Genomic DNA, 72,089 nt, shown 5'->3' on the forward strand with positions numbered 1-72,089 from the left:
GCCTGATTTCATAGAGCTAATATTATACAAAAGTTCAATCGGACTGAACCTCATTTGTCTTTATTGTCTTTATATTCAGTTCGTTCAATGGATTGTAATGTACAACACTGATAGAATTTCATGGGGGTGACCTGATCTTGATGGGGCTACTCATGGACCAAAGTTTCAGAGATACAACTCTGTTCAAATATGCAAATGGTATTTTTTGACTCTTTAATTTGTGGCTGCGTTAATAAAATGCCAATGGGGTAGTCCATGAACAACAACTTTTCCTACTACCACATGTTTTGTTATGGTTCGGTCGTCTATTGTTTATGTTTTTCCTATGCGTGACTTAATTTGAATCTTTCATGTACCTATGTATGCCTTTTACCACCTTGGCAAATGGTAGAAAGCAAACTACACATGAGGTGGTTCAAGTTCTGTTCTTTTGGTGAGCTTCTTGCGGCTCAGGCAGTTTCCCCAGTCCTATATTTGTGCTGTTTTAGTAGGTTTCATTGGTCTGTTATTACTTCTGTGCTTAGTGCATTGATTCCCGAGAAAAAAAACTGTTACATGGTTTGGATGGTCTCTTGGAATTATTGGTGGTCTGTTGGAACTATTGCATGTTGTTATGTCAGTATAGTAATTTACAGGCTACAGTCAAGGGCTGATGGATAGATCCGTTTATTTTCCTTCCTTTTCCCTTTTCCTAGGCATTCTATTTTCCCTTGTTTAATTTTCTTTTAAGCAATTTTTCCTCCCGGCATCCCATGCTAAAACTGCTACTGTACCTTCCCTCCTCCCCTTCGCCTTCTAGATTTCCTGGATGGTAAAGTAGCACATTTTTAAAAGCTATTTATAGTTAGACTAAAATAATATAGAACTACAAGCAAAGATGGCTTAATTCCTTCCCTCCTCCCCTTCCCATCTTTAATTTCCTGGATCAAGGTAAAGTAGTACATTTTGAGAAGCTATTTATAGTTAAGCTAAAATAATATATAACTACAGACAAAGATGCCTTAATCTTGGTTTATATATGCCATAGCCCTTTTTAGTAATATAATATGTCCATGACAGGGTTCCATCCCGGCTACATCATTTTGCTTAATGTATTAGAGCATAATCCCCAAAGATCTGCTCTACATTTTAGCCAGCTAGCTTACCTTCTTAGTTAGTTGTTTTCTACTTAGAGTGCCAACTTGCATTACAGGATTGCAACTTGATTTTGGTTGCTCCCTCTTTCTGAATTTCCTTCCTGGGTTGCCAATTTACGTGGTTACTGATCATTTCCAAGTAATATTTATAAGCATAGAGGTGGATGATGACGCAATGAAACAATTTACTTAACCCGCTTCATGGGTTCTGCCACAATTCTCGTGCTACTTCTTTCGTCAACGATCAGGCAAAATTAAACTATCTAAATATTTTAGTCACCTTGCATGAAGAAAAGTATATTGACGTGTTTTGTTGCCACCTTTCCTGTGAAATCTCTGTTACATTGTCACATTTCAAGCATGCCCTAGATTCCTTAAAGATTTCACAGTTCTCAGTAACGATAAACTATCCACGTGCTATACAGATTAAGGGGGCATATTTCAAAAACTCTAGAGACTGCCACATGGTTGTCCTTCTAGTTTAGATGATGATCATTTGAGATTCCTTAACCACTGAAATAGGATATAGTGGATAGTGAAAAACTATAGATTCTAAAACACAACAATTGATACTTTGAGATGTTTAGAATGGTGGGAAGAAGCCACAGGAATCTGAGCAAGCATAGCAAGAGAGTGAGAGCAAAGATTCTTTCCCTTGGGTTGGAGTGGAGTTTTCATTTTCTATGTTTTGTGCTGCTACGATTTGTTTTCCTTTGGAATGGACCTCAAATTTGCTTAAATGTATGAGAATTGTTACTCTCCAAGATTTCAGAATTTCATAATAGGCTCCATTCCAGTGTGAAATTCAGATATGTGTATGATATGGAAATGTCGTGTCTATGATTACCAGGCATAGAAAATGCCATGATTTCAAAAGTATGTAGAGTAGATGTGTCCTGCACCATATAAAAAAGGCTCCAATCTTTCGGTTCTTGTGCATGAAATGTCTATATTAAACTTCTAATATTGTTTTCATACAAAGATTAAACATATCTTTTACCTGCGCCTTAACCAGGTGATTTGCCGCCGCGTGGACTAGTTTGATGTATACTGATTTGGCCTTGTACCCATTGGATTTTCCTTTGCTTCTTTCACATGTTATTATTCTCTCTGTTGCCAACATGTGCTTTTCCTATTATCGAGACATTTATAGATCTTAACAAATCTGTATACATTGTATTTTGAAAATGAAAAAGAAGTCTTGCAAATAGTTGCGTACATTTGTAGCATTAGGCGCTTCGAAATGTTGAACATGTCTTGCAAAAGGAAAAAAAAAAAAGCTAGCTGTCCAAGCGCGCGACCATGTTATCACTGAATCACTCAACATAATCATGATAATGTTTTACTTGCTTAATTTTGAATTTAAAAATATACTGAAAAATGCCTAGATTTCTATTGATTTTGAAATTAAAATATGCCAAAAAATGCATAAATTTCTTTTTTGACTGAAGTCAGCAGAGCAAGCCCAACTTATCTTTTATATTTTTTTTATTTCAAACGCTTCTAATTCACTACTCAGGTGCTATAACACTAGGCTGCCTAAATTTCTAACATACACAATGATCCAATTAGCCGGCGGCAGCAATTCAACCCATTACCCATGTAACCCACCCAAGTCCGTCATAATCCACCCATGCACAGGACTAGGCCTGATGAATGAATGCAGCGAAGGCTCGGCCGGCTGGTGGTATCGGCCAAATCACTCAAAGCCGACAAGGGTTCTCTGCTCCTGTCCTTTGCAAGGGCCCCCGTCCCGTAGCCCTAGCAGCGTCTCCACTGGAGTGTGAATGCCAACTACTTTTCTCAATTTGCTACAACTACAAGACAGCTTTCACAGTGCCCCATCGCAGACATCTGTAGGGCAAGGCCAATGCGACCAGCTCAAATGGCAGGAAGCGAGGGATCCATTGCAGAGGCTTGTTCGCTGAAATTTGGCTTAGACCGAACAGCACTGCCGAAGGAGTGGTAAAGAACAGGACGATATGTGCATAGAAGACATTACGGTGGGTCCTGCTTGGTATAAAAAAAAATCGCAGCCACAACTATGCATGAAAAGGCAAAAGGTAGCAATAGTTTATTTGCTTGAGGTGCATCCTAAGCTAGGCCCCGTTCGCTGGTCTGAAACTTGACTGAAAATACTCTGGTTTGTTGTGAGAGAAAAATATTATTCGGCTGGTTTGGTGAACAGTAACTTGAGAGAGGAAGCAGCCGGCTGGCTGGTCTAAACCAGACCAGCGAACCAGACCCTAAGGTGAATTTTTGGTACATGAATCTTAAGGTGCATACCCACAATGGTAAGGTGCATATCCGTAGCAGACCATTGTGACAACATTCACAATTCATCGTACTCCCTCTGTCTACAAAATAATACAATTCTCACATTTTGAAATGTCAAACAGTATAAATTTTAATTAAAATTATATAAAAATTACTAACACTCATAAAACAAAATAAGTACCATAAGATTTGTTATAGAATATACTAGTGATTTGCGCACGCCCATGCGCGCGAGTCATTGGCCGTGCTTGTATCTAGGCAATGGAGAATTCGCAATGGAAAAGCACTGATAGTGAACGCAATAGGCATTTGCCTGCACCGTTCAGCTAACAGGTAGTCCAGCAATGTATTCTAAAACAGCTGCGATCACATACGATATGTCGAAACAGCACATATATATTTTACGCGAGACATAAAGAGTGTTTAAATAGTACTTAGTCTTACACGAGGCAGGCCTACACTGACACGTTAGATGTCTAAGCAGTACATATATTTTACATAGAACAATCTTAGGACAGAAGACAAAGAAGGCATACACTGTGAGATAGCACAACATAGCATACTGCATACAGCAAAAGTCATAGTAGCAAATGATAAGATGTAGCCCCTAAGAAAATTGGCATATGCTTGAGAGGCTGCCCTGATCTCCAGTGCCATAGGAACACAATGCTTAGCACATGTTATAGGAGCATAGGGTTAGCTATAATATTTAAGGGAAGTAGCTACTGCTCTTGAGCTTCACCTGATCTTGGTTACGAAGTGTCACTGTATTGAAGCCTTGGGTTTGTGGCACACCGCCTAATCTAATACCTTCCAGGAGTACTTGTCTTTCATTAGACACTATGTATTCAAGAGAGAATACTAAACTACGCAGTTTCGTCGAGCACACCCCAAGGGAGAACTCGAAAATCCACATTTTTCTATTAAGATCATAAATGAGAGAATAAAGCTTACAGCATTCTTAAGTCATTTCTTACATCACTTTATTACAGTAGCAGAATATTACTTCAATTGATTATAATAGCGGAATATAACAATGTTATCAGAGTTACAGAGGAAACAAAGATTAATTGAATGACATGGTGGATTATTAACATAGTGGATATTTATATACAAGAGCTACTAGCAGATTTTAAATCTTTTCTTATAAAAACCTTTAGTGAGGGTTATAAATAAACTCTACGGTCGTAGTGTGAATCCTCTCTAAGCCCATCAGAAGGTTTCCACACACAAAAGTCAGCTCTATGTATCATCCGGTCACCTGCAACAGGGGGAATAAAACCCTGAGTACTTGATTGTACTCAGCAAAATTTACCCGACAGGAGAAAAATAAAAGACTCAAAGGATATATAAGGCTTATTTGACTTGTGGGTTATTGCATCTACGAAAGGCCGAAAGCATTACTAAATGTGTCTTTATATTATATTTTATTAGCAGTCATCATTAGTTCATTAATTATCCATTCTATGTAAGCACCTATGCTACTTTCAAACATGTGGCAAGCCATCAGAACCCTTTTATTACCTTCAAGTTCCGGTTCTTACTATTGCGAGAGAGAGGAGGAGCGGTGGAGGCACATGAGAGAGAGGGAGGAGCGGTGGGCAGAGTGGAGAGAGGGGGAAAGCGCGGCGGACAGGGTTGATATTTTCTTTTCCCGCACGCCCGCGCCACGGGCGTTGAGAAGCACGCGTCGTGCAGAAGCGTCCCCGGCCAATGGTCGCTCGACAACGGAAAGCGCTCCCTAACAGGTGACCCGGCGCTGGCCATTTGGTGCTCGACAGCACACTAGCATAGTGGGGCCTGTCGGTTTCAGGCCAGCGACGGCCAATGCAACAGGGAGGAGGTCGGCCGAATGGGCCCACCTGGCCGTACCATCGCCGCCCCCTTATCAACGAAAGCACCACTGATCATTCGGCATCCAACGACCGACGGTCGATTCATCGACGTGGCTATCCTAAGGCCGCACCGGCTCCTGCTATTCTCTTGTTTTTAAAATTTTATGAGAAAATTTTATTTAGAGACATAAATATTAATATTATTTATTATAAATTTAGTTAAACTTTAGCACGTTTTCTATAATTACGTTCTTCGTGGACGGAGAGGTATCTCACAGCATGTGGCATCAATTCATCAACCAAACCAAACACAGCATGTGTCATCATCAATTCACGTCCTCCGTCGATGGATCCTTCACATGGGAGTGCCCTGGCGCTGTGCGGTGGCGGAGTCAAGTCGTCGAGGTAGGCCTCCAGCCCTCCACTGGAGACACGAGACTTGACCTCCTATCACTGTTGACGAACGTACAGGTCCTCTGCACTGCACCAATGTACTCCTACTAATGGCTCGTCGCAGTGTACCATCGCACTCAAGCCGCGATCGCCGGACAAGACACCGGCGCCGCGCGGCGCCAACGCCTAGGTAAAACCTATTCGTTTTTTTATAGCGCTACGGTTCAAAAGGTTTAATACAAGACTAAAAGAAAATTCATTCTACAAATAAGTTTTCAGGAGAGAGAATGTCTATATACCTAAAATAAATGTTCCATATAGATACTCTATTGAAAACTAATTTTAGATCTCTTACCATTTATTTTGGATTTGGGTGCCTACGGAGACCAGGGAGACAGTCTACCAATGGCGCTACCCAATCTGCAGCGTGCTGCGAGCCACATCCATGAATAATGATGGTCCTCTTGAGCTGCAGTAACATAATCAAAGCGCAGCAGCTTGGGCCTTCATTCGAATGGTGGAGGCCTACTCGACACGGCCCAGATTGCGCAGCTGTTAATGGCAGTAGTGTAGTACTCACTTTCACTGATTTAGGGTCTGCTTAACATAGTTCACAATCGTCTTGTTCGTTCGGACTAGTTTGGTTTATAAGCCATAGCTGAAAGTACTATTGATTGGTTTAGTTTGGGAGAAAAGTATTATTCGTTGGCTGATAACTCATGGCTTATAAGCCAAATACGACCAAACGAACAGGCTAAATAGCTTCATAAGCTGTTCTTTTTTTTCCAAACACTCATTTTCAAACAGGATAAAGCTAAAAATAGTAGCTCTCACCTTATGCATGAAGCTATTTTGTCAAACAGTTTTTCTAAAATAGCTCAGCTTCACATAGAAAATTACTCATGAAGCTGTTTTCACCAGTGAAGCTGAGTTGTGCCGAATGTGGCCTTAATTTGTTACCATTTGTCTTCAGATGCAACCAACATTTTTCGAATGCCATGCCTTTGTAAACAATCTGTGGAGCTTATAGATGGCCAACGGTAAACACCACCTTCAGTTCTTTTTAGAGTGTGCAGCCTGTCGAAAGCCAAAGTGGCGTCACAATTTCACAAATTCAACTTCTCTGTGATTCCTGGGATCGCAGTACCTGCATTTCAAATGCAACGGTAATATATTCTGAATTTAGCATGTTCCAACGAATCCAAATAACATAAACCATTCCATATGTTTTTCTTTCGTTACACCAATTGCCATGTTCGTCATGAACTCACGACGCAAAAAAGTTTTTTAATCGGATGAGAAAGAAGTTTGACTACCCACCGCTTCGCTCTGACCCCCATCTACAGTGCAGGGAGGCGGAAAGGATGACCCCAAGGCAGAAGTCGTTTCCGGCGGCGATTCTACCGGTCCCTTTCCTCTCCGTTGGCCGGATCGGCGTCAGAGATGGAGGTGGACCACGGAATCAGCGTGCAAATGTATATAGGTTAGGTAGGGCTCTATCTAGGCCTAGGTTTTGCTCATCGTCGGTGTTTGACAGCGGAGCTAGGGTTTGCTCACCATCAATCGTCGGTACAGCTAGATTGTCCGTTAGGAGCTACTTAGCCGGCAAATAAAGGACATCTCTGGGAGCGGCGGCGGTTGCTCCTTTAGCAAGGTCGTCGTGAGGTATGTGAGCCTCTCTTTTGTTGCGAAGGAAACAAATAATACATCCGTCCACAAAAGAATGCAATTCTCGGATTTCGAGGAGTCCAACAGTCTGAGCTTTGACTAAATTTATATAAAAATGTACAAATATTCTTGATACAAAATAAGTATTATTATATTAGTTATAAAATATATTTTCATAATAAATTTATTTAGAGACATAAATGCTAATATTATTTACTATAAATTTGGTTAAACTTGAACTCATTTGAACGGCACAGATACCACAATTGCATCCTTTTGTGGACGGAGGAAGTATTTTCTTTCCCTGCGTTGAAGTTTTTCCTAGGTTGCTTGTGTGGCTAGCGACCGCGGGGATACCTTCCGAGTTCCGACCAGTGGTCTGATGGTCACCGGGGCAGATTCTTTCCTCTTTTGTCCGTGAGGATGGCTGATATGCATTCAGCGGAATCAAAGCGCAGGGATGGTCAAGGTCTTGTGCAGCAGTTACCAAGCTCTTGGAGTCCTTTATCAATTATTTTTTTCGAATTCGGATATTGAATACAAATATAATCAAATACAAATATAATATCATCAGTATCCATATCCAACAAATATCATATATCAGATAATCCAAAAAATCCGATTAATCCGACCTGCACATGGCGGATATATTATCCGATTAGCCAAAAGGCCAAGAAATATATGGGTTGCCCTATTGTCGTGCCCTTCATTTTATAGCGGAAAAGTCCAAATTACCTCCTTCAACTTTTGCGAAAGTCTGATTTTCCTCCCTGAACTCTAAAACTGGGTAAACCACCTCCCTGAACTTTTAAAACTGTTCGTTTTACCTCCCTTACCGGTTATAAGCGGTTCTCAAAGGCGGTTTTATCTTTTATCTTTTCTATTTATTTCGGCTGAATCTTTGAAAAATCATAGTAAATCACAGAAAATTATAAAATTAAAAATCTAATTTTGTTGGACTCTACATGAGTGGATCTACACAGTGAATATATAATATTTATGCTTTAGTATACTTTTTTTGCTGTAGCCTATGTTTTTCTGTAATTAATTCGTAGCTGCAGTTTCTATGGTCCAATTGTGGTGAATTTTTTATGGTGGGCTAATTATTGTATGCTTCAACTATAGTACAAATTTCATACTCATTGGATCATGTATAACTTAGTTATATCCGGTTTTAGAGTTTAGGGAGGAAAAATAGACTTCGTAAAAGTTGAGAGAGGTAGTAGACTTTTTTCTTTTATAGCTTCTTCCCTCAATGCTCTACTGGTACTAAAGTTTTGCCTCTTCACTAAATGGGCTTCCCGTCACATTCGGCCCATTGCTGAAACGGGGGGAGCCTGTTGACTTGTATTGCTCGTTACTCGTTAGTTTGCTCCCATGGTTAGCATGCCCCTGCTGTTCCTAAGATCAGTTTCAACGGGAGGTTTCATGTTCCAGTGTTTCCAAGACATGACATCAAGAATGAAATATAATGAAATAGAGTCTCTCAATGCATAATTTCATTTCACTGTTTCATAGGCTAGCTTTATCGTTAAATTTGTGTATTGTGTTGTGATCAAATGTGTCATGTGAACTACGTAGTTATTTGAGAACACGATAAAATTGACAAATAAGCATGGTTTATCATACTTAGCAGAACAGTTCACCATACAGAATGACATCTCGTGGAAAAGGGAAGGCTATCACACTTAAAAATGACAGCATTCACTCAAGCACTAGATAGCAGTTTCATATTACAAACTGATCGGCATTCCTGAAGAAAAAAAAAGTAATTCAGGTTGAGCTCTCACTAGATGCATCTAAAACTGAAATTGTAATGAAAAGAGCAACAAAGAAAATTTATTGAGGAAACAGCACACTAAAAAACGTGTGGCTAAAGCTGCCTACCAGAAGAGCACAGATGCACCTTGGCGGTAGAACATTCAGAATTGAATACACTAGATTTAGAACTACCAACAAGAGTACTGCACTATGGTCTTGTACGGACAAAATTCCAATACTAAACAAGATTTCAGAAGCACCAACAGGAGTACTACACTAGGATCTAGAACCGAAACACTGAATCTAGCGCAGACGAGCTAATCAGCGCCTCAGGCCACAAACTCGGCAGCAGCGAAGGCGACGAACTCGGCAGCGGCGCAAGCGATGACGCTGCTTTGCGGTTGCGCTGGCCACCACCGCGCCCTTTCCCCCCTCGTCGGACCCGCGCCGCCCTGAGCTTGCCGCCGCCGCCGCCGCCGCTGGAGTAGGATGGTGGTGGCCGCACTGGATGTCATGAAACGAAAGAACGGGCTCAGTGCAGATTTCGTCCGGTTTCCTACGCGTGGGAAACGACGCCCACTCATTTCGTGGCCCTCGTACACGCAAGACAGCAGTTTTTACTGAAAATCCACCTCATTTAATGCCTATAAAAGTCCCGTAACATTTATCGAGACTGGCCTAATCCCTCGGTAGTCGGTAGGGACTAGGGATAAAATAGGGCTGTTGTTTTTTTGAAATTGCAACGGGTCTGAAGGTCCTAAACGACCTTTCCTTTTTTACACCTTGTTTAGTTGGACCCCAAAGTCCAAAAGGTTGCTACAGTATCTGTCACATCGAATGTTTGTGGCCTGTGTATGGAGCATTAAATATAGACGAAAATAAAAACTAATTGCACAGTTTGGTGGGAAATTGCGAGACGAACGTTTTGAGCCTAATTAGTCCATGTTTGAATACTATTTGCCAAATAAAAACGAACGTGCTGCAGTAGCCCCAAAATCCAAATTCACCAACTAAACAAGGGCTTAATTCAAAAATTAATATTTGGTCCCTCCAATTGTGTTTGCTATGTACTCCCTCCATCCCAAATTGTAAGTCATTCCAAGAATCTTGGAGAGTCAAAGCAGCTCAAGTTTGACCAAGTTTATATAATAAGATAATAGCATTTATGATACCAACTAAGTACCGATAGATTCTTTGTTAATTATATTTTTATAGTATATCTATTTGATGTCATAAATTTTTGTAATTTTTTTTATAATTTTAGCCAAACTTGAGAAGCTTTGACTCTCCAAGATTCTTGGAATGACTTACAATTTAGAATAGAGGGAGTATTTATTTGTGGGAATTGCTCGAGTGCTCAATATGTGATCCACGAGTGGGTGTAACTGTGTAAGGCCTGGACCTCCTGTTGTATGCGCATCATTCTGTGATATAATCATACTTCTATGTATATATGAAAACACAGGTAAACCCTCTGATTAAGGAACATAATTAAGATAAGTGGGACATATGTTGTTTTTACTCAATATCCGAATAGATATTTGTATCTGACATTCTCCGAATCCGATTTATACCGTATTCCATACTCATTATTTGTATCCGTAACTGAAACAATCCGTATTCATATATGTATTCGTGTCCGAATCCTAATCGGAACAAAAATATAAAAACAAATACAATACTAGTGATATCTATTCGCATCCGATCCGTTTTTATCCCTAGATGTACTGTATGAACGTTTAATACAGGTTTCCTTTCGGGAAAAAAAAAGTTTAGAAGAAAAAGAAGCAGTCAAGGAAGATTCTCCCGCTTCTCTTTCAGCTCCTGAACCCGCCCAACTCGGCCTCGCCATAACAACCCCAGTTTTGGCCAGATTTTCATTCCATGATGCTTGGCCCATTTTCATCGCCTCCCATTTTCCGGTGCGTGCGTGACCCAAAAAAAAAACGGGAAAATCCGACAAAAACTGCTACATAGGCGTGTCCATGTACAAAGATCTATCTCTATTGGATGAACTTAAGAATACAGAATGCAAATTTTGAGGTGGAAATCATAATGTATAAATGTAATAGACATGAGCGACATAGCCAGCCATTTGATTTTGCGAGTAAATGATTCCGATTTTGTTCATACGAGGACTAAATTCCAGTTTGTTTGGAACACTTCATTACTCTCCATACAAGGGTGTGTTTGGATCTTACGGCTAAACTTTAGTCCCTGTCACATCAGATATTTAGATGCAAATTAGAAGAATTAAACATGAGCTAATTATAAAATTAATTGCATAAGTTGTGGCTAATTCACGAGATGAATCTATTAAGTCTAATTAAGCATTGATTAACACATGTTTGTTGTAGCATCACATGAGCTAATTATGGATTAATTAGGTTTAATGAATTCGTATCGTGAATTAGTCTCTATTTATAAAATTAGTTTTGCGATTAGCCTATGTTTAATACTCCTAATATATATCTATATTTGTACCTAATAATAAAGAGGCAAAATTTTCGGCCATTTTTTCATCCATCTATTTTTTTCGTCCGCCTCACCCTAACTACCGGTGGTCGAGAGTTTTTTCCATCTAGACTTATATGACCCTAGGACAAATAGATCTCTCCGAACCTGAATAAACTGAATAAGAATAGGAATTCTAATTAAATAGAAAATAAATTAGACATAACCTTATTTTACTTTCTATATAGCAAAGTGTCTTTTTCAACCCGGCTTTTTACTTCCCATAAGGTGGAGCTTGGATGCGGATTGGGATAGGAAAAGGTAAATAGAGGAGGATACAAAGGAGTGGGTTATGGATTTGGAAATATGAATTCAATGCCAATCAAACTTATGGATGCAGTTTAGTGTGGGTTTGGGTTGTGGTGGGCCCACAAGCTTTTTAAATGAAAAAAAGAGCACCCGTTGTCCACAGGGCTTATCTCCATCCTATCCACACACGCACACGCAGCGGAGCGGCGAGCAGCGAGCACCGGCCCCTGACGGCTGGCCAGTAGCAGCGCGGGGACAGGTACCTGGTGGCCGGCGTCGAACAGAGTGGCTACACGAGCGACGAGCAGCCGCGTCCCTTTGTGCAGCAAGCTCAAGCTGACGGGGAACCTCGACACAGCCTACAGCTTCGCCTCTTCTTCCACAACGCGGACAAGAAGCAGGCTGCGACGACCGCGGGGAAGGGGACCAGGCCAGCCGCTACAGGGGAGGTGAATCCGGAGGCAGTCCTGGCCTCCCTACTCGCCAACTTGTTCTCGTGATTCTCGGCGATGGTGGCGGCGCAGCCAGTGGCGTAGCCAGGATTTATAGTTAGGGTGGTCCATTGTTAATGCTTTTAACCACTATAAATATAGCATGTCGCTACATCAGTATATAAATTACCAAATGCAATTAAGATAAAGAGGACATACGTCACTGCTACTACTTCATGTGAGGTCTGCAACTTCTTTGATGCATATTTCTGAAAAAGGGAGACAATATCACCACTCATTTTAATGTTTCAACAAATATGCAAGAGGATTATATAATGTTTCAGTTTACCAAACCAATAATCCAATACTGCAAACTGAAATAAGCAAACTGAAATAAAATAAATTCAGTGCCACATAAAAAAATCTTCCAAAAATCTAAAGCCACAGAAGTCTAGAATCTAATAAATCAGTTTTGCATACCATGTGTCTTATGTACTTTTGTTGTCCATGCCAATTGCGGATCGCCGATCACCAATCCTGACTCTTATTGTGATTAATTGCTAGGGAAGAAATTGGAGAATCTGAAAGGAAAAGGACAATCGTGAGTACATGACTAAACGAGAGTAGGGCAGCTAGCTAATTGTCTTTGGCTTAGTTATTGAGTCTTCGTATTAGGATTCAGATGTACATGTACCTGCAGAGCTGCTGCTCCGCATTTTTCATTGTAGTTCGTGGAGTCGCCATCGCCAGATGGCCGTGCTCGCCGTCGCCACGTCGCCTGCTCCTACGGCTGCACCACATGCACACAGAAGAATTCGATGGGACACCGCACAGCCGCACGGAAAAGAAGGGGCGCAGTCTGATGCGATGGGCATTGGTCGAAAGGCAGAACGTAGAAGGCTGAACGGCACACAGGCGGATTCTCCAATCCCGACTATACCGATGCGCCTTGGTTGACCGGAGCGCAGGGTGGTCCGCGGCCCACAAGGACCACCCTGTAGCTCCGCCCCTGGGCGCAGCTCGCGCAGATGGCAGCCGAAGAGCAGGGCACGGCGCTACTAGAGATGATGGCTGCCGAAGCTTATGCCCCGACAAAGAGACAGTCCTACCACCATGCATTGGCGTTGGAGCCCGGCAAGAGACCGAGTCCTCTTCCAGGTGCATTAACGAATCAATCAAATAATAAGCAAAACAATCCAAATCACATCACAGTTTTGTAGGACTTGTGACATGTTCTCGCTGAATTTTGGCTGAAATTAGTTAAAAAATATTGTTGTGACTTAATAACTGTAAGAGAAAAATATTGTTTCAGCCAAAAAAAGAAACCGAACAAGCTGGATATGGGTTAAGATGAACGGCCCCCGAAAAGAAGAATTTGTTAAGTCCACCTCAAAAAGGAAAAGGAGAAGCGAGCAGACAGTGACATGTTCAGCTTATGCTAAAGCAAACCATTTGGGCTCTGTTTGATGCAAAGTATTTTTGAAGTATTAGAAAAATACTATGGTTTACAAAATAATTTGGTTTTAAAAAACTACGGGGTGTTTGGATGTAACAAATTTTGTAGCATCTAAGACCATGGTTTTGTCACAACTGTAGTTTTTTTTGGAGTTTTAGAAACTCCACTCATGACCTTTTTTTTAAACCACGATTTTGTGTCTCTTTGACTTATAAATCCACAGCTTTGTGATACTACAGTTTTCAAAAACCACATTATCCAAACATACCCTTGAGTTGCTACTGTCAGTTTGAGATACAAAATTACTGTAGGTGCAGTGCTTTTCAGCAGTTGCACCCCTGGCAAGAAGTCATCGGTGCGCTAGCATTGAACGTCCCGAGCTCATTGTAACTGCCGCAAGCGCCGCCCCAACCATATATATCTTCTTCAGCAAAAATAACGATCAAATTGAAGACTCGTCCGTACTAGATATGCTCTTTTTTTCTACGTGTCCCTGTTTAAACTGGTTCGTCCGTTCTTTTTCCAAGCTTTATAAGCAATCCATTTCAATCATCAATTTTCATCTTCATGTTCTAATTTAGTCATTCCCCATAAATATCAATAATAATATAATAATATTATATGTCTTTAAACCCTTGACCTCTTCTTTAAGAAATATATATTTTCATCACCAAACTATAGGTACAGTTCTAATTAGAAATAAAACGTATCTTATTGTTATAACCTTACTCAGCCGATATGGTTCAACCAATTAAACTGTGGACTGAAATATAAAGTTAGTTGTTTAGTTTAGTCTAACAAATATCTTTTCAAGCACAATTCTAGATGAAATTTTATACAAAGAGTAAAATATAAAGAGATATGTATTATTTGGGTCCTTGTTTTTCTTAAATATTTGGTATTTTTTTCTTCCGTTGCAACGCACGGACATATTTGTAATCAAATATCCAAGATGGTGGTTACTAACACGTGTACAGGATGTGTAGCAAACAAATTTTGGATTTGGGACGAGGCCGAGGTGGCAGATCCAAGGCGAGATTGGCGCGTTCCCGTATCAGAGTCCGGGACCTGGTTGCCGGCGTCCGTTGGCGGCCGCGCTGACCTGCTTGCCGTTCCTCACTGCGCCGATTGTAACATCCTCGGTGTTACATTGTACAGCTTTTCGCTAACACACTGTATAAGCATCATATTTATGTATACATGTTGGTATTATAGGGTATAAAGCAATTTTCGAAACTTGAAGCGTTCATTTGAAACAGGAAACGAGATTACATTTCATGCCGTAGGGTGTTACTTAGGGTTCTTAATGAATTTTTATTGAACGGAAATGCTATATGACGTGTATGTGAACTTTAATAAAGTTGGTAGTATAAACTGCATAGGTGACGGTGAAATACTTGCGGTCGAAAATGGGGTTCGCTAGCTAGTGTGTCAAGTAGCTTGGAAAAGGAATGCGACGTGAAACCATTCGAAGTTTAAGTCATTTCGCGTAAGTTTGAAATAGATCGACGAAGCCATGTTCAGCAATTTTTGTAGAGCGAACGGGTTAAGAAGTGGTGAGATGTTTTGGCATGATTGGCTAGCCCTAGGTACCCTTTTGAGTGTAGAACAACTGGTTTGGCGTTTGGAGCACTGGGTTCGAGTTTTTTAGCAACTTTAAAAATCGTGCACGACACATTGTCCATCTCCGGGCGCAATCACCACCTCTACTCGCCCTAGCACCACTGCTGGCCTGCCCAACGCACGCTGCCGCTTTGGCCACGACCCCACCACCATGCCTGTGCAAGCACGCCCACGCGCATGGCCCACGTTGTTGGCCTGGGTCCCTGCTGCTGTGCCTTGGTACGCGCTCACGCACGCCGCATGTGTCCAGACGCGCTGTCCGCCCGACGTTGCCGCTCGCTGGCCGTCCGACCATTACTGCTGCCCGGTCCACTCTGCTATGCACACCGAGCTTGCGACACACATGCACTAGGGTCCAGCGGGCCTGAATGCTACCTCCTCCATCACATCCGCCTGCGCCACTGCCCGACGTCGCGCCTGCTTGCGTGTTCGGCTCGTCCGAACCAATGTCACCACTCTCTCGAGAGCTCACGCGCACGGCCTGCACGGCCTTCACTGCTCCTATTGACGTAGCGCAGCTGCACGCGCGTGGGACGGCTGCCTCACTACGCCTTCACGTCCGTATCCGCTGCCACGCTCAGCGTCATGCCAAGCCGTCCTAACTTCCCAGTTTCGCAGTCGCCGTGTTGCCAGAACCGCCCACTCCGATTTTGTCGTAGTGAAGCCACCTCAGTGCAATTAACCCCGCCCTCGGCTCCATGGTGTATCCAGGCACACAACCGACCCCACCTCGCTGTTTATACCGTTGCAGAGTGCCCCAATTTGGGATTGCCTTGCCACCGGGTCCTTAAGACCGAACGGGTATGTGCTGTCGGCAAGCCACGTATCTTATGCATCTCTTGGCAATTCCTTGCACCACTAGCCTTTACTCCAGCTGCTAATCGCCCTGCTCACCTCGGTCGAAGCTCTACCGCCGCCTAGGATTCCCTGACATGGCCGTGCCATCGCCGTGCGCCGTCGCACCACCACGCGCGCACGCGGCCAGCTCAGCTCGGGCCATCTCCGAACGAATCACCGTCTCAAAGGTTTCCGTGGTGAGTCACTAGAGCCCGCTAGCTACCTATTTTGCCTCGGCCTTGCTGACATTCACCGGAACGGCACTGCCGTGACTGCAGGACCTTCGCCACCATGGTCGGACCGCGCTGCTACATCCCGGCTCTCGTTTCCTTTGCCTGGCACTTCGCGTTCTCTCCTAGGTAAGGTTCGGCTTGGTTGTTGGGGAGGGGAAGGTCTGCTGCGGCCGACGTATGCCGCTGGTGCTAGCGCCGCCGCGTCGGAGCACGTGCACGGGTGTCGAGGATGTAGCTGTTGTGAAGGTATGGTTTTCCGAGGGCGTAGCTGTAAAACGGAAGACTAGCGGAACAATGCGTTTAGCGCTCGTGGAAATACAAGGTAGTTCGAGGGGGTTTCTGCTTATTGTCCGACGCGCGGGTCTTTCCCTCCGCATGCCGTCGTCCGGCTGGGCCGCGTCCCCTCGTGGGCCGTGCTGCGCTTGCGCACGCGTCGCGCCATTGTGGGCCGAGCCACGCGAGTGGGCCACAAGTAGAAATCGGTTTCTTCAATTTTCCAGTAAAGTAGAAATGCTTATTTAATTTAGTTATGAGCTGAACTTTAATAAATTATAGTAAATTATGTAGTTGTCCAAAAAATAGTAAAACCAATTTTGTTAGATTCACAAAATTACCATCTACTTGTTAGTACAGTTATATTACAGTTAGCTGTTACGATGGTAGGGTCATAAATTCAAACTAAGAGCTTAGTATTATGTAGATTAATAAGTGTAGGAATTTTCGTGGTAGATTGGCAATGGATATAGCTATAAAAATTTTACAGTAGGCTCGCTAGGTTATTATGTACTTGCTGTAAATTTTGTAGCCTTCGAATGGGTTGCGAAATAGAATAGCTATTACCCTTACTTTATCGTATATAGCGTAGATCAGCGTTAGGAGTAAGAATACATGCAGTTGTTATCATGTTGTATGCCATAAGTCAAATTTGTTATCGGCAACGATAGATAGCTTAATATTGTGGTCAGTAACACTAGCTTAGTGGTTAAACAGATGTACCTTTATTTTAAGAGTTGTTGTTGCTATGTTACTAAGCATTGCATCATCATTTCATGCATATAGATCATGAGCTGGTAGATTGCATGCCCGTCAACGAGCAGGATTACAACGAGGTGATTAAGGAGTACAAGGAGGAGATCCTGGTGCAGGAGGGAGCCCCAAAGCCTATTGGTGCTGACCTTACTAACCCGTCGTCTGCCTAAGGCAAGCCCCAGTGCATAACCCATATTTTTATGATCTCTGAATATATATATGATGTGCATTTAAGTTATAGGCATTTTATAGAAATTATATGCATAAATATATCTACCTATGAGTCCTACTAATGTAGGTCGAGTAGTTGCTATGCTCAGGATATCGGTAGCGTGAGTAACCTGTCATTACTCACAAGTAGGCGATGATTATGAACACTCATGATAAAAATGTTGTAAAGATAAATGGTGACTGGGCAGGGATATGGTTTATGTATTGGTGGGTGTAAGGGGTTGTGTTCTGCGGTCAACAGAGCATAGCTCGGTTACATTTTTTCTCTGTCTGTGTCGATTAAGGACCGGTCATTGCATATGGTTCTAGACAAGTCATAGATCTATTGTCCTGAGCACATACTTGGGTATGTGCACAGGGAAGACTTGTTGCTCTCTTGTCGTGGATCCGGCTCTTTCCGGACCGACTGATTAGAGGCGAAGATGGTGGAGGTCCTTACACCGCACTGAGTCCGGGACTCAGAAGTGAGGGCTTGGAGTCCAAGTTTGAACGAGGACCTGGACACCCTGGACAGAGGAGTGATGGGTTGGTCCTGCTTATGCCTAGGGTATAAGCGGGGCGTGTGTCTTCGGAGCACCCAACTGGGGGCATTGATTCACGAATCGCCGGCGTTCCGGTACGGCTTATCTGTAGTTTAGCACCGTAGTAAGAACTGAAAGTTGAAAGAAGAAGAAATAGAACTGATTGATCAACTCTTGCTTGAAAGTAGAACATGTGCTTATATAGACTGGATAGCTAATAACTTAATACAGCTGGTAATAATACATAAATAAGGGATCACTATTAGTATTGCTTTCTGCTCAAAAGAAACCAGCAAACCATAAAGCTTATCATATTCCTTAGAGTCGGAAAATTATTCCCACTAGACGGTTAAGTCTTACGAGTACATTATGTACTCAGGGTTTATTTACCCATGTTGCAGGTGATGCATGAGAAATATCTTTGTGTGGAGGATTTTTCTGGTGGACTCAAACGGAATCCTCGCTCCTATCGCTAGATGTTTATTTAAATTCTGTTGTTTATTATTCTGCACTCTGACATTTAGTATTGTAATAATGTACTTTTTAAGAAACTCTGATATATGAAATGGACAAGTATTATAACTCGCTCTCATTATTGGATCCTTGGGAAAAATGTGGGTCTTTCGGGTTCTCCCTTGGGGTGTGTCCGACGGACACCGCCCGTTGTAGTTTGCTTTCGGGGTGCTTAGTGTCTGGTGGAAGACGAGCGTCTCCATAAGTGTGCTATTTCGGGCGGTTATGCCACACCGGTGCTTGTGCTCGCCACGTCGGCCACCGTCGCCGCTTACCCCAAACCAAAAAGGATTAAGTCCACTTTTGGTCCCTCAACTCTTATGTTGGTCTAATTTTAACCCTCAACTATAAAACCATCTAGTACCGGTACCCAACTGTCAAAACCGTTCACTTTTAGCACCAAGGCGGGGGTAAGACTGTTTTGACCGACGTTGAGCGGTTTTGACCATGCCACGCTGGCGTTGACCGCCACGTAGGACGTTGGCCTGCATCTCAGCGACATGTGGGGCCCGTGCCTTCCCATCTCCTCTGCTCCCTCTTCTCTCTGTAATCCCTCTGCTCTGTGAACGCCGCTGCCCTGCTCCATCTCGCTCGTCCTGCACCGCGCACCGCCCTACGCCCTCCTTCCTTCTGACTCCCTTTCTCTCTCTTCTTTCCCTCTCTTGCTCGCCCTCTCCCTTCCCTTGCTCTGGTGCTCGGGTGGATGAAGGGCAAGGTCGCTACCTCCGCCCTCCTCGCCCGGCCGCGACGACCTTCACGACGTCGGGGTCTGCCTCGCCGACCTCGCGCGCTCCGTGCGCGTCCACTTCTCCTAGGCTGGCGGGCGGCGCCTGTGGCTGCGACAACCCGTCGCCTGCCAGGGCGCACGGACCACCACCTCTTCCTCTGATGCGCGGCGAGGCGAGCTGGGCACGCCACGGCGCGACGCGCAGAGGATCAACTTGCCCGCCCTAGTAGATTGACGTAGAAGTCCGGCGGAGGCGACATAGAAGTACCGTGGAGACGATGGATGGTAAAGCGACGAGCCGACGTCTCCTCTGCTTCCGGCTGACTACGTCGCCGCCCCAAATCCGTCGCCTCTAAGCTGTCCCAGACCGATTCCTTGGGCCACCACACCTCCTCCATCCCGTCGACCTCTCCGATGCCTCATCCTAGGCCATCGAGCGCCGGAGCATTCTCCCGTCGGCTCGCGAGCAGGGCGGTGGTGCTCGAGCAAGTTGCGGTGGCAGCGCGCGTCCGCCTCGTCCACCGTCACAAGTGGCGCCACCGCCGATGCTTGCTACTTTGATCTCCCACCCACCGTCGACTCGTCCAGCAGCACCTACGCCCTGAAGTCGATCCCCTCGCTGGTGGTGGCGTCGGCCGACCCGTCATCCACGGACTCGACACGGGAGCCCAAGCGGATGCGGACTGGCGACAGCAGCACGTCGTCTTCCTCTTCCTCGTCGTCATCCATGGATGGCGGTCGCACTAGGAGCTCCGTGGTCGAAGCTGCCCCACCCACGACGCAAGCGTTCGTGGCGGCAGTGCGAGAGGGAGGTGATGAGTGGACCCCATATGTCACTGAGATGGAGGTTGACATCCTACGTGGCGGTTAATGCTAGTGTGGCGTGGTCAAAACCGCTCCACGTAGGACAAAACAACCCTGCCCGTGCCCAGATGCTAAAAGTAAACATTTTGATAGTTGGGTATCACTGCTAGACAGTTTTATAGTTAATGGTTAAAATTAGACGAACCATATAGTTGAGGACCAAAAATAGATTTAATCCAACCAAAAACCAATGGTTATATGGTTATCGGACCGCTTCTCCTTGCATAAAGTAAAGCCCGTCCGCTAGCAACTCTGGTGCGGTGTGTCTGATTGGGTAGGATCCGACCCGACCCGCTCGCTCCTTAGTCTAGTTTCAGTGAGGTTTTATCTTTTAGTTTTCAACACACCTATATTTTAGAAACAATGTAGAAGAGTTTTATCCCCTATAAAATTCTCTCTACTCCCATAAAAATTTTATCTTCTCTCTTTATCACGACAGTGTCGTATCAATATATTTAATGCCATAAAACTCGATAAAATCCCTTGAGACCGGCCTAAAACCCTCGCTTGTCGCCGCTTTGCTTTCTCCTCAACTCCAACTCCCACTCCTCCCGCACACCAATGGACTCGCCGCCGCCGCCGCCGATTCGCCGGGAGGCGTGGGAGGGCTGCAGCGTCCTCCTCGATATCAATGACGGCGACCGCCTAGCTTTCTTCCGCCTCACCCCCGGAGCGTCAGTCCTACCCTCCCTCTCTCCCCACACCTCCCTGACTTCGCTACTCCCTCCCCCCTCGAACCAACCCTTTGTGTGCGCGCAGGACGGTGAAGATTGGGAACAAGACCTGCTCGCTGCAGCCGCTCGTGGGGCGCCCCTTTGGCTCCCTCTTCCGCCTCGGCGCCGACGGACTCGTCCCCTGCGCCGCCACGGACGCCACATCTCGTGGTAAGGATAGATTCTGATTCGAAGCCCCTGTCGACCTGAATTGCCAGCTCGAGTTAACCTTTTTTATTAAAGCTCAACGAGTTCTAATCTTTTAGTACTTGTAAAGCTCAAGCTTTTTCTATTTTCATTCAGTGTGATAGTGAGTCAGCTATTGGGCCTCATCTATATCCAAGTTCTGTACAGTTGCTGTTCCATTGTGCCATATGTACAATGTGCCTAATTAATGAAAGCCTAATTTTTGGAACTAGTTTAGTGGGGGCGAAGCCAGGCATGAAAATCACCCGGGTCAGCTCCATTGATCATCACATAAAATGTACTAGCAAACAGTGAATCTATATATGTTTTGCCAAAATTTATAGGGGTCGGCTGACCCCAGTAAATACACGTAGTTTCGTCCCTGTTTCCTACAAACAAATCATTTTGTCTTCTTTTTAACAAAGATAAGCATCATGCTGCAATGATTCCTACAATCGTGGTTAACTAATGACTCTCTCTCTCTCTCGTGGTGTACTCATCATTATGCACACTATCTAAATTTTGTAACAATGACCCATTTATCTAGATCATAACACGCGAGATGGTGCCGATGGCCAAACACAGGATGAAACCAGAGACAATAGGTCTCTGGTTGATAATAATACGGCTCAAAATTTATCTAGCGATGACATAGAGGCAATGAAGAGGTGAGATTCTGATCATATTTGGTTTTTATTGAATATAAGCTATGCTTTGTTCTCTTTTCCCTGTGATTTATGTGCAAATTTGTATGCGATTTGATTTTATAAAACAGGGATGGTGCAACTGGTGATGAGATTGTGGAAGCTTTAATAGCAAATAGCTCAACATTTGGAAAGAAAACTGTCTTCTCACAGGTTAGTACAATAATTTCTTAACTTTATTTTCTTTGGTCTCCTGAAGTTCCAAAAGTGTTGGTGATTGATTTAGTTAAATCATTTTGGTTGCAGGAGAAGTACAAGTTAAAGAAACAAAAGAAATATGCACCTAAAGTTCTTTTGCGACGCCCTTCTGCTCGGAGGTACCTTTCTAGTAGTCTTTGTACAGTCTGCAAATATGTCAAGTTGTTTTTGAGATGTTTACCCTTGGTTTACGTTGCTGTACTTTTGACATGTGTTTATGTACGCAACCAGATATTAATGTGCTTTCACTGTATTTATTTTCCAGATGCTTTCTCTACAAGAGATAAAGTAACATGGTGATTTTTGTACGACTATTAATACATTCAATTATATTTAAAAAAGTGTCATGCAACATGTTTAGAGAGTGGGTACAGACCAGACTGGGAGATGAAGAATGCAAATGAAACTACTTATACTTTCTAGCCTTTGACATGTGAAGTCAGCATGTCCAACACTATTGTTTCAATATTTATTGTGTTCCCGCTTTACTGAAATGAATGATATCGTGTTCTTTGGAGAATAAAATATATTTTGTGGCAGGTAATAGTTACAATGCCAATTAGCTCGTTGGCAAGAGTGAAGGAGGAACATTTCTAATAGAAATACCAATTTTCCATATTTTTGTTATGAAGCCTTGCCCTTGCACTACCAAGTGTTACCTATTAGATTAGATTTGGCTTGATTTATCTAATTTTTTGCGTTTATTTTGTAATATTCTACTATAACTCATATTTGGCATAGCACATGCTCTTGAAAATGTGATTGCTGGATCTTTGTCAATTTTAAATTCATTTTTTGATCATATGGATAATTTGTGATCATTTTCATGTGCAGCATCTGTGAGACATACTTCAAGAAAACTCCAGCTCGTATAGGGTAATTATTTTCTTCATTGACAAGTGGCATCTGTTGTTTTGTTTCAGTCCTCATATATAATTTCTTCTTTTTTGCTTAACGTGTACTACTCTCATTCACTTCATGCTGTTCTTTCTGTGGTTATTAGGTTTATGCGAGTTGACACACTATCTCTCTTGTTGTCTATGGCAAACATTGGTGCGTATTCAGATGTGCTTGTTGTTGATATGGTTGGAGGTTTAGTTGTTGGAGCTGTTGCTGAACGCTTAGGAGGTAAAATATGTTTCTCTTTTACTTTACTACTAGTTCAATAAGATTAAACTTAATGGATGTTATTGAATTAAATACAGTTAAGCTCTATTGGCTACATTCAGATGCTAAACGTTCCACTTAATACCTTGTTATGATCGGCTAGAAGCCACCAGGATTTTTGGTGAAGTTTGCTTTATGACAGTTTGATCTATGCTGTCGGTAACTCGGTATGAGGAATAAGTAAGCCAATAAATAAAATTTCTATGCATGTGAACACTAAAATGTGCAAGTTGCACTACTTGTTGCCACAAAGTGCAAGCTATATTCATTAAATATGTAAGTCCTAAGTGCCTGGTGACTGCCATTGTGCCTAAGTGCCAACATCCAGTATTCACCATTTTGTTTAAATATATATTAGATTAGAACTGCCTTTTGGTGTTCTCTGGGTATAGACATTATAATGCATTGGTTATGTAAATCCTAATGTGATTATGAATATTTTATGTTGTTCATTACATTAACAGGTACAGGTTATGTTTGCAGCACATATCTTGGTTCAGCACCCTGCTCCATCGACATTATAAGAATGTACAATTTGAGCAGTGATATGGTCAGCAGGTAATTTTCTTTTGGCACTAGGTTGCTTTTAATTAGATGATGTCTGGAATAACAATGTTATGGAAAGTGACCTTCTAATCAAGTTAGTAGCACATTTGCCATCCAGAAACGAAGCATGAGTTATTCGGAGCACATGAACTATAAAATTGTAATTGGACTTTTCACCATTAGTCTATCAGCAGATTTCAAGCACGAATTATTCTCCAGTTGTGACCTTGTTGGATTGTACAAATTCATGAATACAGCCGTTCAAACTGGATTTTCTAATTGTTTACCATCCAATTTAATATAACCATTCACTTCTTTTGGACTATTGTCCCATACTGTCATATACTAGATTCTTATTTCAAGCTTGAGATATATGAATGAAGTAGTTCAAGTTATAGAAGTGGTCAGCATCCATGATTTAGTTGAAGTTATACTGTGTCTGAAAATGTTGTGATAAACTTTCCATTCAGGATTGTTCAGGCGCCACTTAGTGACCTATGTTCAATGCATAGTTCTGGGAACACCCCTTCTCTTCTCAATGGTGGCGCTGAAGGGGAAATGGTAGAGCCTGCTGTAGTACCAGATGAGGATGCCCAGGCGTCTTTGGCACAGCAAGTTGACACAGCAGTGTCAGATGAGAAGGCACAGTTATCAACAGATCAGCCAACTGATATGGAGGTCTCAGAGCCTTCTTTGGATGACCATCCTGTTCAAGATGAAAACTCTTCATTAGGTAAAAATTTGATGAATCCAAAAATGCTCTAGTGAAGTTAAGTTTTGATCTCTGGATGCTATGTGAATCTGTAGATGGCAAAGGCAGTGATGGTAATTTAGATGCTTCAAAATCTTCTAAAGCTGGAAAAGCACCATCACCAGAGAAGATGAAATATTGGAAGGAACATGGCTTTAGTAGGTAATACAAGTTATAGAAGAAAGTTGTTCTTATATTATAGTACAGATTCCAATTAACATGATGGTGTCTTCTTAATGCAGTTTGATTGTTTGTGCCCCTGGCCACGAAGTCGAGCGTCTTGTCGCTGATCTGCTTCCACTTTTGTCTTATTCAGCTCCATTTGCTATATATCATCAGTATCTTGATGTAAGTAAATATAAATATTTCTTGATCTTGATACAGAAGCATGTCACGTGTGAACTAAATTTCATTTGGTTTATTGCATTTATGCTAGAATTTTTGCTGTCTAGAATCTTGATTGAAGTGTCTGGAAAGCAACATAGAGCATCCTTTTCATGCCTGAGATTATTATTAACATGTGTTGTGGAGAAAAGTCATTTTTTGTTTCTTCCTATCTCTCGTTTGCTCTTCTATAAAATATGATTGTCATAGTTCCTTATCTCTTTGTCTATATCTTCATGCAGCCTCTTGCAAAGTGCATGCACAACTTACAAGTATCAAAGATGGCTATTGGATTGCAGCTTTCTGAACCCTGGCTACGTGAATACCAGGTCAGTGCCTGAACATTGAGGAATTTAAAGTAGAAATAGCTGTCCTTATGAGTTTTAAGGTTCTCTTATCCACATTCTTAAATAATGCATTTGAAGATAATTCTGCACTCTTCCGATAATCGTAATGTATTATGTGTACTGAATTTGCTTATTAAAATGCAGTAGGCTAATTTCGGAAACAAAATTTATGTGCTGCTAGGTCATCTTTTGTAATTTCCCACATTATGGTCCATGTTTAAACAGTTACAACAGATAGGAAAAATGCACAATTGCTAGGTCATCTTTTGTAATTTCCCACATGATGGTCCATGTTTCAACAGTTACAACAGATTGGAAAGATTCGCTATTGCTTTTTATTTCATGTGCCCTAGCCCCCCTTCAAAGAAGTATTGGCGTAGGAACTTGAAGAACTCTGGTCTTCCTTATGTACAATGCAGGTCCTTCCATCGCGCACCCATCCACACATGCAAATGAATGCATTTGGCGGTTATATCTTGAGCGGCATAAGGATACACAGTACAGATTGTATGATAGCAAACAAGTGAGTCATCAATAAGGCATGGTTTCAAGCAAAAAAGGATAGCGTGCCATTTTTTTACCTTAAAAGGTGGGTAAAATTTTGTAGTCTAGCTAGCAGTCTGCTTGCATGTTGAAACCAGTATGCGGTTACCAGACATACGTTGCCATGCTTACAGTTACAGAGAATAACACCTGGGAGTAGGACAAGAGCATTGTTATCAAGATGTGTAATCCTGTGTAACTTGTATTATTTTTTGTTGTAGTTTTAGAGAACTCGTATTAAACTTGTAAGGGTCGAGGTATTTTATGCCTCCAGCTGTAGGATTTGCTGGAGATATCCTTGTGTACTGTTTATATGCTTGTGGTGAACAGACAGATGTATGAGTTTTTAAGAGACGTGAAAAGGTATTAACTCCCTCGTCATACTTTCTCTGTCCCAAATTAAATCAACTAAATTTGTTAAAAAAAATAAAATATTTATGACACTAAATTAGTATCACTCAATGCATCATGAAATATATCTCATAATATATATTTATTTACTGTCACAGATATCCTTTCCAATAAAGTCGGTTAAGCTTAAGATGGTTTGACTTGTGATTGTTGTAACTTAAGAGGGTTTGATTTATGATTGTTGTAGAACTTGATTTGTTTTGGAACGGAGGGAGTAATACTCATAAAAAAAATGTGTCATCTTTTGTTCACTGAGAATTATGGAAGCACTGAAATGCATTTGTGTTCAAGGCACCAAGTCCTAGTATGCCAATGGTTTTACAAGCGGTGGCAAATGATATCTGTTTCTGGTGTTTTCTGTCGCTCCTGGTTGAGGCTCTAGTGTGTTGGCTTGTCCTTGTTCTTTGTTTTTCTCATAAGAGTCTTTACTATGAAATGTAGGATTATCAAAACAAAGGAATAGAATAATTGCATGGAGCTTTACACAGTTTTACATGAATTTAAATTTAAAATACAAGAAAGTCTCCATTATAACCTTTGGATGCAACACAAGAAAAGTGTATGAGTTTTCAGAGAGACAGTAAAGTTTTTATGATGTCCAACCTCCTGTTTGTTCTTTAAAATTCCTATGGTTTTCTACATCCCATAGGAATCTTGTAGTGTTTAATCTTTGTTTCAAGTGAAGTGCTTGGGAAGTACTGTAGTAGCTATTAACGTGAATAGCGGCTCATGTTGGGTTTTCAACTAGTCTACATCAACTTGTTTGGGACTGAAAGACTTTGTTGTTGTCTTTTGTTTCAAATGGACATAGGGAATTCTCCTATAGGATTAAAATCTTCCAAAATTCTTATGCTTTTCTTTTATTTCAAAATTCTAAAATGGACAAAGAGGGTTTTATTCCAAAATTCTTTGCATCATTCGAGAGAGAAAGAGAAAACGCGGTCCCATGCATTTTTTTTTTGTGTGTGTGTATAGTCTTTTCCACGCGTCTTGTTTAATCTGTTCAGTCTCGGGGAATGAATCAGGGCGAGGAAGTACTGATTGAAACACCTGTGTCTAAAAAAGTTGATATTTTAGTTTTATTCAAAGTCAAAGTCAAACATTGTATATACGAACTAGGAGAAAGAATTGAGCTTTGTCATTTGACACTGGGTCATTGCAAATTATGAGAAGCATTTCCAGAGTTGCAATTCTGACTGTTTCTGCGTCACATGAAAGCGATATAATACAATAATAAACACATAACAGGAGAACGCAACAAATGAGTAGCATCTTCTGCATTCGGATTCCGAAGTTGCATTGCATACAGACATACAGTACAATACAAGCTGACAATTCGGCACGCAAAGTCTGCTGGTCACTCTTTGCACTGGAGACTGGAATTTTCTGAAACCTGCGACGCCACGATGTCGTCGACCGTCGTAGCTAGGCGAGTTTGGAGGATCGATGGATAACGCGTCCTAGGATGAGTTGAGACCAGAGGTCAGTGGTCCACCCGTCCACGACGCCGCCGGAATGGATGCATGCATGTAACACGCCGTCCGAATTCCGATCGACCCCGGACGGAGGGGGCGTCGACGTTTTCTTCTTCCACGAGAGCGACAACCGACAACTAACCGGCCGCCGGCCCGGTCTGCTCCTGCGTCTGCGTGCGGCGTGGCGCGGCCACGTCAAAGATGCGGTGCCGACGCGTGTTTCCGTCTCCGTCTACGTCTCCCTGGACGTTCTCCGTCCGTCCTTCCCCGGTCTCCCCACGCGGCGGCCGGCCGGCCACGGCCAGCCGGAGCAGCTACTAGTAGTAGTAGTACTGGGGGACAATCAACGAAAGCGTCGGTCCACCGTCCACGGCCCGGACTCCTTCACACTTCACACTTGGCAGGGTCAGTGAGGACACGATCGGCGACTCCAGTCCCTCCAAAGCGCACCATTTCTGCTGCCTGCTCCAACACACCACACGCTGCCACGCCTCGTGGTGGTGGTGGTCGTCGGCGTTGGCATAAGGAAAACGAGGGAGGTAGGAGACGAGACGACGGACCACGGGGTGTGGGCGTGTGGCAGTCGTAGCCTGAGGCCTGAGGCTGGGCCCCCAACAGCCACGGCGAGTAAAGGAGAAGGCGGGCAGAGGGGCGGCTGGGGCCTTGTCGCGACGCGCTTGGACTGGCGAGGAGCCTGCCTAGATGCCGTTTCGCGTCCGGGGTCGGTTGGGCCCCAGCCCGATGTCGCGGTGGCTGCGGGGCCCACCTTCCTCCCTCTCTCCATGGTGGGCCGTGGGCTGATTGCTGGGCTCGCGTCGCATACCAACGAGGACGACGGAGGCTCCCATCCATCCAGCCGCCCAAGGCAGTCAGTGAAGGCTGCTGCTGTCCATGCTCGCCGTCCTCGTCCGCACCACAGTCGCGTGCATGAGGACGGCGCTACAGTAGCAGCAGTATAGCACCGGCCACCAGCCCACAGAGCAATAACTAGTGCCACACCTACTACAGTGCGACTACAGGACGGTGTATAGATGTGCCTCGGATGGAGTGGGGTCCCGGCCGCGTGGCGGGGGCCAGCATCTTAGTGGGTCCACGTGTCAGTGCATCATCGTCTGCTCGACTACGGTACTGCCCCTTTCGATTCAGTGCAACAGACACAAGGCAGGCACAGCCACAGGCAGCAGACGGCAGAGGTAGCCACTGTGTGCAAGGCCATGATGATGCTTCCCGTCGACAGCGCGAGCCGTACCAGAATCGCACCGGATCGTCGCCCTCGTCGTCACCCGCCACGTCCGGATCAGTCAAAACTGTTAGGGTGACGAGGATCAACATTTGTTTCTCCTACAGGAGATAGCATAGCATACACATTAATAGTATAGGAGTATATAAATAAGGCCTTGTTAAGTTCGTCCCCGTAAGTTTACACCGTATTTAATCGAATGTTTGATATATGTATGTAGTATTAAATATAGACTAAAAAAATAACTAAATGCACAGATTGCGATAATTTTGCGAGACGAATCTTTTAAGCCTAATTAGTCTATGATCTGACAATAAAGTACAACAGTAATATATGTGCTAATGATGGATTAATTATGCTTAATAAATTCATCTCGCAGTTTACTGACTAATTCTGTAATTTGTTTTTTTATTAGTATCCGAATACCACATGCGACACCCCAATATAACACTCGACGTGACACCTTAAAACTTTACACCCTGTAACTAAACCAGGCCTAAAAAGAAGATAAGTTCATCGTTTTGAGACAGACCCAGCACCCCAGTTCCAGTCAAAGGGCCATGTTCGCTTCTCTTATAATCCATACTTTTCAGTTTTTTTCAGCCAGAACAGTGTTTCTCTCACAATAAATCAGCCAGAACAGTATTTCGGTTTCTTTTTTCGGCAAAACGAACCGGCCTTTGTCCTGGCTGCGGCGCACTGTACCCTCTGCTCGCCAGACCATGGACCCACATCCACCGTTGCTACTACGACAGCCACGAGGCCACAACAGTGAGTGACGCCCTTAGGATTGGCAGTTGGCACGTTCCACGGCTTCTGCTGACCTGCTGTCGTCGCCCCGACCACACCGACCGGCGACCACCCAAGCCCCAAGCATATCCGCATCGGATCAGCATGCAGCGAACCTCGCCGCCACGTTTCGACCTCCGGCGCGCCGAAAGGGACCCTCGTGCTCGCGCACATCGGAAAGCTAGGTCCCTTTCCGGTTTCCAGCCACGCTACACGGCACCAGGTGTTCCGTCCGGTGAACCCTCCCCCTCCTCTCTCCCTTGCCGGTCCAAGGCGCATTTCATTTCGCAAATTCGTAGTGCAGGATGAGAGCACCGAGCCAGCCACGTTGACCGGCGGAGCGAGATGGTTGGCTCTGGCTGGCAGCACGAGCGCCACCGGAAGCTCAACCCAGGCGGACAGGTCAAACACGACACGGTACCAGTGGCGCCAACCGTGCGAGGAAACGAGATGGATGGATGGCTTTTCCACGGAGACGCCCGTGCCGCACGCTGTTGTTTTTCCACGGGGAAGTCGGGGGAGAGAGACAGGCTGCCAGGCAGGGGCGCAGGGCCGAGGGAGGCAGGCGGGATGGGCGTCAGCCACACACGCTTGGTTGGTTGTTTGCCCGGGCACGGCGGCACCCTTTCTTGCTTTCTTCTCTGCAAAAACAGCACAGCAGCACCACCACTTCCTCGGTTCCGTGCGTTAACAAAACACACCAAAAGGTACAGGAAATCGCGCCCCCGGCAGGAGTCCTACCTCCAGTTGCCTTTGCCCTGCCTGCCTTAATGCCTTTGCCTCTCGCTTTGCTTCGCTTTCCTTTGCATTGCATCACCAGACACCAGGCACCAGGCAACACGATAAGGAGGGAGAGGCAGAGGGGCCCCGCCACACACTTGCCCTGCATTCCCATCCCCCAATCATGCATATGGACGGCAAATACAGCCAGTGTGTTCCTTTAGGTCACAGTCATCGCCACGAAGACAGTGTAAACGACACGGATTTGCCCTAAGCATATGCATCACACAGCACACAGCGTGTTGAGAGCAGACCGGGGAAGTCACAGGTTAGGTCCTCTATAACTCTTATAATACATTCAGTGAGAAGATCAGACATACATATACCAGTGTTTGCCATTTATCTCACGCTAGAGAGCTACGCTTACAGGGGATTAAAATGCCGCGAATAGCTGCTGGTTAATACCAAAGGTACTGCTACTGCTTGCTACTACTTAATACTGGCTGGGGCTGGGTACATAAATATTTACATCAGAAGGCAGAAGGGCAAATCAGCAATAACAATAGTAGTAATAATCTTGGCCCTTAAAACTTGCTGCCAAGAGCAAACTGAGGAGAAGCAAATGGAGACAGTTCTACGTTCACTACTAAAACCCAAACGGACGGGATGGGCCGCTACGGACAAGCAAAAGATTTCAGGAGTTACTTGGCTGGGACCCAGGCACCCGGCACAATAAGTTCATCATGCATCGTCGGCTTCCTTCACACAACCTACACACAAGCCAAAAGGGACAAACGAAAGATGAGCCCCTTTTCCTTTTTCAGTGCAGCGTATCATGCCAAACATAAGTATCTTGTGACCAGAGGCTTTCACCTTTCGGGATCAAGAATCAACATCATGTGACAGTTTTAGAAGAGCTAAGCCTACCAGATGCTGAATTTAGCAATGCATTTACAGTTACTAAACAGAGACAACCAATGTTTATTTAGTTTCAGTTAAAAACCCATTCGCCATCACTTTTGCAAAAACAAGTATTGAGGATCAAAGGACTTACCTAGTTATCTAAAATTACTTGCTACAGGGCAGGCAGACATCCTACTCATTTGTGGCGGCGCAACCTTCACCAGCTGCTAGAGGTTCCTCCTTTCTTGGCGCAGATGATTTTGAGTTCATCTTCTGGACCTCCTCCTTTGTATAGATGTAGATCTTCCGCACTATGCTACAGAACTCTCTGCTCATAAATAATGAACTGGTGTCAACATTGGAACAAAAGCACATACATATATCAAGCTCCGAGTAAGATAAAGACTTACTCCCACGGGTCATCTCCCACAAGCATCATGTCACCCTCATTGTCAGTATAAACGATCTGCCAGTTTCTGTTGGCAGATACTAGTTCGCCATCGAATTCAAACATCTTGTCTAGTTCTGCTTTGAGTTTATCGTAGTCAGTGAATTTAGAGAGGTCCACAGATCTGCCAAGCGCAACTCCTTGCTTATGAACCTGAAAACCATTCAAAGCAGATGTGTAAATTGCAGAGGATAGGAGTACAGAAAAAATATAGGCTCAGCCACAAAGCAATCATGCAATATTCTTATACATATACATACATCTATAATGGTGCAATCAAGCCATTCTACATGGACTGAAAGCATCCATGACATGTATCATCGGGCATGTTGAGTTAATTGACTTCTTTTTATTATTTTTTTAATTTAATTCTATCAAATGGAAATGTTTGGCAACCTAGGAAGACCACCAAACAATACCTTTGTGCAGCTCCTTATCGAAGCACCCTGGGACTTGCTTTGAATATCTTTTGAACTTTGCTGGGCTTGCTGAATGCTTTTCTCGTTCTCAGTTGCAGTTCCAGCTGTGCTTACAGACCCCTCAGGCAAGCATTCATTTTGCACAGGTTGCAATTCATTCACAGGTGCCAATGGTCGAGTTTGTACCACATGTTCCCGGATAGCAGACAACGGAGAGCTCAACTGGACAGGAGATGGACTGGTTGTATCAACTTGGAACCCAAAAATCTTGAACCCACTGCCTTCTCTAGTCTTTTCCAAATCAAATGGAGCAACTGTTGCATGGGGCCTGACCACTCGTGGCTGTTCAACCTGGGGAAATGGCTGGTTCAACCAACTTGATGGGTTTTGTCCAAAGCTGAAACCCTGCTGCTGTTGATCACCTGGATTACCATAGACCGTATTCTGGTTGCTCCAGAAACACAAGTCATTGTTTGCTGTTTGTGTCCTTGTGCTTGATTCAACAGTAAGAGAAGGTTGTTGAGCCATATAGAAGTATGGATCCGCAAAGCGATGAGCTGAACCCTGATCTTGAAACTGATTGTTGAAAGAAATACGGTGATGATTGTCATCATAAGCTTGCATAAAGAACCCCTGCGTATCTCCAAATGATTGAGAGGCGGTGCGGGCATCCTTGAAGGCAGAACGTGTGTCCTTGAACTCAGTTTCACGCCTTCCCAATGGCATCCTATTCTCCATAGCAGGTCTCTGCTGAAAATTAGTGTGGGCTTTCCCATTGGGTGATGGGGACCACATCATCGGCTTCTGAACAGTGGAATCAGAGTCGTTGCTTTCAGTCAGGTTGTTCCTCAAGGTCATCTGCTCTTGACCTTGCAAGACCGAATTTTGATGTTGTGTTTGAGCAGAGCCGATATCGATCTTGGCAGCACCTACAAATTCCACAAGATGATTTGTAAAGCATTAGCCTGGCTATATTTTAGTCACCATTGCTCTTGTAACCGAACAATCTAATAAACTTACTTTCTTTTGTGAGAACAGATGCTTCAGGTGAAGGTGGAGGAGCATTTTGTCTAGGTCTTTTTACTCTAGAAGAAAGTGGGAGTGGATTAACTGGAGGTGATGAAGCAGGCTCTATCTTCCAAGGAGAGACCCTATCCGGTCGCGGGATTGTAGAAGGCTCATCCCAGCGCACCTATAATTAATAATAAAAAAAGCAACCCTTCATCAGCATAAGATTTAAGACCGTAATGGAAACGACAAATATTGAATAAGCAGTTACCTTCAAGTATCTCCAACTTGAATCAGGCCATAGTGGGTCAAGATTTTCACAGCCAACGATTGTACCAGTAAACCTACAAGACAAGATAAAAATGCATCACAAATAAGTAACTACAAATAATGAGCAGGTACAATGATGGGACCAGGTGACATGAAGCTACAAAACACAGAATAACAATAAGACAGTTACCTCTGCTCTGGTGCCTCTTCCCCTTCAAACCTCATCCTGAATCTCATCCCAATAGAATAATTGTTTTTTACTGACTCCATATATTGATCATATGGTATGATGAACTCTGAAGGGCTCGTCCTAACATTGATATTTAGAGATCAGCAACAAGTTAACTACCTTTATTAAGAACAAATTGCATGTTATAGCTTCATGCAAGATTATCAAGGTAAACCAATATGTAAAGTCTCAGAAATGTAATCAGTTTGTTGCAGACATGTCAACATACCTGGGCTTGTAGTAGACAGTGAACATGGATTTGGTGTTGATGGCATGCCATGCAGTCGCAAGGACTCCGAGGTGCATGCTTTGGCTAGATATGACTGAAGAAGGTACATTAGACAACTGCCTCATAGCCCGCCTAACACCAACTCGAAGTTCACCATTTTCTCCTCTGCATAAGGAATAACAGAAACTTAGCACCAGATCGGGAATTGCTTTCATGCTGGGTAGGCAGGAAACACAGCAGACCTGAGGAAAATGAAGGCGTCTCCAGCAACAAGCCTTTTGGAACTAACAAAAACACTCCAACCACTCTGAAGGAGATGCCTCCTAGGTTGCCCTGAAGACAGATTTTGCGCACAGTTAACAATCATCATCAACATCAGGCACTTTTCAATTAGCATAACATATACAATGAATCACAGAGAAACTGATGGATAATCTAAACAAAAAATACTGAATAAATCGACATCACACAGACAATCGAAAGTAACGGTGCAACAAATCAATCAGTCCCATAGCATACACGACAGGTACGAACCACGGCAAATGAGAGGAGCCCAAATTACCGCGAAAGATGTGGCGGAAGCGCCACTCCATGCCATGCAGATCCTTCGCCACCAGCTCCTGTGTGGGAGGCGACTGCGTCATATCCTACCAACCGAACAAAGAAATCAGCTGACCCGACGAGAAAAATCTTAGGCAGAAGCTCGCGCATCTCTAGTTCTATTAATAGCATAGTCCAAATCCACAAGGGGTGAAGAACACACACCAGTGGAGGGAGGCACTCGTCTGCGTGGCGGCGCAGCACAGAGAAACCGCCGTGTGTGCTGGTGTCGGAGGCGGTGAGCGTCTTGCAGAAGGACCTGACTGCTGGCCTCGGCGACGCAGCGGACGCAGAACTGGCCTTCTCAGCCGCCACATCGGTTTGCTGCATGAACGAACAAGCAAAGCGAGAGCAAGTGAGAATCTCCGAGTACCGAGGGAAATTTTCCCGAAACACGTGCCGTCCGAGTTGGGGGGCTACCTCGGGCTCTGGCATGAGCATGATCTGCGCGTAGACCTCGTCGGTGTCCGTCTCCGCCTGGAAAACCCCGGAAAACGCGTAAGCACCGGGCCTGGAATTGCTCGCCGCAGGGGAAGCGGCCGCGCTAGACGCGGAATTGGCAGCGAAAATCCGGGGGAGGGTAGAAAGACACGGCGGGAAGAGGAGGGAACCTTGAGCTCGACGTTGAGCACGCGGCAGAGCAGCTTGGAGGGCAGATCGTAGAGGCGCATCTGGTTCCCCGCGACCTGGTTCATGGACGCCTCCACCTGAGAGCCACGAGCACCCAAAATCAGCAACCGGAGCAGGGGAGCAAGCAAAAGCTCCAGCAGGAGCAGAGCAAGAGCGGGAAGACGAGGAGGAGGAGGTGTACCTGCTCGATGTGTCCCTGGGGGAAGTAGAAGACGAGGTCGCCGACGCGGGGGACGGTGACGAGCGGGCCGGCGCAGGCGCGCCAGAGCTCCGGGTACAGCGGATCCCCTGCCGGAACAGAGCCAGGCACCATCAGCAGGAGCTCCCGCGGGGGGGAGACGGCGAACACGAACAGAGAGAGAGAAGACAGCGGGCAGCCGGAGCTGGACGGATCTGGCGAGCGCGTGCGTACCTGAGTTAGACGGGGCCTGGGACGGCAGCGCCATGGCTGCTGCGGGCGGCATCTGCCTCGGATCGGGCGGCGGCGGCGGCGGGGTGGGAAACCCTAGACGGAGGAGAAGAGGGAGCGGAAAGGGGGAGGAGGCAGCGGCAGTAGCAATCGGAGGGGGAGAAATGTTTTTGTGGGCGGAGGAAGGAGAGGAGGGGAGACGGGAGGAGATGGGGTAGGGGGGGTTTCGTGTGGTCTCTTTGTAGGGAGTAGAGATAGTCACCCCCCACGAGACGCAGCGGTGGCGTTCGGACAAAAAGAAAGCCGGTGGTGACCCGGCTGCGTTGGCTTGGACCACGGGTTCGCGCGGTCCGGTCACTCCGGTCCGGTCCGGTTCGCAGGCTGGGGAAGGCGTGGGCCCGGGCCTGTGCTTGCGTGTGTGCGGCTGGCTGAGTGGCTGTCTGGTCTGACCGGCCTGCAGCGGCAGCAAAAGCGAGACGGTGGGTGGTGGGTGCGGTGCGGTGGCCGGGCAGCTGCAGCTGGCCAGCTGCGGCGGCGGGACTAGAGCAGTGGCGGGCGCTGCCGCGCGCCTCACCACGCCTACGGACGTACGCGCAGCCCTGTTCACTTCGTCGAGTCGTTTATAAATCGGCTGATGCTATTTTGTTGAGATAGTATCATAACTAATAAATATGTGTTATATTACCAGCGAAAATTCGCAGGTGACGGATGGACGGACGGGATCCCACGCCGCAACAATGCTTTCTGTTCTGCACCGCACCACCCTGCTCTCTGCTGTTTTTACTCTACAAATATTATTACTGTACTGGTAGTTGTTTGTGAGGAAATTATTATCTTTCCGGAGAAAAACTGGAAATAGCCGGGGTTGATGGTTGAAGGTTGAATTTATCAGCGAGTGATGGAACTCATCTCTGACTGTGAGTGGCCTTTCAAGTCAAAGGTTTCTTATTTCTTACTCAAGCCTTGTTTGGCAAGGTTTCTGTGGCTACTGCTGTTTGCTATGGTTGCTGTCATGGTGAGGAGCAGAGCAAGATGGTGCAAACAAAAAGAACATTGAGTTCATTTAGAAAAGAAGAGAAAGAAATGATCTTGCTAGTGCAGGCTCCGTTTGGACCCTCCAGTTTTTAAGAATCTGATTTTTAAAAACTAGATAGGATCTAAACATGCTAGTTTTTGTCTAGTTTTTTGTATTAGTTGTTGCCAGATTCTTAAACCCCAAGAAGACGTTGGTACCTAACTTTTGTCAGTTTCTTGTGACCAAATGAACAATAAATGAAGCCAGATTCTTAAAACCTGGGGGATCCAAACACCCTCACCAGTTTTTGCTCAGCATCCAGATTTTAGAAATTAGAGGCAAAAAACTGGTTTTTAAGAATTCGAAGAAACTCATCCAAACAGGCTCGTAATTGTGTCAAGACAAACCGAAGAGCTATGCTAAACAGGGCATTAAAGACGTCTTATATCGGTAAACGTTACATCGCACTCAATACGGATGAAGCTACTCGTACTCCAGCATAGTAAATTTGAATGGGTCATGTAACACCCCGGGTGTTAGTCACGAGTTAAGCAACGAAATTGGACTTAAGTAGGGTATGTCAAGCAATGATTATGATCTCTAGTTCATAATCTGGAAGTAATGATGAAGGTATTGAGGTCAAACCTATGAAAATGAGCCCCAACGTGGACTCGGACAATACACTTTGTTTACATGTGGACCCTGGTTAAGGTTAGGCATGAGTAATGTTAAACATGCTTGTTTCATGTACATTACATCAACATGCATCCATCTTGAACAGTGGGAAGGTTTCATGAAGATTGGAGCTAAGAAGTAACATGAAATGATAAGTTATAACCTTGATGGAATTGCTTTATTAAGTAAATGGGAATATGAGATGTGGACCAAACCTTGCTACCTTGCCCAAATGACTCTAATTGAACTCTACAACAAAAGTCATGAAGGGTTCGTGTTGAACAAATATCAAGAAAACGCCTCAGTTGGTCGAAAACCCTAATTTCAGGGTTTAACGAGGTGCTGCTTTGATCAAGATAAAGCAATGGTTTCTGTACCAAATATGAAGCTTGACTTTAATAAAAGTTGAAGTTTGAGTGGAGTATAACAAGCTTTATTTATGGACCAATACCTATTTCAACCCCTAAGTGGCTCAAACAATGGTCTCAAGTTTGAATCAGCTGTTGTTTTCAGCCCCAGAAAATATTCTAAGTCTGAGATTAGTGGCAAGGATAGTTGGCATGTCGTGTTCTCGTGTTTTCGTTAGGCAACTTGACTTGATCCCAAAATAAAAATTGGAGTTTACATCTTGGAGAAGGACATACAAAAAGTTGGAATCAATTTGACCAAGTAATTCGAGCTCAAGCAGAGCAAGGCTTAATCCTCGATTAGTCGCTGACACTGTCAACTTTGGGCTTAATTAAGCGCTATTGGAGAGCTATAATGGCCAAGCATCTATAAGGAAAATGAACCCTAGGTCTATTTACTTTGGATTTTGGTCTTTGATGACCAACACAACCAAATGGGACTAATGAATTTGCAAGTAATTGTTTTATAGTTCAAAGGGTGCAAGACGTGACTTGGACGAAGACGACATGATGATCCCATGATCAACACCATAAGCAAGACCCTAGAAGCACAAGAGAAGACCCAAGATATCAAGCTAAGTCCAAACACGAAGATAGGAACCAAACCGAACGCAAGATCATGAAGAAACGAGCTTCATAGAGGTGACCGGACATGGTCCTTATAGCGACCGGACGTGTCCGATCAAGATGCTCGGCAACGGCAGGCGTCAGTAGCAGCGACCAGACGCTGAGGATTCAAGTGACCGGGTGCGACGATGACACTGTTCATTATCATGACAATAGCTCAGCACTGACCGGACGCTGGAGGGTGATCGACCAGACGCAAAAACTGCAGCGTCCGATCGAGTCTAGAGAGGTTCCAGAGCGGCGCCAGCACGACCGGACATGTCCGATCAACAGTGACCAGACTCAGCGCCGAGTCTGATCAACGTGCTAGCTTCAACAGTCGAGACGACCGAACGCATCCGGTCAGGACGACAACAGCGTTCGGTCAGTAGCAGAAAGCTGGGTTTTGCTCCGAACGACTACTTTCTCAGTGGGGCTTATAAATAGACCCTCCAACCGGCCATTTGAGAAGTGGAGAGCTGAGAAAAAATACCAAGGGTGTTGATACACCATTTTAGTGATCTCCACTTTATAGTGCTTAGTGATTCATTAAGGGATTAGCATAGGTGCTTTGTGAAGTGCTTAGGTTGATTAGACCACCGCTTATGCGCTTGCTCTAGGTTTAGGCCTAGTGTTTAGTGAGGTTTGCATACCTCTTACCACTCGAGCTTGCGCGTACCATTGTTATACATCGGAGGGCTTGTAATCTTGCGAGATCACACCAACTGCGTTTGTGGTGTGTCCGCCACCGTGTACCAAAAGGAACAAGGCCCACGGTGGTTCGGCCAGAAGCTTGATAGTGAAGATGGCGAGGAGCGGTCTAGGAGAGGCTTGTCGGAAGGCACACCGGAGACCCACTTGCGTGTGAGGAAGGCCTAGGGCTATCCATGGAGTTATCCGACCAGGAGCTTGGCCTTTGCGAGGGGCTCTAACGAGGACTAGGGGAAGCTTGCACGCTTCTCGATACCTCGGTAAAAATACCAGAGTCATCGACGGGAGTTTGTATATCTCTACCTTACTCTTTAGCTTTCGTATTTACATTGCAATCTTGGTGTGTGCTTTACTTTCCTAGCTTAGTGATAGGCTAGTTGATAGGTTTGGAACCTAGGTTGCATAACTTCTTTTGCGGTAGAGATAGCAACATACTAGCAAAATTATAGTTGCACATTTAGATAATTTATCTTTTGCATAGGTTTTGCTAAGGATAGAAAAAGAGGCTATAATTTAGAGTTAGAGTTTTAAGTTGCCTAATTCACCCCCCCCTCTCTTAGGCGTCACGGTCCCTTTCAATTGGTATCAAAGCCGGTTGGCTTAATTTGGACCTTTGGCTTCACCATCGTTGAGTCAACGCTATTTAGAGTGGTTGGGATGGATACATCTAGGCCTCCGTACTTTGACAACACTAACTTTTCCTACTATAAAGCTAGAATGGCTTGTCACATTGAGGTGGTAGATTTGGGTGTTTGGAGAGTCACTCGAGATGGGATGAAACCCATTAAGAATCCCGATAAACCCACAAATAGTGAAGAAAAAGAAATTCATTACAATGCTAGAGCTAAAAAATACTTGTTTGAATCTTTTAGCATGGATGTGTTTAACCAAGTGTTCACTTTAAATACGGCACATAAAATTTGGTTAAAACTCCAAAAGCTACATGACGGCACAACTAATGTACGTGAACAAAAACATTGTCTAGCTAAACAAAATTATGATTCCTTTAAAATGAATGATGATGAGCTTGTTCGTGATATATATTCTCGTTTGAATCTAATTATCAATGAGGTCCATTCAATAGGATTAACAAAGCTAGATGATGCAGACATCGTGAGAAAGATCATCTCCGTGCTACCACAAAACAAATATACAAGCATCATCACCATCTTTCACAACATAGAGGACTTGAGCACCATGACCTCGGCCATAGTCATTGGCAAGATAGTGGCATTTGAAATATCACGCCAGATGGGTCAAGAAGAAGCCTCTTCATCAAGTAAAGGCAAAGCTCTCACATGTAGTGAGAAAAAAAGATGAAGGGCAAGCAAGTTGAGACAAGCTCAAGCTCAAGCTCCTCAAGTGAAGGTGAAGAAAAAGATGAGGATGATGACGACGATGAATCAAGTGATGATGATCAATCATTCTCCTCCACCTCCGACCTTGATGAAGAATCTATCAAGCTTATCAACAAGGTGGAGAAGATGATCCAAAAACTTAATGTCAAAGGTGTGCCCATCCAAATTCAAGATTTCATCTTCACCAATCAAAGAAATGAGCAAAGAAAAAAGGATGCTATGAATGCGGCGAGTTGGGGCACTTTGTGGAAGTTTGTCCAAACAAGCCCACACCTAAGACAAAGAAGAAGGTGTGTAAGGACAAAGTCCTCACATCAATAAGGTCATGGGATGATTCTTTAAGTGAAGAAGAAGACCATCACAAGAGGCAAGGCTACAAGCACTCATTATCAAGCACTTCACAAGTGTGCCTTATGGCATGAGGTAACAAAAAGTCTATCCCTAGTGATAGTGACAATAATAGTGATAGTGATGATGAGCTATATTCTTTTGAGCAACTTGTGCAAGAAAATCTTAAATATGATAAAAGTTGCATTAGTCAACAAAAGAAGTTAAAAATGTTGCAAGAAAGACTAGATAGCTCATAACAAGCTTATGCTACCTTGCTTGAACAATATGAGACTTTTACTAATCTCAATATTGAACTATATACTAAAATTGAGCAACTTGAGGCTAGTGCAACAACAAATGCATCCATAATCAATGACGAGCAACTTGTAAAGAAAAATGAAAAATTAAAAGAAAAGTTAGCTAGCTCACAAGATGCTTATAAAAGTTTGCTTGCTAAAATGGAAACCATGTGCAAACATTGTGATGAACTAACTAATAAAGTTGTTAATCTCAAAGCCGTCAGTACAATCCTCACCAAGGCACCTAAAAAGAAAAGTTTTATCTTTGACATGCCTAAAAAGGATGCTTCTACTTCTTGCAATGATTTATATTTAGACTCACCCTTGTGCAACCAAGTTTATGTTGAAAAAGTTGTTGTAGATACAAGCACACAAGAGGTTGCGATGAAGAATGAGCAACTCAAGCAAGAAGTGGCTCACCTTACCAAGGACTTGACTCAAGAAAAGGCAAAATGAAGCAAGACCAACTTCATCCAGATAACACCGTCAAGGGAGTGAAAAAGCTTGATGAAGGACAAACCGTGGTTTGCTACGTATGCCACAAGGAAGGCCACAAGTTCTATGAGTGCAAGGTGAAGAATGGGGGAGGAGCTAAGAAGAAAGAGAAAAACAAAAAGGAAACAAGCAAGCTCTCCAACACCTACACCAACAAGGTGGACAAAATGGCCTCCACATCTTATCTCTTAAAGAAGAAAAATGACAAGGTGGTGGCCATCAAGATGAATAAGCAAGCCAATAATAGGGCCAAACGCGTTTGGGTGCCAAATGAGATCATTTCCAACATGAAGAGCACTAAGAAGGTTTGGATCCCGAAATAGAAGTGACAAGTCCGATAGACTTCAGGGAATTTAGAGACTTGGCAAAGTATGGGTGTATTTCATGAGGTGCATCATTATGGACAAGGTAATTGCCAAGTGGGTTAATGAATACTATGGACCCAAATTCCCCTTTCCATGTTAGGTAACTAGATTTAATTTCTTATAATCTCAATTAGCATCTAGTTCCTTTTCATGCCTAGATTTGCATTTGCATGCTTAAATATTTTGTCTTGCATACACTAGGTATATCTTATGGTAGCCTTGCTCGGTTTCATTCTTAACCCTTAGAGTAAGCCTACATGGCTTAAATTGTTTAGGAGCATGACTCATAGCTTGTTTTACAATTATTCATCTAATATGTGCCAAAGTCCAAATTGTAGATAATTTCTCCTGAATATCACCTTCAAAAATGATTCTCACATTCATGTGATGTTATCTTTCAAATGATATTTTTTATTCTAAAATCAATGTGCATGTCTCCTACAAGTATTCCATACTTATGTGCACAAATTTAGGGGGATGTTACTCTATAAGTTGGATGCTTTGAGACTAACATATTTTCAAGCTTATCATGTCTATAGTAGTCTCATTGCAAGGAAAATGGAGTCCCCATAGTTAAACATCATACTCTAAATATCCACCACCTATTGCAAGTGGTATAAATCAAATTGGTTTCCACATGTGGTATTTCTAAATCGATATTATCATGTTGATTTCACTTTGGTATTTATATGCTTTCTAAATGCATTATATAGATTAAACTCCCGTGAGCATTAATTTGCCAATTATGCATAAACTACATTCTCCATCATATATATGCATATATTTAGGGGGAGCTTAGTCTATGTAATATGAGTGTTTACACTAAAATTTGAAAGAAGAGTCGCAAGGAACTTGAAAGCTCCCAAGATCATGTCAGCAAGGAGTCAATTGCGTGCAGATCGGAATCAGCTGATTCGAATGCAGCACTGGAATCGGCTTTCTTCAGGCAGCGTCGGCAGATAATGACAAAGGCTACGATCGGCGCCAGGACGAGACATGATGGACTCTACAAAAGGGGAAAGATTAGAGTCTAAGTTATCTTAAATTATGAATGTTTTCTCTTAGGGCAAAATATTGTGATGAGGCATGCTTAGATAGGAGTCATGCGTAGGTCCCGGGTATAAATATCAAACTCCGGCTATTGTAAAAGACACACAATCAATTAAATACCAGTTATTTACTTTTTTTTAGCTCCAGCCACCCCTTAGGAGTAGGAGTAGAGTAGATCTTGGTGAGTTCTTCAGCAAGTACGGCTGCATCGATCCGGTCGACCTCCACTGCTTGTCTGTAAGTACCGTCATGGCTTATACCTCTATTCGTACGGCTGCATCGATCTGGTCGACCTCCACTGTGACTTTGGTATGAGTTAGCTATCGACTATTATCTAGTTCAAGTGCGGCTGTATCGATCCGGTTGACCTTCACTGCTCGAACTAGATTAAGGTCAAGTTATCGACTCTATTTAAGGGTGGCGTTCCTTTGGATAGATTCATTAAGTTATCGATATTGCTTATTGCTTCCATTATTTATTTAATTACAGCAATATCACTTTGTCTAATTGGGATTGATCTAGATTGGCCTTATATCTTTTTTAACCTATCGTTTGTTAATCTAAACTGATATAATCTACACTTTAAACAATGAGCTATGTTTTATCGGCTGTTTTACATCAATCTTGATCGTGCATAGCGTGCGGTTAAGGCATGTTTGATCTTGAGTAGATCTATTAGCTAGCAAAAACTGTTCCATGGTCGATTATCATGGCATGTGTGATTCTGCCTCACACCCCACTGTTAGCACTGTGGAGTGGGGATCGTTATTTGGTAGATCTGTTCCTAAGAGGACATGACCTTAACTATGCGCTATACCTGAATCGGCTGTTTTAGCTTATATCGAGCGCTTTCATGAACAGTTCACGTCACGAGATTATTAAAGTAGCGATAGGTTGAAAGATTTGTTAGCCCCATAATCTTATTATTGTATTATGGTTTGCATGATTCTGTCTCATGCCCACTGATATTAGTCATAAGTTAGGGTTGTCGAGTCTATTGTTGTTTCTACGGCCTGCATGATTCTGCCTCATGCCCCACTGGTCATAGCGATAGATGAAATCTAATATGTTCATTAGATTTACCTCTATTAAATGGTTGAATGATGATGAACTGTTTCTTTTATAAAAAGGGGTTCGGTTACTTGCAGTCACTGGCTCAGCATGAACTAATTATTGTTAATATCTTATTGCCGTTGACCAATATTTGTTTAAAGAATGATATTCATCCTGAATGATAACCGATTCTTCTTACACAACCCCATGAGCTTTAACCGATTTATTCTTATGAATATGCTGGAATCAGCTATTTAGTCGATCTCCTTTCATATCGGCTCTCAGAGCCGCACATTCAGGACTATCTGGCAACATCGGCATGTTCCGCCCTTAATTACTGATAAACTTTCTCTCCTTGTCAATTATAGAGTCAAATTGACTGTCACATCTCGGGAAGAGTATGTAGGATCGACCACCCCCATGTTGAAGCTAGGCAGATCTCCAGCTCCACCGAGCGGACCCTTCCGACTTGCTCCTGTGTCCTCAGCACGGGATGAAATTCCGTGTCGACAGTGAGAGTCAAATTTTGTGACCTATTCCACTCCACATGCAAAAGATCACAAAGTTTGACCCTCCCTTGTGCTACTAACATCTTTCTTTTTTGTGTTTGATTCCAAAGAGGAAGAATTTATAGGACCAAAAGCATGCCCGATCATAATAATTTACAAATGGTAATGGTCCGAGAAAGGAAGGATAGTGGATTATGGAGTTAGGGGAGACTTAAATCTATAACGCCACATGGGGATATTTGCAAGGGCAAGATAAGTTTCTAAAGATGTTTACATGTGGTATCTTTTAGCATCACATAACCTTGCCATTTGTATTGCATCCTAGCAAGAAAATAGTTTTAAAATTTCAAATTTTTTTATTATTTGCTTATTTTGGTTGTGTTGTCATCAATCACAAAAAGGAGGCGATTATAAGGAAAATAGACCCTAGGCCCATTTACTTTAAATTTTGGTGTTTGATGACTAATACAACCAAATTGGATTAATGAATTTACAAGTAATTGTTTTGTAGTTCAATAGGGTGCAAGACGTGACTCGGACGAATGCGACATGATGATCCCATGATCAACACCGTAAGTAAGACCCTAGAAGCACAAGAGAAGACCCAAGATATCAAGCAAAGTCCAAACACAAAGATAGGAACCAAACCAAACGCAAGATCATGAAGAAACGAGCTTCACAGAGGTGACCGGACGCAGTCCTTATAGCGACCGGACGCGTCCGATCAAGATGCTTGGCAACGGTAGGCATCAGGAGCAACGACCGGACGCTGAGGATTCAAGTGACTAGACGTGACGATGACACTATTCACTATCGCGACAATAGCTCAGCATTGATCGGACGCTGGAGGGTGATCGACTGGTCGTAGAAACTACAACGTCTAATCGAGTCCAGAGAGGTTCTAGAGCGGTGCCAGTGCGACCGGACACGTCCAATCAACAGTGACCGAACTCAGCACCGAGTCTGATCAACGCGCTAGCTTCAATGGTCGGGATGACTGGACGCATCCGGTCAGGACGACAGCAGCGTTCGGTCAGTAGCAGAAAGTTGAGTTCCGCTCCCAACGACTACTTTCTTAGTGGGGCTTATAAATAGACCCCCCAACCGACCATTTGAGAAGTGGAGAGCTGAGGAAACATATCAAGGGTGTTGATACACTATTTTAGTGATCTCCACTTGTATAGTGCTCAGTGATTCATTAGGTAATTAGCGTAGGTGTTTTGCGAAGTGCTTAGGTTGATTTGACCACCGCTTATGCGCTTGCTCTAGGTTTAGGCCTAGTGTTTAGTGAGGTTTGCATACCTCTTACCACTCGGTGCTTGCGCGCATCATTGTTGTACATCGAAGGGGCTTATAATCTTGCGAGATCACACCAACCACATTTGTGGTGTGGCCACCATCGTGTACCAGAGGGAATAAGGCCAGCGGTGGTTTGGCTTGAAGCTTGATAATGAAGACAGCGGGGAGCGATCTAGGAGAGGCTTGTCGAAAGGCACATCGGAGACCCACTTGCGCATGGGGAAGGCCTAGGGCTATCTACGGAGTTACCCGACCCGAAGCTTGGCCCTTGCGAGGGATTCCTTGCAAGGGTCTTCAACGAGGACTAGAGAGAAGCTTGCGCGCTTCTCGATACCTCGGTAAAAATACTAGAGTCATCGACGGGAGTTTGCATATCTCTACCTTACTCTTTAGCTTCCATATTTACATTGCAATCTTGGTGTGTGCTTTACTTTCCTAGCTTAGTGATAGGCTTGTTGATAGGTTTGGAACCCATGTTGTGTAACTCCTTTTGTGGTAGAGATAGCAACATACTAGCAAAACCGTAGTTGCACATTTAGATAATTTATCTTTTGCATAGGTTTTGCTAAGGGTAGAAAAAGAGGCCATAGTTTAGAGTTAGAGTTTTAAGTTGCCTAATTCACCCCCCTCTTAGGCGTCACGGTCTCTTTCAGCATACTTAATGAGGTTTGTAGATCATTAGGTGGGCTTCAACTTTGCTTTTGGGCCTAAGGTCCAAATCGGCCGTAGCATGCCCAAAATCAGCTCCCACCTTGCCCCAGACGTCGCTCGCCACCTGTCCAAGGAAATGCCGACACATCCTCCATGCGTCGGCCGTGCCCCCACCATTGTTGTGCACCGCTGCCGCGTGTGCCTCCCTTCCTGCCGCGCCTCCGCACCCTCCAAAGTGGACGCCTGAGCTTCCCCCTCTCCCTCACTTGCTCGCCCTCGCCTCCGCTCACTCTGTTCCTCGCTCCATGCCAGAGCGCGAACACGCTAGCCATGACCACCATTGCTGGCCAAGCAGAGCTACGCCCATCACCGCCGCTCCCTTCCTTGTCCTCCACCCACCTAGACACTACAGCACTACCACGACAACCTGCTCCACCACCATCTCCTCGCTCCTGCGCTGCCTTCCTAGCAGCGCCGCTGCCGCTCCAGTGCTGAAGCCGCCGCACCGCTCGCCTCCTGCCACCATGGCACCGTAGCTAGGCCACTCCATGCCTTCTCTGCCCTAGCTGCATGCACCACCACCTCTGCCTCCTTCTCCTCTCCGACCGACGCTCGTCGGCCGAGCGGGAGACTGCTGAAGCAGCCCAGCCATCGAAGTCGCTCCCATCACCGCCGCCTATCGGGTATTAATATTAGGGATACCCAAAGTAAGGAAGTTAGCACCCACGCTAACTTCCTTGGATGGAGCAAGACATATTAAAAGGTCTCGCCCGACCCATTGGGTTCATGCTCCATCTCGCCCAACCCGTTGGGTTCATGCTCCATCTCGCCCAACCCCTTGGATACGGGCTCTGTCTCATCTGACCCTAAGGATGTGGTTTCCGTCTCGCCTGACCTTGAGGCCATGCGGCTCTCCCCCAAGGCCATGGGCTCTGTCTAGCCCAACCCCTAGGGTGAGAGTTCTGTCTCACCCAACCCCAAGGTCGTGGGCTTCGTCTCACCCAACCCCTTGGGTCCGTGCTCTGTCTCGCTCGATCCCTCGTGCGAGAGCTCCGTCTCGCTCGGCCCCAAGGCCATGGGCTCTATCTCGCCCGACCCCTTTGAAAGGTCCTAATGGCTAGAGGGGGGAGGTAAATAGCCTATAAAAAATTTCTACAACAACACTTAGCAAACTGGTTAGACAAATACGAGGCAAAGCGAGTGTTATGCTAGCCTACTAAAAATGCAAGCCACCTACCATAATTCTAGTTTATATAGTCTTTATCCACACAATGGCTATGTCACTACACTAAGTTAGTATGCTCTCAAAGGCTAACTAAAGAGCCACATTAACCAAACTAACAAGCTCTCATGACTAGCTACATTAAAGAGCTTGACCACTAGTTTGCGGTAATGTAAAGAGAGAGAGCAAGATGGTTATAACGTCGAGTTGAGGAATGAATCAATCAATCACAAGAGTGAATACCAATCACATCAGAATCAAATGTTGACACGATGATTTTTTACCGAGGTTCACTTGCTTGCTGGCAAGCTAGTCCTTGTTGTGGTGATTCACTCACTTGGAGGTTCATGCGCTAATTGGCATCACACGCCAAACCCTCAATAGGGTGCCGCACAACCAACACAAGATAAGGATCACACAAGCCACAAGCAATTTACTAGAGTACTTTTTTGGCTCTCTGTCAGGGAAAGATCAAGAACCCCTCACAATCACCACGATCGGAGCTAAAGACAATCACCAACCTTCACTCAATGATCCTCGCTGCTCCAAGCCATCTAGGTGGTGGCAACCACCAAGAGTAATAAGCGAATCCTACAGCAAAACATGAACACCAAGTGCCTTTAGATGCAAATACTCAAGCAATGCACTTGGATTCACTTCCAATCTCACAAAGATGATGAATCAATGATGGAGATGAGTGGGAGGGCTTTGAATAAGCTCACAAGGTTGCTATGTCAATGCAAATGGCCAAGAGTATGACCATATTTTCACAAATATTTTCAAGGGTGTTAGCACTCCACTAGATCCTAAATACATATGCAATGAGTTAGAGCATCTAGTGGTACTTTGATAACCGATATATGTTTCACCCCTCTTAACAGTATGACTATCAATCCTAAATGTGATCACACTCTCTAAGTGTCTCGATCACTAAACCGAAAAGATTCTATCAATTTCACCTTTGCCTCGAGCTTTTTGTTTTTCTTTCCTCTTTTCCAAGTCCAAGCATTTGATCATCACCATGTGAAAGCTCTAGTTTGGTTTTGGTGAATTAATGAAACCCTAAGTGCTAACCTAGTTTATTAAGTGACCATGAGATAGGTAGCACATTCGAAGTGGTGAAGCAAATGAAGATCATGAGATGATGATGGTGATGCCATTGTGATGATCAAGTGCTTGGACCTGAAAAGAAAAAAGAGAAAAACAAAAGGCTCAAGGCAAAGGTATAAATGGTAGGAGGCATTTTGTTTTGGTGATCGAGACACTTAGTGAGTGTGATCATATCTATGATTGATAGCTGTACTATTAAGAGGGGTGAAACTTGTATCGAAATGCGGTTATCAAAGTGCCACTAGATGCTCTAACTCATTGCTTATGCATTTAGGATCTAGTGGAGTGCTAACACCCTTGAAAATGTTTGTAAAAATATGCTAACACATGTGCACATGGTGATACATTTGGTGGTTGGCACATTTGAGCAAGGGTAAGGAACTTCACAGGTGGAGTGTTCGCCCGTAGAGTGCGGATAGTCCGATGGTGCCACCGGTGCCCTATACAGAAAAGACGAAGGTCACTATAAGTGACCATTTGCATTGACATAGCAACCTTGTGAGCTTAGCCAAAGCCCTCCCACTCATCTCCATCGTACATTCATCATCTCTGTGAGACTAGGAGTGAATCCAAGTGCATTGCTTGAGTGTTTGCATTTAGAGGCACTTGGTGTTCGTGTTTCGCTGTGGGATTTGCTTGTTACTCTTGGTGGTTGCCACCACCTAGATGGCTTAGAGCAGCGAGGATCATCGAGTAGAGGTTGGTGATTATCTTTGGCTTCGATCATGGTGATTATGAGGGGTTCTTGACCTTTCCCCGATGGAGAGCCAAAAGGTACTCTAGTGGATTGCTCGTGGCTTGTGTGATCCTCATCTTGTGTTGGTTGTGCGGCACCCTATTGAGGGTTTGGCGTGTGATGCCAATTAGCGCGTGAACCTCTAAGTGAGTGAATCGTCACAACGAGGACTAGCTTGCCAGCAAGCAAGTGAACCTCGGTAAAAAATCATTGTGTTCATCATTTGATTCTAAGGTGATTGATCTTCATTGTTATTCATTCTTGTGATTGATTGGCTCCTTCCTCGACATGGCGGTATAACCTTCTTGATCACTCTCTTACATTACCGCAAATTAGTTGTCAAGCTCTTTAGTGTAGCTAGTTGTGAGAGCTTATTAGTTTGGTTAGTGTGGCTCTTTAGTTAGCTTTTGAGAGCATACTAACTTAGTGTAGTGTCATAGCTATTGTGTGGATAGAAACTATATAAACTAGAATTGTGGTAGGTGGCTTGCCTTTTTAGTAGGCTAGCGCAACACTTGCTTCGCCTCATAATTGTCATGATCACGCGCTATTCACCCCCCTCTAGCCATTAGGACCTTTCACCATGCCATCATCATCATCATCATGTCATGATCTTCATTTGCTTTATCACTTGGAGTAGTGCTACCTATCTCATAATCACTTTGATGAACTAGGTTAGCACTAAGGGTTCATGCTCCGTCTCACCTGACTCCTTGGGTGAGAGCTTCGTCTTGCCCAACCCTAAGGCCACGTGCTCCGTCTCACCCAACCCTGTGGGTTCGTGCTCCATCTCGCCCGACCCTAAGGCCGTGGGCTCCATCTCGCTGGATGGGGACCCATACCATTGCCAACCACTCTAGGTCTAAGCGTATGGCCATGGGTCAAAACTCTGACACCAGGGAAGAGACTGACATGACTCGATGTAACCCGTGGCCATGATGGGCTATACCTGAGGATTCACATCAAGAACAACATCCGGTGTGCGGGTGCTATTCTGCCTAACCCTCATATGAATGCTGATAGGTGTGTCAGTTCACCACGTGTAAGGTCGAGATGAAGACTAGAGGGGGCGTGAATAGTCGTTCCTAAATTTAATCGCGCCAGCTAACCAAAAATTTGTGGAATTTAAAACAATCGGTCTAGCTAAGACTACACTCCTCTATTGAAGTATATAAGCACCTTATAAAGATGCAAATTAGGAAATAGAGGTGTCGGGCTAGTGTAGGGTCAAGATGGCGACTAGAGAGGGGGTGAATAGTCATTTCTAAAACTTAATCGCGTCGGCTAACCGAAATAAATGTGGAATTAAATTTATCAATCTAGCCAAGACTACACCCCTCTATCTATGTTCTCTAGCACCTTGCAAAGATCTTAATTAAGCAACTAAGGTGCTGGGCTAGCTAGAGCTCACCTAACCAATTCTAGAAGCAATGTCACACAAACCTATGGCACTAGTATTTCAAGCAATGAGGGAGCTAGGCTCAAAAAAAGCAATGAGGGAGCTCCTACACATGCTAGTAAGCAAAAGCACAAAGCCAACTAAGCTCACTAGTAATATTCAATAACAAGGCTACATAAGCTAAATTAGAGAGCACAAATACTTAGCTACACTAACTAAGCAATGTGACTAACAAGGTTACACAAACTAAATTAGCCATGCAAGGAAGCTACTTCTATGCTACACAAGCAAGAAGGAAACTAGTCAGCTACACAAGCTAACTAATTACAAGAGCAACTACACAAGCATAATGTATATGAAAGTAACCACAAGTTTGTGTATGGGGATTGCAAACCAACGAAAGGAACAATCTTGACACGGTGATTTTCTCCCGAGGTTCACGTGCTTGCCAACACGCTAGTCCCCGTTGTGGCGATTCACTCAATTGGAGATTCACGAGCTGATTGGCATCACTCGCTAAACCCTCAATAGGGTGCCACACAACCAGAACAAGATGAGGATCACACAAGCCACGAGCGATTTACTAGAGTATCTTTTGGCTCTCCACCGGGGAAAGGTCAAGAACCCCTCACAATCACCATGATCGGAGCCAGAGACAATCACCAACCTCTGCTCGATGATTCTTGTGGTTCCAAGCCATCTAGGAGGTGGCAACCTCAAAGAGTAACAAGCACCACCATCTTGCAACATGACCACCTAGTGCCACTTAATGCAATTTCACGATGCAATCGCACTAGAATTGCTCTCTCATACAATCGAATGATCACTATCAAGCATATGTGAGATGGAGGGCTCCCAAACATTTTCAAGCATGGACACAAAGTCTCCTAAGGTGCTTAGCACCAGCCATGCCCAAGACACTCTTCTTTTTATAGCACCACGGGCTAAACTAGTCATTACCCCTTCACTGGGCAAATTTTGGGACGACCGGACGCGTAGGTCGTTTGTACCGAACGCGTCCAGTGATGATCGGACGCGTCCGGTGACCTACGTTTGGCCGCAGCTGACCCGCCATGTGTCCCATTCAAACTAGCCATTGCCTCTAATGGCTCTCTGACATGTCCGATCGAACGCGCTATTAGAAAATGATCGGACACTGAGCTGCAGCGTCCGGTCAAGTCTAGTAAGCTCCCAGGGCCGACCGGATGAGTTTGGTCACTCTGGACCGGACGCTCCCAGCGTCCGATCAATTATAGCGCTGAAACCCGACACTACTGAGTTGGTGACCAGATGCGTTCTGTCCTTGCATGCAGTCATAGTGTCCAGTGGCTGTCTGCCATCCTACCTTGGGCTATGTCTCTTTGACCGGACGCTGAACAGTAACTCCTCAGTGTCCGGTCACTCTTCTGAGCCAGAGTTCAGTCACTTTCACTTAGTCGCTCACCTCAGGTCCAAATATCAGACTCATCCGGTAGCCACATCGGACGCGTCCGGTCACTCCTATCATACTACCCAAAGTCTAGATAACATACCAAACACGTCCGGTATCCACACCGAACGTGTCCGGTCACTCTATGACCAGCACGACTAACTTCTTTTCTTCACCAACTTCTTCTCCTTTGAAAATGTGCCAACACCACCAAGTATACACCACCATGTGTATGTGTGTTAGCTTTTCACAAATATTTTCCAAAGGATTAGCCACTCAACCTGCCACGCCACTCGATCCTAGCGACGATGCAAAGTTAGATCACTCGAGTGGCACTAGATGACCGATATGCAAACAAGTTTGTCCCTCTTAATAGTATGGCCATCTATCCTAAACTCGGTCATAAACTTCTCTACATACCTATGACCGATGAAATGAAATGTCCTAGGTTATATCTTTGCCTTGCGCATTCCATTCCATCTTCTCCAATGTCGATGCAACACATGCACCAACACGATCAATAATGATATGATCCACTTTATATCATCGCATGATCATATTGGTTCATCGATCTTGACTTCACTTGCTTTTCACCATTGCCTTCGTCCATCGGTGCCAAGTCTTGCTCAAGCTTCACCGCCACGTGATCCATCGCTCCAAAGCCTTCGACTTGCCCTTCACGCTTGCAATCGGTCCTTCTAGCCAAGTCTTGTCTTGATCTTCTCCATCTTGATCACATGACTCAATGTCATGTCTCATGTGCAATGAGCTCCTTCATCATGTATGAGCTTTGCAACATCTCTGAGCCATTTCAACCTTCATGGCATATGTTGCTCATACATATGTGCTTGTGGACTAATCACCTATATATCTCACATAAACATAATTAGTCCACCTAGGGTTGTCACTCAATTACCAAAACCACACAAGGATCTTTCAATCTCCCCCTTTTTGGTAATTGATGACAACTCTACAAAGATATGGAAATTAAGCTCTTTTGGATTCATGTTGCTTGCCCAAGCAATTTTACCATGTATAAATGATTTTGGACAAGTACCATAAACCCAAAATAGTAGTATTAGCTCCCCCTACATATGTGCTAGAGTGTTTGGTTTGAAGCTCGCACATATGCATAGATTAGAATAATGAGAGAGTAATTACTACCAAATGATGCTAAGGTGTATAGAGTAAGCCTTTGAAGCATGATACCAATCAAAGTTGCACCTTTAAGTTCATCCTTAGCACCATGGTTAGCTAGATATCACTTGGAAATCAAAGCACTAGATACCTCGTAAGATCAACATTAAAAGCAAGGTACTAGCATTACTTGAAAAGCATACCAAGTGTCTAGCTATCATCCTATGCATGCTAGTTTTTATTTTATCAATCAAATTCTACAACTAGCATACATCACACAAGCATGCATATTGAATTTAACAACTTATGCAATGTAAGCAAGCACATGAATATGCGTATATCAAATGCAATCAATCAAAGTTCATGAGCTTGCTCCCCCTACTTGTGTGCTTCTCTTGTCCAAGAATTTTGATCCATCTCTTTTCTTTAATGTTGCTCCCTCTTTGTCCATGTCTATGTCCAACCTCTACTTCTTTGTCTCAATCTCTTCCAAAGCTTTCATATCTTATCTCTAATTGTACAGTCTCGATCTCATATCTTTGTACAATCTCTCTCCCTTTATCATCAATTTCCATAAAATGTGTGCTTTTCATTGATGCAAATGTATGAATTTGGGGTAGATGGTTGAGGCTTGAATCTTGCATTTTTTATGGACATCACTTGATTGTTGGAATGACACCACTTGTAGATATCACTTGTAACTTGTATCTTGTGTAGGGCTTCTTGAGATACCACACATAGGATCTTTGATCTTGATATAAATTTGTGGGACACCTCTCCCTATATGATAGCATGGGTCATCCATTTGATACACTTGAGCTCTTATACGTGAGGGATGCATTCTTCATTTGATGATCACTTAGAGTTGAGGATCACTTGTGGAACAATCGTCTTGCATGATTGATACCATGTGTAGATGTGATACCACTTGAAAGAATCTTCTAGTATGGAACCACTTGTTGGATTTATCAATTAAAACCATTTCTTGAACCTTTGTTATCTTTATGAGTACCACTCATATGATATCACTTGTGAGTTGATCTAGACATCACTTATGAATTCTTGATGAAATACTTGAGTCTAGATACTACTTGAAACAAACAAACTAGATATCCATTTGTATTGTTGTCTTGTGCTTGTACTTTTATCACTATCATGAGCTTCTATGGTTGACTTAAACTAAATTAATTTGCCTAAGCTTCTAAGTCTGGTTTGAACCAATCACAAGCTTCTTCACACCTCTTGCAAGGGTTATCTTGCTAATGTTGTACTTGTCACTTGTTAGCAATCCAAATTAAGTCAAGTACTTTAGTTTACTAGCTCATGAACAAATTCATACACTAACTACTAGATCAACTAATCATTCAAGCAAAGCGGTAGGCTATGAATTTAAACATTTCATCTGTTATGCATAATCCTATAAAGTATGAACTATATGCACTAACCATATACTAGTAAGGGATAAAATGATCATACACATTACAATGATACCTTTGCTATATTGGAGTAGAGGATAGTCACATAGATTCTAATTCATTACTCCAATAGCAATATGAAGTCCAATTATAAGCTTGGTGAAGACCAATAGATACTATTTTGAATTCCATTCTTCACCCATATGAAATGAATACCACTTATGATCAAGTGCACTTTCTTATTATGGTTGTCTTGTTTTATCTTTTGATCAATGCTTGCATGAGAGCATCAAAGTCAGAATACCACTTGAAAAATCATAATTGGCTTTCTTTTGGGTGTTGCTTACTTTTCTTGATTAACCCTTTTAATTGCTTCAACTAAGCATCTCAAATGTTCATCGGATCACCACTTCCATGTTAGCCTTCCAAGTACCACACTTAGTTTACCTACACATAAGTGGCAAGCCCCTACACTAGGGAGAAGTGACCTCTCTTCAAGAACCATTCTAGATACTCACTTGAGATGAATTTGTTGATTGACCCAAGTGATGAACTTGATTTGATTTCCTTCTTTAAGTGATTTTCTTTGTAATTGATTAAGTCATTTTCTTTCTATCAAATGATCTCCAATCATCACTTAGAACTTAAACTTCATTTCTATCTTGAGTTTGATCTTGATCTTGCAATTTGAGTACCAAATATGTGTGAAGTATACTTCCACGATTAAATGGCCTTCTACTCTTTGCTTGTCATGCTTCTAGATTATTTCAAAACCAAACTTAGGTGCCTCAATTACTTATAAACATGTTTCCAATTTGAGGACTTTTCAATCAAAGTGATTCTAGATCAATCCAACATTTGTCACTTTTCTAGCAGATTCTGTACCCTTCAAAGAAATAAGTATATCTTCCAAAGTGCAAATCCAAATACCACAAAATTTGCTGGAGATGTGATTCTCTAAGTTATCTAGCATCTATAAAAATTTGAGCTTCATTTGACTTTTAAATTGCTACCAGATTTCAATTATTGTACCACTATTACAGACTGAAAAAACTGCTGCACTATAGCTGATAAGATCTACTCCAAAACTAAAACATTTCTTATCCAATTCTCATGAAATTTGTATAAAATCTTATACAATAAGTCTAGAGCATGTGTAACAATTTTTATGCAAATCCAATAAGTTTTGATCATTCAAACATGGCTAAGATCATAGCTAGCTAAGATTTTGCAATATAGGACAGATTTTAATCACTTGAGCTATACTTCATCAAGTATGAATCAAACTTGAAACCAACTTGTTTGAATACTTTCACAAGACATAAATCCATTCAATCCACTTACTAAATGTCATCTCATGAATTTATCCAACACAAATCAATCCAAACTTGATTACTAAGCAATTATCCATTCTATCAACTTATAGCAAGCAACATTACATATTTATCCAATTCAATCAACTCATATGAACCCAAATGAAATGATCAACAAGAGATATACCTTGGTTAGCTCATGATCATTCAACTAGCAAGCTTCAACTTAATTATTTGCAAGCCACCAAATATATCCAATGAATCACCAACAACTTGAATTATAGCACTTGTATGATGTAGCACATTTTGACTTCACTCAATTTTTACTTGGCATTGGGTTTGGATGTGCACTAGGCTTCATATCTTGACTCAACATATGATGATCAATATAAAATCAGTTGAATCAAGTCTCTAATACTGATGGTACCTATAATCAATCATCCACTTTTTGATGGTACCCAAATAAGTTTGGGTCCTCTTAAGTTAGGAGCAACATACTTAGGCATAGCCTTAGTATGAATAGCGGGATGTTTTGCAATTACAACCAATGAGGTACCATTGCCATCCTTTCTAAGTACATCATAATCATCAATTGAAATGAGCTTAGAAATTTTACCTAGGGGACATGAATGTGCCATGTGCCCCTTTTCCCGGCATGAGTAGCAAACTCTATTTAATTGAGCATTTTCTTCCTTGCTCATGTATTGCTTCTCATTGCCTTGCCTCTCATGGATTGCTTGAGCCCTCTTCTCAAGCTTGGTAGGACACTTAGAGGCAAAGTGTCCCATATTTCCACACTTGAAGCACTTGATGTGAGCATAGACTTTCTTCTCATCTTGGGTCTTGCTCATTATCTTGGCATCTTGATTAGGAGTTGGATGCCTTGCTCTTACTTTACCACCTCTTCCTGTCTTCTTCTTCTTCATCCCCAAACCACCATCTTGATGATTGATCTTGACTTGAAGTTGGGGTTTTGCTTTTAGCTCAACTTGAGGCTTATTGGTTGGGCAATACTTGGCAAGATGTCCCATATCATGGCATCGGTAGCACATGAGATGAGATATCTTTTCTTCTTGCATCTTCATGTTCTTGCCCTTGCTCTTTTTGAAGTCAATGCCACTCTTGTCACCATAGCTTCTTTGATTCTTCATCATATGCTCAAAGGTGACATTGGTGTTGTAGCACCTCTCTAATTTGTTACTCAAATTCTTCACTTCATTTTTGAGCTCATTGTTCTTCTTCAAAAGGTTAGTCTCACAAGACATAAAAGTAGAACAAGCATCTATATGTGAAGAGCATGGTATATCTAATAAATCATCACAAGAGGTGGATACATGCTTCTTGCCTACATCACAAGGGTTAGCAATATTTTGCAATTTATCATTTGATCTATGTGATGAGCTCTCATTTTTTAAGTTTATTTGTAAACACTTTAATGAGAGAAGCATGTTGTTCTAATAATTCTTCATGAGATGCAAGTAGTGTCTCATGATTCAATTTTAGAACATCAAGTAATTTCTTATGTTCTTCACAAGAGTTCTCTAGAAATGCGTTTTCATTTTCCAATTTTATTGTTTTAGCTTTCTAATTTTCTAAAGACATAGTCATGCTAGCAAGTCTACTAACAAGCTCATCATATGAATCAACATGATCAACTATATTAGCATTTGATACCTTGGTGTCACCTTATAACATGAAGCAATGTGGTGATGTAGAAGAGCTTGTAGTAGCATCACAATCGTGGCTCGAGCATGAACCATCATAACCATCAAGTGTGCATGGGGTAGGATCATCAAGTGCATCACTTGAGGCGTCATCAATCTTGTCAAGTGATTTTGTGGTAGCATCATCATCATTATCACTTGACCATGAGGTGGAGCAATCTTCCATAATCACCAAATTGTGGTCATGCTCAATACGCTCATGTGCTTTCATATTATGATCATCTTCCTTCTTGAATTTGCAATCATCCCATGTGGAGGAATCACCGTAGGTGTGCTTGATTGATTCCCATATCTCACGAGCGGTTCCCACATAGTTTATCCTTTTCATTAAATCAAAGCTCAAAGCATCCGTTAGATAACAACAAGCATGTGCATCAAGTTCATAGAGAACTCTTTGAGCTTTGGTGAGATTTCTATGGTCCAAGACATGGGTGAGACCACTAGTAACAATCCACCAAAACTTAGGTCCCTTTGCATGTGATTTTTCCAAAGTGCAAAGTTTGTGCCATAAAAAATGTGTCTCATAAACATTTAGCCCACTAGACGCCATCCTCTTGGGTCGGTGAAGACCACAAATGAGAGACCAAGCTCCAATACCACTTATAGGGTCAAGATGGTGAGTAGAGGGGGAGTGAATAGTCATTTCTAAAACTTAATCGCGCTGGCTAACCGAAACAAATGCGGAATTAAATTTATCGGTCTAGCCAAGACTACACCCCTCTATCTATGTTCTCTAGCACCTTGTAAAGATCCTAATTATGCAACTAAGGTGCTAGGCTAGCTAGAGCTCACCTAACCAATTTGAGAAGCAAGGTCACACAAACCTATGCCACTAATATTTTAAGCAATGAGGGAGCTCCTACATATGCTAGTAAGCAAAAGCACAAAGCCAACTAAGCTCACTAGTAATGCTCAATAACAAGGCTACACAAGCTAAATTAGAGAGCATAAATACTTAGCTACACTAACTAAGCAATGCGACTAACAAGGTTACACAAACCAAATTAGCCACGCAAGAAAGCTACTTCTATGCTACACAAGCAAAAAATAACTAGTCAGCTACACAAGCTAACTAATTACAATAGCAACTACACAAGCACAATGTATGTGAAAGTTACCACAAGTTTGTGTAAGGGGATTGCAAACCAATGGAAAGAATAATGTTGACACGGTGATTTTCACCTGAGGTTCACGTGCTTGCCAACATGCTAGTCCCTGTTGTGGCGATTCACTCACATGGAGGTTCATGAGCTGATTGGCATCACCCGCCAAACCCTCAATAGGGTGCCGCACAACCAGCACAAGATGAGGATCACACAAGTCATGAGCGATTTACTAGAGTACCTTTTGGCTCTCCGTCAAGAAAAGGTCACGAACCCTTCACAATCACCACGATCGGAACTAAAGACAATCACCAACCTTCGCTCGATGATCCTTACTGCTCCAAGCCGTCTAGGAGGTGACAACCTCCAAGAGTAACAAGCACCACTGGGTTACAACATGACCACCTAGTGCCACTTAATGCATTTTTACGATGCAATCGCACTAGAATTGCTCTCTCACATAATCGAATAATCATTATCAGGCATATGTGAGATGGAGGGCTCCTAAGCACTCTCAAGCATGGACACAAAGTCCCCCGAGGTGCTCAGCTAAAAGGTCCTAATGGTTAAAGGGGGGATGAATAGCCTATAAAAACATCTACAACAACACTTAACAACCCGGTTAGACAATTATGAGGCGAAGCAAGTGTTGTGCTAGCCTACTAAAATAGCAAGCCACCTACCATAATTCTAGTTTATATAGTTTCTATCCACACAATAGCTATGACACTACACTAAGTTAGTGTGCTCTCAAAAGCTAACTAAAGAGCCACACTAACCAAACTAACAAGCTCTCACAACTAGCTACACTAAAGAGCTTGACAACTAGTTTGCGGTAATGTAAAGAGAGTGAGCAAGATGTTTATACCGCCATGTCGAGGAAGGAGCTAAACAATCACAAGAATGAATACCAATGAAGACCAATCACCTCGGAATCAAATGATGAACATAATGATTTTTTACCGAGGTTCACATGCTTGCTGGCAAGCTACTCCTCGTTGTGGCGATTCACTCACTTAGAGGTTCACGCGCTAAATGACATCACATGCCAAACCCTCAATAGGGTGCCACACAACCAACATAAGATGAGGATCACACAAGCCATGAGCAATCCACTAGAGTACCTTTTGGCTCTCCACCGAGGAAAGGTCAAGAACCCCTCACAATCACCACAATCGGAGCCGAAGACAATCACCAACCTCCGCTCGACGATCCTCGCTGCTCCAAGCCATCTAGGTGGCGGCAACCACCAAGAGTAACAAGTGAATCCTACAGTGAAACACAAACACCAAGTGCCTCTAGATGCAAACACTCAAGCAATGCACTTGGATTCTCTCACAATCTCACAAAGATGTTGAATCTATGATGGAGATGAGTGGGAGGGCTTTGGCTAAGCTCACAAGGTTGCTATATCAATACAAATGGCCAAGAGGATGAGCTTGAGCCAGCCATAGGGCTTAAATAGAAGCCCCCACAAAATAGAGCTGTTGTACCCCTTCACTGGGCACAACACGGGGTGACCGGACGCTCCGGTCATTTTGATCGAACGCTAGACCTCTGTGTCTAGTCACGCGATGCGTGCCACGTGTCCCCTCTATTTAAATGTTGATCGCTCGATCTCAACGGTCAAGTGATGACCAGACGCAGCAGCTCAAAGTGACTGGACGCTAAACCCTAGTGTCCGGTCGTTTCCAGTAAGCATCCAGAGACAACTTTTCACGACCGAACGCATCCGGTCATGCTTGATCGGACACACCCAGCGTTTGGTCACTTGATGACTCCTCTATCCACTGTCACGTCAGTAGGACCAGACGCACCCTGTCAGCGTTCGGTCACTGAGTGACCCAGCGTTTGGTCAGAGACTGATGCTACGCGTCCTCTGCTGCCACTGACCGGATGCGCCGGTCCAACTGAGACTAGCATCCGGTCTTTCTGTCTAGAGCGCCGGTGGCACCGTTGGACTGTCCATAGACACTCCATTGGTGAAGTTCCTAACCCTTGCTCAAATATGCCAACCACCAAGTGTATCACCTTGTGCACATATGTTAGCATATTTTCACAAACATTTTCAAGGGTGTTGGCACTCCACTAGATCCTAAATGCATATGCAATGATTAGAGCATCTAGTGGCACTTTGATAACCGTATTTTGATATGAGTTTCATCCCTCTTAATAGTACAGCTATCGAACCTAAATGTGATCACACTCTCTAAGTGTCTTGATCACCAAAACAAAATAGCTCCTACCATTTATACCATTGCCTTGAGCCTTTTATTTTTCTCTTTCTTCTTTTCAAGTCCAAGCACTTGATCATCACCATGGCATCATCATCATCATGTCATGATCTTCATTTGCTTCACCACTTGGAATGTGCTACCTATCTCATGATCACTTGATAAACTAGGTTAGCACTTAGGGTTTCATTAATTCATCAAAACCAAACTAGACCTTTCATCAGCACTAGCTATGGCCAAGACACTCTTCTATTTATAGCCCCATGGGCTAAACTAGCCGTTACCCCTTCATTGGGCAAATTTCCGGATGACCAGACGCATAGGTCGTTTGCACCGGACGCATCCGGTCGCCTACGTCCAGTCATAGTTGACCTGCCACGTGTCCCATTCAAACTAGCCATTGCCTCCAATGGCTCTCTGACATGTCTGATCGAATGCACTATTAGGAAATGACCAGACACTAAGCCACAACGTCCGATCGAGTCCAATAAGCTCCTAGGGCCGATCGGACGCGTCTGATCAATTATAGCGCTGAAACCCGAGACTGCTAAGTCATATCAGACATGTCCGGTATGGCGACCAGACACGTCTGGTCCTTATGTCTGGTCACAGCGTCCGGTCATTGTCTGCCATCCTGCCACATGCTATGTCTCTTTGATCAGACACTGAACAGTAACTCCTTTGCGTCCGATCACCCTTCTGAGCCAGAGTCTGATCACTTTCACTTAGTCGCTCACCTTGGGTCCTATGAAGTATGAACTATATGTACTAACCGCATACCAAGGCTCTAGTGTGCTCAGCAACCAACCCAAGGCTGAGACCCCCTTCTATTTATAGCCCCCATGAAAATAGAACCATTGTACCCCTTCACTGGGCATCGCTCGGGGTGACCGGACGCTCTGGTCAGATCAACCAGATGCACCCTGCCAGCGTTCGGTCAACAGATGCACACCATGTGTCGCTTATGTTCAACCTTAGTCGCTTGATCTTAATGGTCAAGTGATGATCAGATGTAGCACAGTGCCAAGACCGGATGCACCTCAGCCAAGTCCGGTCATTTCTAGGGAGGTTCCATTCATGACCGGACGTGTTAGTTTGATCATGACCGGATGCAGGATCCCAGCGTCCGGTCACTTCTAGTAAGGTTCAGAGGTGGAAATTCGTGACAAAACATGTTCGGTCAATCACGATCGGACACAGCATCAGCGTCTGGTCCTTCTCCTCTTCTTCTATGCCGCCACATCAGTAGGACCGGACACACTCACTTCGCATCTGGTCACGAAGTGACCCAGCGTCCAATCGAAGACCGACGCCAGCGTCTTCACTGCTTTCATTGACCGGACACATTGGTCTAGTTGAGGTCAGCGTCTGGTCCACTCTGTGAAACCCTATCTTTTCTATACAGGGTGTCAGTGGCACCGTCGGACCCTTGCTCCCAAGTGCTAAACACAATGTGTATCACTTTTCACCTCTGTTTCTTCACTAAGTTGATCCACATCAACTCCAACTTCTTCTCCTTTGTAAATGTGCCAATACCACCAAGTGTACACCACCATGTTTATGTGTGTTAGCATTTTCACAAACATTTTCCAAAGGATTAGCTACTCAACTTGCCATGACACTCGATCCTAGCAACAATGCAAAGTTAGATCACTTGAGTGGCACTAGATGACTGATATGCAAACAAGTTTGCCCCTCTTAATAGTACAACCATTTATCCTAAACCCAGTCATCAACTTCTCTACACACCTATGACCGGTGAAATGAAATACCCTAGGTTATACCTTTGCCTTGCGCATTCCATTCCATCTCCTCCAATGTTGATGCAACACATGCACCAACACGATCAACAATGATATGATCCACTTCATATCACCACGTGATCACATTGGTTCATCGATCTTGACTTCACTTGCTTTTCACTGTTGCTTTCATCCATGGGTGCCAAGTCTTGCTCAAGCTTCACCGCCACATGGTCCATCGCTACAAAGCCTCTGACTTACCCTTCACGCTTGCAACCGGTCCATTAAGCCAAGTCATGTCTTGATCTTCTCTACCTTGATCACATGACTCAATGTCATGTCTTATATTCAATGAGCTCCTTCATCATCACATATATGAGCTTTGCAACATCTTCGAGCTATTTTCACCTTCATGGCATATGTTGCTCACACATATGTTCCCATGGACTAATCACCTATGTATTTCACATAAACACAATTAGTCCACCTAGGTTGTCACTCAATTACCAAAATAACACAAGGACCTTTCACCACGACGTCCGTCAGGATAAAATGGAATGCCAAGACCAGCAAATGACGCCTACTCATGGCGCCAGTGACAAATAGGGCCATGACATGGAGCCATCCCTGTTGACATCTACAGGATCGGTGAGAAACCGCATGAAGAAGGACTTGATGATGCTAGAAGCCTTCTTCTCTCTCTCGTTCTTCTCGTTTTCCTCTATTGTAACCTGTGCTTTCCTTTCACCTATAAAAGGGGAAGCATGGCACCCTATGAAAGGGGATCCAGATCCACACAAGACCGAACCATGAGATAAAAACATAAGAGCACGACACGAGCACACGACTGAGCAGCGATCGAGCTCTCAGCATCCATTCACTCCTTTCACTAGAGACTTAGGATTCTTTCCCTATCTTGCTTGTTTCTGACCCCTACTACAAACCAAGTGCGGGTAACATGAGCAGCAACAAATTAGATGTAGAGATGTTCTGCCCGAACTAGTATAAACCCTTATGTCCTCCGAGCACACCATCCAAGCTAGACGTACAAATACAAATTTACTCGTCGGTGGTCCAAAAACACCGACACCACCGGTGCGCGTGGCCCAGCCTCTATGAGCCACTTCTAGGAACATTGTCGCCTCCTATGGGTGCGTTCTAGCCCTTAGGTGTTCCCCGCCACTGCTAGCTCCTGCTGGCCAAGGCCGGCCACCCCCGAAGCCACCCCTGTCATGCCCTGCTCCGCTCTGTTTGCTAAGGAAGACAAAGGGGGACCTCACGCAACAATAGAAGAAAAGGCAGGGGGTGAAATGTACAGCCATGACTCAGGGGAATAGTATAGAGAAGGACCTGTTCATTGGAATTTATTTTCGTGGAAGTTCAGGGGCCTCGATGCAATTGTGTTTTCCTTTATTGCATTTATTTGGATGAAAATTTAGAAAATCATAATAAATCGTAGAAAATTCATAAAATAACAAATGAGGACTTTTTAGAATCCTTGTGAGTAGATATATGCGGTAGATTCATAATATTATATGTGTTAGCACAAAGTTTCTGTTGTTTTTATTTATTCTTGCAAAGTGCTTTTAAAAATCTTTTTAAGTTGTCGGATGCATATCTTGAGTTATAGAAGTCCAAAAATGATAGTTCTAGTTGTGTTAATCTTGTGATGCCATGCTCTAGCTAATAAAATATTACACATGCTAGTTGTATACTGTTTTTATAATGTTTTGATTTAATCTTGTTAAATATACAATTTTAGCTTGTTTTGCTTGTTATTCTCATATCTAAAGTTGTGGTGCTCCAATTGCTGTGAAATTTTTATGGTAGGCTACTGATGCTATATGTAAGATGTGGAAAAATTCCATGTTCATTAGATGTAGTATGGTTGAGTTATTGATTTAACTTGATTAATGCTTGATAAATGGTTTATAAATAATGTGAAATGTAGTTTCCTTGCCCTTCCATGGTGATATTGTGACCTAAGAAATCATAATATGGCTATATGTTTATATAAAATGATGATTTTTAGATTTATCTTGCTTTTACATGTTTTCTTTCAATAGCAATTTGTCCTTTTCATAGTAATTAATTTATAAAACCTAAGCATGTGAAATTTATACAGTAGCCATATTTTGATAACATCTAACACTCATAAAAATCTCAGCCCCAAACTAGTTGTTCTCATATATCACTAAAATTATATATATGTTTATTAGGAGAAATGATTAATAAAAGCATAATTATAGATAAAACTTGTAATTGTATTTGGTCATACTTTGAGTGATTAGTGTTCAATAAAGTGTTGCTAAGTATGTTAGTGGTGGTTGAAGTTCTTAAATGGCTCATGTGTGCATGCTCGTTTTTAGCAAAACAAGTGAAACATCAAATTGTTACATTCTGAAATGGCTGCATGTGCATTTTCTGTTATGATGATAACTTTGTTAATTAAATGATGTTTATGTAGATATATTCAATTCAAAAGTTGTAGATAATTTTGTTATCTTGCTTGTCCTAAAATTTCATGATTTTAGGCCTGCTGGTTTATGAGTTATATATTTTACAATTTTGCTATCAACTTTTGCATGTGCTCTGAATAGTTCTAAATGATTGCTTTGGTTGACTTATTTAAACATGGAATCATGTATTAGTGACAATAGGAGAGCTATATTGATTTTCCTAAGCTTTCCAAAATGTTATAGAACACCCTTTTTGGTGGTCTAGAACTCCAGTTATAGCTGTTCAAAGTGGAATGGTAGATTTTTGTCTAAATCTAGATAGAGATGTCTTCTTAGTGTTGTTTGACCTTGTTACCTATAGAATAATCTTAAAATTATAATGAGAAAGTTATAGATAACTTAATAAGCTTTCCATAAAGTTAATAATCATGTTTATTGAATGTCTAGAACTCTAGTTATGCATTTCTGAAGTTAATATTAGTTTTCTGTCCTTAGTTGTATAAGCTCTACTTCATGATGTATTTTGACCTTGTTATTTGTTGAATCAGCATTGGTGTTAATAACAAAGTTTTAGATAATTTCATTAGCTTTTTAGAAAGTCTTGAATCACACTTTTTGCATGCCTAGAACTCTGGGTATGATTAAAACAAGTGACTATGGTGCTGCTGTTCAGAATCTGTGTTTGTAGCTAAAATTGTTTACTTCACCTTGCTTTGCTTTGTGTGTTGCTAAGTGTGGCTCATGCCTTTGATGGTGTTAAGTTAATATACCTAAAACCTTGTAAAACTTATGTCATGGTTGGTGCTACCTTCCTTGCTATCCTTGCATGATAGGTTATGGGATGTCTAATTAAGTAACGTGGAGTGCTTATATATGTTCGATGTAACATTATGCTCATCTTGAATACTTTTATGTGTGGCATCTCATATTGCCATTCTTCGCATTCATACACTTGCATTGTTGTATCTCATCTAGGTACGCTAGATGCACCACAAGAAGGACGTAATGTTGCAGCCAAACCAGAAGACGGTTTTGGTGGACCTATCCCGAAGATGGAAGGACTAAGCAAGTGCTAGGACCGGAGATGTCACCAAGACAGTGTGAGCTAACTAAACTGATATGTGTTGAATCCTAGGCAAGTCCTAGAGTATTCTAAGCCTCCTATGTTTTTACAAATATCACTTAAGTCCTTTATATTTGATGCATTAGGTTATAAGAATTGATTGGAACCACTTGATGCATAGAACTACCTTGCCTAGAAATATACCTTGAACCCTATGTAGGTCTAGAATTGAATGTATGCCTAGCAATGCTTAGACCGGTAGAAGTCAGGTGATTTCCTATCACCTACGAGATATACGTGGATACCAAAGCACGGTTGGCTATATTTACTATTATGGAAATAACCGCATCATGTTATTGTGTGTTTATCTCATGTTCTGATCGGTTTGGGGTGATTCAATTGGTCCTTGATGGGTTGATCCCTTTCATGGGGCGCATTGCTTTCCCTTTTATAGGCTAAGAGAAAGCACGAGTTACAGCGGAGGAAGAAGGAGAAGAAATAAAGAGCGGAGGGCTTCTAGGATCACCGGTCCTTCTTCTCCATCATGCGAGTCCCGCTGACCCTATTGATGTCAACAGGAATGGCTCCATGTCATGGCCCTGTCCATCACTGGTGTCATACGTAGGCGTCATCTACCGATCATGGTGCTCCATTCCATCGCGGCGGGCGTCGTGGTGAACTGATGCGCCTGTCAACGTTCGTACAACGGTTTGGCAGAACAGCACCGGTACACCTAATGTTGTTCTTGATGTGAATCCTCAGGTATGACTCATCGTGGCCACGGGTCACATCGAGGTGTGCTGATCTCTTCCTTAACATCAAAGTTTTGACCCAGGCCCATACGCTTGGTCCTAGAGTGGCTGGCGACGGTATGGGTCTCCTTTGGGCGAGGTGGAGCACGAATCAAAGGGTCAAGCGAGATGAAGCCCACGACCTTGGGGTCGGGCGAGGCAGAGCCCGCCCCTAGAGGTTGGACAAGACAGAGCCCGTGGCCTCAGGGTCGAGCGAGGTGGAGCCCGCCCCTAGAGGTCAGGTGAGGAGGAGCCCGTGGCGTTAGGGTCAGGCGAGGAGAAGCCCGCCCCTAGAGTTCGAACGAGGCAGAGCCCGCGGCCTCAGGTTTGGAGGACGTGGAGCCCGCTCTAAGAGGTCGGACGAGATGAAGCCCGTGGCCTCAGGGTCAGGCCAGGTGGAGCCCGCCCCTAGAGGTTGGGCGAGTCAGAGTCTGTGCGCCTAGGGTCGGTTAGAGCTATAGTCGCGCCCCTGACTGCTCAGATGAATCAATGTGGATGGTCATTATCTCCTCCTCTTCGGGTACCCTAGTATTAGTCCGCAACAATGGTGATAGAGAAGCAATAGGGCATGGAGGTCTTGGTGCCTATTTATCCTCGTCTGTATCGGTTAAGGACCGATTCGCTGTACGTCCTTATGTCATGTTGAACGATGCCTAGCACTTAGTTGGCCAGATAACTCATTCTGACTGCAAAGCCGAGTAGCTCAACTCAGGCCAGGACCTGATAAGTGAAAGTGCGCACACTTGAGGCACTAAGGATGTGCAGGAGGCAGTGGCGTGAGTCCAAGGGCAGGCTAGGTCTGAACTTCCTGGCAAACTGGTAGTATCCCTGAGGGTGCGGCATTGCTCGGACCCATGACTGTACCTGAGTTGTACCAAAGGTGACCTAACACTACCTTAGCGTAGGTATGTCTGGATTTGTGTTAGGAATAACTTCCCAGCTGGTTGGAATCGATTTGAGTCACCGTCTCTCCTAGATAGTGAGAACTTGACTAAGCAGCGGCAACGTAGCATTAATTGATAGAATTTGATGATTATGATGAATATGGAAATGTTACACCGGATATGGTTACTAAATCTTGTTAGCTTAATCACATGATTGCTCTAGTATAGGTGCTAGCTATAATTAACTTGGTTACCGAATTATAAAATGTATAGCTCAACTTGTGGCTTTTATGCAAAATTTGGTCAAGCTAGCTCCACCTATAAAGCCTTACATACTCCTTGGTGTTACTTTATTTCTGGTTTATGACGGGTCAGTCTAGCTGAGTATATTCGAGTACTCAGTGTTTATCCCACCATATTGCAGCTGAAGTTCTCGGCCTGTTGAAGATGATGGCTAACCGTCAGCGGGCTCGGTGACTCTATATTTATTTCTCATCTATATGCTTTTACCAGAGGATGTCACTTATGCTAATAATGTATTTGGAATTTATATTAATGTAATCATTTGAAAGCTATGTTGTGTTCCTAATCTATTTTGAAATGCATACTTGTACTATTACCGGAAGGCCTTGCTACAGAGGAACAGCGCTCGCTTCCGACTATGGCCCACCTCCAGCCAGCCTCTCCGACTGGAAGGCCTGGCCAACAACGCTCGCTTCCGACTCCAGCCTGGCTCTCCGATCAGAAGGCTTGGCCAAACACCACTTCCAACTCTGACCCATGTCTCCAACCAGGGATGCATCGAATCCCTGCTTATAGCTCTTCTCTAACTGGCGCAGTCAGAGCCGACTAGGACCAACCGACCGGGGACACCTGCTCGGTGAGGACTAGGAAACGGACGGAGAAAGTAAGGCAGAGCACTCAAGTTAAACGCAATACTGAGGACCGTACCATGAACACCTATAGGACAGTACCAACAGGGCATGTCAGAAGGGTACACTGCAACCTTCCTAGCATGTCAGAACCCAAGCAGTGTTGTGGGCGCCGACATTTGCCCTATAGTGTTGTGGGCGCCATTAACTCCCATACCAGACAAATACGGTAAGGCTCCCCCCACATGCCTCTAGGCATCAACAGTGTTGTGGGCACTGGCATTTACCATACCAGACAAACATGATAAAACCTCCTACATGCCTCTGGGCATCAACAGTATGGCAGGCACCGATGTCTGCCATACCAGAAGAAGATGACGCAACCTCCCATATGCATCTGACATTAACAATGTTATGGGCACCTACAATCATCTTGTATCCGACGGCGTGGGCAACAAGACTTAGCATACGTACACTCTCCCTCTCTCACTTGTAAGGCCATCCCCTTCATCTATAAAAGGGGATGCGCTCTCTCCTAACAAAAGGAGAATTAGTTCACTTAGATCGATTCAACACACAAGAACAGAACCACTAGGTCCAAGCCTCGAGCACACGCTCAAATACTCAGTGCACGTGGGAGCTCTCGTCACTCTCAGCCCTTCAGACCAGAGTCCGACCGGGCCTCTTATACCCTCCATCTTTCTCCCTTCTATTTGTAACCCCACAGCAAACTTTGAGCAACTAGGCTCAGGAATAAAGTCACCGATCGACTCAAATTGGACGTAGGCCACATTGCCTGAACTAGTATAAACCCTATGTCATTGAGTGCTAGGCCACATCCGATCACAACGTACAACAAAATTACAAATATTTATGTGTTGGTCACTTTCTACACCGATAGTTGGCACCGTCCATGGGGAAGACGCTATACGTTCACACTTTTGGTCATTGGATGGCCCACTTTTCTACCACCTTCGCCATGGCGGGCTCAAGTGATATGACTCGCTTCGGCTCGTTGGAGTTTTCTGCACTCCCACCTATTGGGATGTGGGGTCCACCCATCTTCAAGCCATCCTAGGCCTTCCTCTTCGGAAGCCTAGACTTCATCGCCGACCAGCTCGGCGTGTTGCACCTCCGCGAGGAGGCACCCATCCTGGCGCCCATCGGAGGGGCGCCCTCCATCAGCTTTGGGACACCCGATGACTTCAATGATGAGGTGCATGTGCTTTATTCTGAGCAAACGCTCTGCTCAAACCCCACTGTGAGTAACTGTTATTTCCTCGCTATTTACTATCTTCCACCGATTATCCGGAGAGACCGTGTTGTTCGTACTGCAAGCACCGTATGACTAGTTCCCCTACGGCCTTGCACCCCCCATGGACGCATACGCTCGGGGGGCTCTGAAAGACGCTGGCGCCGCACCCTCTCACATCTGAATTCATGAGAATGGCGAGCTATGCTCCTACCACTTTCCATGAACTCCTACATAACGAGGTTGAGAGCAACAGCTCCAGCATCAGCGACATGGCACCCAGCCACCGTCCGTCCCGAGAGTGCGCTATGGCAGATGCTCCAGGACAGTCGCCGGTGGTGGCGGAGTCCTTATAGACTCACACCCCTCCGGACCCTCATGCGGGGGCCCTCGCGTTAACACAAGAGCACGGCGAAGAGCTACGACAACAGCGGTAGAACCAGCCACCACCTACGCCGGTGCGCTCGGTATAGCACGTTGCGCCCCACAAGCATAACCCAGCGAGTGGTGCCTAGGGTCGCCCCCGCCAGGTCTAGCACGACATCATGGACGAGGGGAACGACCCCCCATAGTTTGCTCAGGCTAGCCAAAACATCGCTGCTACGGCCCTAGGAGCGGGTGGTCCACTAGAACCTCCGGGCACTGGTGGAAGCCATCGCCATTCAATAGGAGGAAATCTCCACGTCGTGACTTCGACTCGTGGCTTCTCTCCCCACCAGGGGGTGGGGACACACCAGAAGGAATTGCTCCATCCGCTCACCGCTACAGCCGCCAAGCGCGGCATAGGAGGCTGCAGTTGCGCTACGGTTCGACCCGGCGCCTACTCCACACCGACCCTCGGTGCGCGAACGGCTCGGTCCAAACCAACACGCTCACAGCATCATCAACAACTAGCATTAGGCCCGGCATGATGATGATGTCCATCGGGCGGCGGTGAGGGCAAGCAACACGGGCCCTGGTCGGACCATCGAGGGGAGCGGTGCAACGCGCCCTAGGCATGGTCACCAGCCAGACGACCGGAGTCCCAGCCCGAATGGCCTGGGACCATAGGCCTTTGGCTGACGCATCCAGAGAGCGTCGTTCCCACAGTGCTTTCGACCGCCCACCAACGTCGCCAAGTACACCGGCGAGATGAACCCTGGTATATGGCTCGAAGATTTCCGGCTTGCTTGCCGAGTCGGAGGGGTGGATGATAACCATTTCATCATTCAATATCTTCCCATCTATGTGGGGGAACATGTTCGAGCGTGGCTCGAGTTCCTCCCGCACGATAGCATCCACGACTGGGCAAACCTCAAGAGGGTCTTCATTGGAAACTTCCAGGGGACGTATGTCCACCCTAGGAACTTCTGGGACCTCAAGAGCTGCCAACAGAAGCCCAATGAATCCCTACGGGATTACATCCGTAGGTTCTCCCAATGATGTAACTCCCTCCCTAATATCGTTGATGCAGACGTCATCCACGCATTCCTCTCTAGGATAACCTATGAGTCCCTGATCCACAAGCTTAGTTGCCTAAAACCCCATAACACCTGCGACCTGCTCGACGTTGCCACAAACCATGCCTCCAGTGAGGAGGTGGTTGGAGCGGTCTTCAATGGAGGCCAGGACAAAGGCAAGGCCAAGCGCTAGGATCAGGATGAGGGCCCCTCCACCCAGAGGGGCAAGAAGAACAAAAAGGATCGGCGCTGATCGGCCAGCACCGCGTTGGTTGCCGTAGCTAATCGCATGGGCAAGCAGCCCCAGTAGGGCCTGCCTAACCAC

General features: G+C 44.0%; 2 protein-coding genes across 2 annotated transcripts; one reads left to right on the forward strand and one right to left on the reverse strand.

Annotated features, from left to right (window-relative positions):
* The first annotated feature begins 20,800 nt into the window (after positions 1-20,800).
* On the forward strand, positions 20,801-26,220 carry LOC136459852 (uncharacterized). The gene is made up of 13 exons (XM_066459685.1): positions 20,801-20,972; positions 21,058-21,182; positions 21,745-21,865; positions 21,973-22,054; positions 22,148-22,218; positions 22,934-22,975; positions 23,103-23,227; positions 23,731-23,824; positions 24,283-24,545; positions 24,620-24,725; positions 24,806-24,911; positions 25,190-25,276; positions 25,714-26,220. Exons 1-13 carry the CDS (start codon positions 20,860-20,862, stop codon positions 25,819-25,821), a joined length of 1,443 nt encoding a protein of 480 aa, XP_066315782.1. The 5' UTR covers positions 20,801-20,859; the 3' UTR covers positions 25,822-26,220.
* A 4,710-nt stretch (positions 26,221-30,930) lies between these two features.
* On the reverse strand, positions 30,931-35,840 carry LOC136457113 (auxin response factor 4-like). The gene is made up of 15 exons (XM_066457159.1): positions 35,621-35,840; positions 35,390-35,496; positions 35,190-35,285; positions 34,999-35,055; positions 34,744-34,902; positions 34,541-34,625; positions 34,221-34,311; positions 33,979-34,143; positions 33,711-33,830; positions 33,522-33,594; positions 33,263-33,434; positions 32,243-33,171; positions 31,786-31,976; positions 31,527-31,703; positions 30,931-31,242 (listed from the first exon to the last, which is right to left on the reverse strand). Exons 1-14 carry the CDS (start codon positions 35,670-35,672, stop codon positions 31,568-31,570), a joined length of 2,433 nt encoding a protein of 810 aa, XP_066313256.1. The 5' UTR covers positions 35,673-35,840; the 3' UTR covers positions 30,931-31,242; positions 31,527-31,567.
* Positions 35,841-72,089: the final 36,249 nt, after the last annotated feature.

The sequence above is a fragment of the Miscanthus floridulus genome, chromosome 6 (genome assembly GCF_019320115.1).
Source record: "Miscanthus floridulus cultivar M001 chromosome 6, ASM1932011v1, whole genome shotgun sequence".
NCBI classification, from domain to species: Eukaryota; Viridiplantae; Streptophyta; class Magnoliopsida; order Poales; family Poaceae; genus Miscanthus; species Miscanthus floridulus.

Excerpts from the sequence above, each read along its gene's own strand:
- LOC136457113 (XM_066457159.1), bottom strand. The coding sequence starts at position 35,672 with ATGCCGCCCGCAGCAGCCATGGCGCTGCCGTCCCAGGCCCCGTCTAAC. Across the intron at positions 33,172-33,262 it reads ATCTGTTCTCACAAAAGAAA|GTGCTGCCAAGATCGATATC; the intron begins GTAAGTTTATTA and ends TGGAATTTGTAG. Across the intron at positions 31,704-31,785 it reads GTGGGAGATGACCCGTGGGA|AGAGTTCTGTAGCATAGTGC; the intron begins GTAAGTCTTTAT and ends ATTTATGAGCAG.
- LOC136459852 (XM_066459685.1), top strand. The coding sequence starts at position 20,860 with ATGGACTCGCCGCCGCCGCCGCCGATTCGCCGGGAGGCGTGGGAGGGC. Across the intron at positions 22,976-23,102 it reads AAAACTCCAGCTCGTATAGG|GTTTATGCGAGTTGACACAC; the intron begins GTAATTATTTTC and ends TGTGGTTATTAG. Across the intron at positions 24,726-24,805 it reads AAGGAACATGGCTTTAGTAG|TTTGATTGTTTGTGCCCCTG; the intron begins GTAATACAAGTT and ends TTCTTAATGCAG.